The sequence below is a fragment of the Coregonus lavaretus genome (assembly GCF_964263955.1).
Source record: "Coregonus lavaretus genome assembly, contig: HAP1_SCAFFOLD_951, whole genome shotgun sequence".
NCBI classification, from domain to species: domain Eukaryota; kingdom Metazoa; phylum Chordata; class Actinopteri; order Salmoniformes; family Salmonidae; genus Coregonus; species Coregonus lavaretus.
In genome coordinates, this window is record NW_028161049.1 from 103794 (window position 1) to 175882 (window position 72089).

The 72089-nt window shown below is 42.3% G+C and overlaps 2 protein-coding genes across 3 annotated transcripts; both read right to left on the minus strand.

The window, feature by feature from the left end:
* Positions 1-23417: 23417 nt before the first annotated feature.
* LOC311121154 (uncharacterized protein) lies at positions 23418-34600 on the minus strand. Of its 2 annotated transcripts, none has more exons than XM_084195675.1 (6): positions 34265-34600; positions 33269-33400; positions 31264-31325; positions 30785-30894; positions 25676-27324; positions 23418-24657 (listed from the first exon to the last, which is right to left on the minus strand). In XM_084195675.1, exons 1-6 carry the CDS (start codon positions 34440-34442, stop codon positions 24533-24535), a joined length of 2256 nt encoding a protein of 751 aa, XP_084051801.1. In that variant the 5' UTR covers positions 34443-34600; the 3' UTR covers positions 23418-24532. The 2 variants fall into 2 exon arrangements, with proteins under 2 accessions (XP_084051801.1, XP_084051802.1); XM_084195676.1 differs by having other exon boundaries at positions 31264-31322; positions 34265-34539.
* Positions 34601-43049: 8449 nt separating this feature from the next.
* Positions 43050-51655, minus strand: LOC311121155 (kelch domain-containing protein 1-like; the record flags this gene model as incomplete). Its single annotated transcript, XM_084195677.1, has 13 exons — positions 43050-43170; positions 43634-43686; positions 43783-43882; positions 44109-44181; positions 44317-44426; positions 44550-44608; positions 44787-44867; positions 45329-45412; positions 45516-45600; positions 46633-46745; positions 46927-47044; positions 51289-51359; positions 51548-51655. The coding sequence occupies 13 exons, from the start codon at positions 51653-51655 to the stop codon at positions 43050-43052; spliced, it is 1176 nt and encodes a 391-aa protein (XP_084051803.1).
* Between the last annotated feature and the right edge of the window lie 20434 nt (positions 51656-72089).

Genomic DNA, 72089 nt, shown 5'->3' on the forward strand with positions numbered 1-72089 from the left:
ACCTGCTGCACACAAGCTTCCATTTCTCCTGTCACAAGGGGATTCATGGTTGATTTAAGATGAAATCGTCAACCCAAGTTATGGTCAACCCTGTTACGGTCAACCCTGTTACTTTAGTTGGCACTTAATAGGCCTTACTATAGTCATTGTTCTATTGAACCTCTTGAGATGGGAAACGTTTCTATATTAAGTTGAACTTGCTCTTCATGACAGAATGTTAAAAGTAGTGTTACTGTACTTTACCCAAAAGGCACTGATTTCGTAGAACAACCAGGCTATGCTATATCTAACAGCCCAGCCCGACCCCTTTAACTACGATGTCTGAATGTGTTATTGGGCCTATTGTTTCCTATAAACATCTAGCACCGGGACGATAACCATCGCATCAGGCCAAATGAAGTTATCGGAGAATAGAATTAAACTCCTGGTGACCCCGGTGTCTTCTAGCTCACAGAGACCCATTAATAACGGGCCTAATCTAATCATACTGGATGGATGGGATGGATGGAGCTGGAACAGTGTGTGTCTGGGGGGGGAGACGGGGGAGAGAGGGAGGGAGAGAGAGACAGAAAGAGAGGGAGAGAGAGACAAGTAGAAAACAGTAAATGAGGAAGAGAGGGATAGAGAGGGAGAGAGAGATATAGAGATAAAGAGAGAGAGATATAGCGATAAAGAGAGAGAGAGATAAAGAGAGAGAGAGAGAGAGAGAGAGAGAGAGAGAGAGAGAGAGAGATGTAGAGAGAGAGAGAGATGTAGAGAGAGAGAGAGAGAGAGAGAGAGAGATGTAGAGAGAGAGAGAGATGTAGAGAGAGAGAGAGAGAGAGAGAGAGAGATGTAGAGAGAGAGATGTGGAGAGAGAGAGAGACATGTAAACACATTTACATACATTATGATCTTTGACATAGAACCTTATGACTGTTGCATTTTGCCTGGAACTTGACGTGTATTGTCATAGTTGAACCTCGCCAAAAGGCAATAGCTAGTTGTCTTTCTCGTGGAGTCCAGACATCTCTTTGACAATCAACAAAAGTATTTCTTATCACAACCAAGAACAGTAAACGTGACAAACCACAATCAGATATGGAGATCTGACTTGGCTAACCACAACATTGAAAACCTCATCCACAGTCTTTGTTGACTGAAGCAGCAAGATAGAAAACAGTGGCTGTGTCCCAAATGTCACACAGTGCCATACATAGTGCACTGCTTTGGACCAGAGCTAAATGGGCCCTGCTCAAAAGTAAATCAAAGTAGGTTTCCATTTGGGACGCAGTCAGTGCCTTTACTTTGAGTCAATCCATCGGACATTTAACCTTTGTGAGTTGTAGCTTCAAATGTACTTCCACCCTTAAGGTTGCAGCCCCTATCATCGCCGAGCCTGTTCCAAGCAGTGGGAAACTCCCCAGAGAGGAGAGACAGGCTAAACATGTCAGAGACAGGCTCGGCAATGATAGGGGCTGCAACCTTAAGGGTGGAAGTACATCTGAAGCCACGGTGAGTCCTTTATTTAAAGGGGGGAGATCAAGCTGATCCTAACTGTTAAAGGCCAATGTCTATTTTGCCCTGTTTATCAAAAGTGTTGGAATAATCAATAATCAACTGACTGGCTTTCTTGATGTCTATAGTATTCTCTCTGGTCTGCAATCTGGTTTACGCTCAGGTTATTGATATGTCACCGCAACCTTAAAGATCCTAAATGATGTCACCATTGCCCTTGAATCTGAGCAATGTTGTGCTGCTATTTTTATTGACTTGGCCAAGGCTTTTGATACGGTAGACCATTCCATTCTTGTGGGCCGGCTAAGGAGTATTGGTGTCTCTGAGGGGTCTTTGGCCTGGTTTGCTAACTACCTCTCTCAAAGAGTGCAGTGTATAAAGTCAGAACATCTGCTGTCTCAGCCACTGCCTGTCACCAAGGGAGTACCCCAAGGCTCGATCCTAGGCCCCACGTTCTTCTCAATTCACATCAACAACATAGCTCAGGCAGTAGGAAGCACTCTCATCCATTTATATGCAGATTATACAGTCTTATACTCAGCTGGCCCCTCCCCGGAGTTTGTGTTAAACGCTCTACAACAAAGCTTTCTTAGTGTCCAACAAGCTTTCTCTGCCCTTAACCTTGTTCTGAACACCTCCAAAACAAAGGTCATGTGTTCCGGTAAGAAAAAAGCCCTTCTCACCACCGGTGTGATTACTACCTCTGAGGGTTAAGAGCTTGAGGTAGTCACCACATACAAGTACTTGGGAGTATGGCTAGACGGGAGTATTGGGAGTATGGCTAGACGGGAGTATTGGGAGTATGGCTAGACGGGAGTATTGGGAGTATGGCTAGACGGGAGTATTGGGAGTACGGCTAGACGGGAGTATTGGGAGTACGGCTAGACGGGAGTATTGGGAGTATGGCTAGACGGGTGTATTGGGAGTACGGCTAGACGGGAGTATTGGGAGTACGGCTAGACGGGAGTATTGGGAGTATGGCTAGACGGGAGTATTGGGAGTACGGCTAGACGGGAGTATTGGGAGTATGGCTAGACGGGAGTATTGGGAGAATGGCTAGACGGGAGTATTGGGAGTATGGCTAGACGGAGCACTGTCCTTCTCTCAGCACATATCAAAGCTGCAGGCTAAGGTTAAATCTAGACTTGGTTTCCTCTATCGTAATCGCTCCTCTTTCACCCCAGCTGCCAAACTAACCCTGATTCAGATGACCATCCTACCCATGCTAGATTACGGAAGACATAATTTATAGATTGGCAGGTAAGGGTGCTCTCGAGCGGCTAGATGTTCTTTACCATTCGGCCATCAGATTTGTCACCAATGCTCCTTATAGGACACATCACTGCACTCTATACTCCTCTGTAAACTGGTCATCTCTGTGTACCCGTCGCAAGACCCACTGGTTGATGCTTATTTATAAAACCCTCTTAGGCCTCACTCCCCCCTATCTGAGATCCCTACTGCAGCCGTCATCCTCAACATACAACACCCGTTCTGTCAGTCACGTTCTGTTAAAGGTCCCAAAAGCACACACATCCCTGGGTCGCTCTTGTTTTCAGTTCGCTGCAGCTAGCGACTGGAACGAGCTGCAAAAAACACTCAAACTGGACAGTTTTATCTCCATCTCTTCATTCAAAGACTCAATCATGGACACTCTTACTGACACTTGTGGCTGCTTCGCGTGATGTATTGTTGTCTCTACCTTCTTGCCCTTTGTGCTGTTGTCTGTGCCCAATAATGTTTGTGCCATGTTTTGTGCTGCTACCAGGTTGTGTTGCTACAGTGATGTTGTCATGTGTTGCTTCAATGCTGTGTTGTCATGTGTTGCTGCCATGCTGTGTTGTCATGTGTTGCTGCCATGCTGTGTTGTCATGTGTTGCTGCCATGCTGTGTTGTTGTCTTCGGTCTCTCTTTATGTAGTGTTGTGGTGTCTCTTGTCGTGATGTGTGTTTTGTCCTATATTTTTATTTTGAATCCCAGCACCTGTCCCCACGGGAGGCCTTTTGCCGATTGGTAGGCCGTCATTGTAAACTAACTTCCGTAGCTAAATTAAGGTTAAATACAAATAAATATGATAGAGGATACTAGATGAGGTTTGCCACTATGGTAGAGGATACTAGATGAGGAATGCCACTATGCTAGAGGATACTAGATGAGGAATGCCACTATGGTAGAGGATACTAGATGAGGAATGCCACTATGGTAGAGGATACTAGGTGAACACATTATCCCATCAACACCATTATCCTAGAAACCCTAGACCCACTCCAATTTGCATACCGCCCCAACAGATCCACAGATGATGCATTCTCTATTGCACTCCAAACTGCCCTTTCCCACCTGGACAAGAGGAACACCTACGTGAGAATGCTATTAATTGACTACAGCTCAGCGTTCAACACCATAGTGCCCTGAAAGCTCATCACTAAGCTAAGAATCCTGGGACTAAACACCTCCCTCTGCAACTAGATCCTGGACTTCCTGACAGGCCACCCAAATGTGGTCTCGTGTAGCTCAGTTGGTAGAGCATGGCGTTTGCAACGCCAGGGTTGTGGGTTTGATTCCCACGGGGGGCTAGAATGAAAAATGTATGCACTCACTAACTGTAAGTCGCTCTGGATAAGAGCGTCTGCTAAATGACTAAAATGTAAATGTAAAATGTAAGGGTAGGTAACAACACATCTGCCACGCTGATCCTCAACACGGGGGCCCCTCAGGGGTGCGTGCTCAGTCCCGTCCTGTACTCCCTGTTCACCATTGACTGCATGGCCAGGCATGACTCCAACACCATCATTAAGTTTGCCGATGACACAACAGTGGTAGGCCTGATCACCGACAACGATGAGACAGCCTATAGGGAGGAGGTCAGAGACCTGGACATGTGGTGTCAGGAAAACAACCCCTCCCTCAACGTGATCAAGAAAAAGGAGATGATTGTGGACTACAGGAAAAAAAGGGACCGAGCACACCCCCATTCTCATCTACGGGGCTGTAGTGGAACAGGTTGAGAGCTTCAATTTCCATGGTGTCCACATCACCAAAAAACGATCATGGTCCAAACACACCAAGACAGTCGTGAAGAGGGCACGACAAAGCCTATTCCCCCTCAGGAGACTGAAAAGATTTTGCATGGGTCTTCAGATCCTCAAAAAGTTCTACAGCTGCACCATCGAGAGCATCCTGACTGGTTGCATCACCGCCTGGTATGGCAACTGCTCGGCCTCCGACCACAAGGCACTACAGAGGGTAATGCGTACGGCCCGGTACATCACTGGGGCCAAGCTTCCTGCCATCCAGGACCTCTATACCAGCCGGTGTCAAAGGAAGGCCCTAAAAATTGTCAAAGACTCCAGCCACCCTAGTCATAGACTGTTCTCTCTGCTACCGCACGGCAAGCGGTACCGGAGCGCCAAGTCTAGGTACAAAAGACTTCTCTAGAGGATCTAGAGGATACTAGATGAGGAGTGCCACAAAGCTAGAGATTACTAGATGAGCGATGCCACTATGGTAGAGGATACTAGATGAGGAATGCCACTATGCTAGAGGATACTAGATGAGGAATGCCACTATGCTAGAGGATACTAGATGTGGAATGCCACTATGGAAGAGGACACACACACACACAAACACACACACACACACACACACACACACACACACACACAGTCAACAAGGTTCATCCAGGCATACAAGAGGTCATTATCCACTCATTGGAAATTGCTAAGTTCCTTTGTCGTTGGTCTCATCTATTGGGTGTTACTTTAACAGGAATTACAAGGTGCACCAATGCAGGTATACTGATATAAAAAATGCATGACAACATGCAAAACTAATGGCGTCTTTGTAGGTATGTGTTGAAAGTGGTTTTGTCATCCTCCTGATGGTTCCTCTATGGTCGAATGATTCATCCACCTGATGGTTCCTCTATGGTAGAATGATTCACCCACCTGATGGTTTCTCTATGGTAGAATGATTCATCCACCTGATGGTTCCTCTATGGTAGAATGATTCATCCACCTGATGGTTCCTCTATTGTAGAATGATTCATCCACCTGATGGTTCCTCTATGGTAGAATGATTCATCCACCTGATGGTTCCTCTATGGTAGAATGATTCATCCACCTGATGGTTCCTCTATGGTAGAATGATTCATCCACCTGATGGTTCCTCTATGGTAGAATGATTCATCCACCTGATGGTGCCTCTATGGTAGAATTATTACCAATGAGCCACATCACACTCAGACACTGCCTGCTTGGTTAGGCAAGTATTAAACACATACACACACACGCAGGGGCGAACACACACATCACACACACACACACACACACAAACACACACAAGCTCACTGCCCGCTTCGTTAGGAAAGCTCCTTCACGCTGATATCCCAGATTCCCAACTCCCTCCGTGCTCCGGCCTTTGAACCAGAACTCTCCAAGACAGAGCAACCTGAGGCGAACCAGATTCCCAGTTTGGGGAAATGCAGAGAGGGATTATGGCACCCGGCCCACTTCCTGTCCTCCTCGTTAGCACGGGAATATTATGCTAAAGAGGGTTGAGGATAGTATAGTATAATGTAGTATAATATAATATAGTATGGTATGGTATGGTATAGTACGGTATAGTATAGTATGTTCTCCCGAGTGGCGCAGTGGTCTAAGGCACTGCATCACAGTGCTAGCTGTGCCACTAGAGATCCTGGTTCGAATCCAGGCTTTGTCGTAGCTGGCCATGACTGGGAGACCCATGGGGCGGCGCACAATTGGCCCAGTGTCGTCCTGGGTAGGGGAGGGAATGGCCGGCAGGGATGTAGCTCAGTTGGTAGAGCATTTCCCACGGGGGGCCAGTATGAAAAATAAATAAATGATGTATGCACTCACTAACTGTATGTTGCTCTGGATAAGAGCGTCTGCTAAATGACTAAAATGTAAATGTATAATATAATATAGTATAACATAGTAGAGTGGAGCAGAGTGACTGAGGCCTCTCTCTTCCTAAAGCGCTGAACAGAAGCCAGTGTCAGCAGAGCAGAGTGACTGAGGCCTCTCTCTTCCTAAAGTGCTGAATAGAAGCCAGTGTCAGCAGAGTGACTGAGGCCTCTCTCTTCCTAAAGCACTGAATAGAAGCCAGTGTCAGCAGAGTAGAGCAGAGTGACTGAGGACTCTCTCTTCCTAAAGCACTGAATAGAAGCCAGTGTCAGCAGAGCAGTGACTGAGGCCTCTCTCTTCCTAAAGCACTGAATAGAAGCCAGTGTCAGCAGAGCAGAGCAGAGTGACTGAGGCCTCTCTCTTCCTAAAGCGCTGAATAGAAGCCAGTGTCAGCAGAGCAGAGCAGAGTGACTGAGGCCTCTCTCTTCCTAAAGCACTGAATAGAAGCCAGTGTCAGCAGAGCAGAGTAAACAGTAGGTCTTTGGGCCTGCTGGTCCGACCAACCTCACTGGGCCTAACCTCCACACACAGACGCACACACACGCACACACACACACGCACACACGCACACACACACACGCACAAACACATTCCTCCCATCCGTCACTCACATGCCACAACAATCCCTCTTTTGTCCTCCGTGATTGATGACGCGCTGGAATTCCATTCACCCCGTGTTTTGGGGTTACTGTGACGACCAGGTAAAAACAGTCGGCGCCGAGGTATCGGGTTTTCCATCCCTGGGAGGAGGAGGGAGGAAAGACAGTGACAAAATGACAACAACTAGCGAGGTGTGTCTAAAGGTTCTACAAACAGTCCTGGTTGTTATCTTAGCCAGATACGCAGGTGTGACCTCCAACAAAGTGTTGATTGTTCACAGGGAAGATCGACGTTAGCTCTGGTGAGGGAGTAACACATTCCCCACAGGTGACTTCATTACACAGGACACACTTCCATCTTTTGATCCCCTGACATCATAGAAACTACTGATGGTATCCCAAATGACACCCTGTTCCCCATAGGGCTCTGGTCAAACGTAGAGCACTGTGTAGGGGATAGGGTGCCGTTTGGGACTCAGCCACAGTAATACAGGTAGAATCAGCCCCTTTGATCAGAATCTGTACATACTTACCATGAAAACCACAAACTCCCCCAACACACACACACACACACACACAGATGTCTGTGCACGTACATACACAGTCTCTGCACACATGCATGTAAGCGCTTGCTCACACACACACACACACACACACACACACACACACACACACACACACACACACACACACACACACACACACACACACACAACTCCCCCCTCCCACACACACACAGCCCCAAACACACACACTGTTTAATGGATATGGCTACTTGGTAAAGTGCACCATTAAGAGAGATGAGAGGCTGAACATAACTAAGCTTTGATGCAATATTCATGCCTCTTCATTCTGTGCTAATGCTGTTTTTATTTCAGTCAAAGCAGGTCTGCTCTGAGAATAATAGTCCTTTGTGGAGCTAGCTAGTGTTTAATAAAGCTATAAGGAGATTGGTATTTGGCTCAGGGGGTCACCCGTCGTGAAACCTTTGAGGGCCAAGTGTCACTCATCGTCTTCCTGTAAAGATGACGTGTCTCCCTACTGGTGGGACTAGTTGATTAGGACATTTTTCGGATTGTGGTAACAGAAAAGCAACCAATTTCTGAGATGTTTTTAACAGGTCGAACTAAAGCCCCTGTAACATCCACCCATTTCCCCTGATTCCCTGTGAGAACAACTGCTATTGTATAATTTATAGAGACATAGAATCACTCTGATATAATCTGAGCCTAGAGGTTAATGTAACTGGAGGTTACTGTAACTAGAGGTTAATGTAACTGGAGGTTACTGTAACTAGAGGTTAACATAACTGGAGGTTAATGTAACTAGAGGTTAATGTAACTGGAGGTTAATGTAACTAGAGATTAACATAACTGGAGGTTAATGTAACTAGAGGTTACTGTAACTGGAGGTTAATGTAACTAGAGATTAACATAACTGGAGGTTAATGTAACTAGAGGTTAATGTAACTAGAGGTTAATGTAACTAGAGGTTACTGTAACTGGAGGTTAATGTAACTAGAGGTTAATGTAACTGGAGGTTAATGTAACTAGAGATTAACATAACTGGAGGTTAATGTAACTAGAGGTTACTGTAACTGGAGGTTAATGTAACTAGAGATTAACATAACTGGAGGTTAATGTAACTAGAGGTTACTGTAACTAGAGGTTAATGTAACTAGAGGTTAATGTAACTAGAGGTTAATGTAACTAGAGGTTACTGTAACTGGAGGTTACTGTAACTAGAGGTTAATGTAACTGGAGGTTACTGTAACTGGAGGTTACTGTAACTGGAGGTTAATGTAACTAGAGGTTAATGTAACTGGAGGTTAATGTAACTAGAGGTTAATGTAACTGGAGGTTACTGTAACTAGAGGTTACTGTAACTGGAGGTTAATGTAACTAGAGGTTAATGTAACTGGAGGTTACTTTAACTGGAGGTTACTGTAACTGGAGGTTAATGTAACTAGAGGTTAATGTAACTGGAGGTTAATGTAACTAGAGGTTACTGTAACTAGAGGTTAATGTAACTAGAGGTTAATGTAACTGGAGGTTAATGTAACTGGAGGTTACTGTAACTAGAGGTTACTGTAACTGGAGGTTACTGTAACTGGAGGTTACTGTATTGGAGGTTAATGTAACTAGAGGTTAATGTAACTGGAGGTTAATGTAACTAGAGGTTAATGTAACTAGAGGTTAATGTAACTGGAGGTTACTGTAACTAGAGGTTACTGTAACTGGAGGTTACTGTAACTGGAGGTTACTGTAACTAGAGGTTAATGTAACTAGAGGTTACTGTAACTGGAGGTTACTGTAACTGGAGGTTAACATAACTGGAGGTTAATGTAACTGTAGGTTACTGTAACTAGAGGTTAATGTAACTAGAGGTTAATGTAACTGGAGGTTACTGTAACTAGAGGTTAATGTAACTGGAGGTTAATGTAACTAGAGGTTAATGTAACTGGAGGTTACTGTAACTAGAGGTTACTGTAACTGGAGGTTACTGTAACTAGAGGTTAATGTAACTGGAGGTTACTGTAACTAGAGGTTAATGTAACTGGAGGTTAATGTAACTAGAGGTTAATGTAACTGGAGGTTACTGTAACTAGAGGTTACTGTAACTGGAGGTTACTGTAACTAGAGGTTAATGTAACTGGAGGTTACTGTAACTAGAGGTTAATGTAACTAGAGGTTACTGTAACTGGAGGTTACTGTAACTGGAGGTTAACATAACTGGAGGTTAATGTAACTGTAGGTTACTGTAACTAGAGGTTACTGTAACTAGAGGTTACCGTATTGGAGGTTAATGTCAAATCAAATCAAATCAAATTTTATTGGTCACATGCGCCGAATACAACAGGTGCAGACATTACAGTGAAATGCTTACTTACAGCCCTTAACCAACAGTGCATTTATTTTTAACAAAAAAAGTAAAAATAAAACAACAACTAAAAAAGTGTTGAGAAAAAAAGAGCAGAAGTAAAATAAAATAACACTAGGGAGGCTATATATACAGGGGGGTACCGGTGCAGAGTCAATGTGCGGGGGCACCGGCTAGTTGAGGTAGTTGAAGTAATATGTACATGTGGGTAGAGTTAAAGTGACTATGCATAAATAATTAACAGAGTAGCAGCAGCGTAAAAAGGATGGGGTGGGGGGGGGCAGTGCAAATAGTCTGGGTAGCCATGATTAGATTCTATAGATAATGTAACTGGAGGTTAATGTAACTGGAGGTTACTGTAGAGTAATGCAGGAGATCTACACTATGGCCTCACCCCCAACAATAAATAGTGTACACCAGCATGGCTAATCCATTATGAGCCTGCCCTGTACTGAGGACACACACTGCCCTGTACTGAGGACACACACTGCCCTGCACTGAGGACACACACTGCCCAACACAGAGGACACACACTGCCCTGTACTGAGGACACACACTGCCCAACACGGAGGACACACACTGCCCAACACAGAGGACACACACTGCCCTGCACTGAGGACACACACTGCCCAACACGGAGGACACACACTGCCCTGCACTGAGGACACACACTGCCCAGCACGGAGGACACACACTGTCCAGCACGGAGGACACACACTGCCCTGTACTGAGGACACACACTGCCCAACACGGAGGACACACACTGCCCAACACAGAGGACACACACTGCCCTGCACTGAGGACACACACTGCCCAGCACGGAGGACACACACTGTCCAGCACGGAGGACACACACTGCCCAACACAAAGGACACACACTGCCCTGTACTGAGGACACACACTGCCCAACACGGAGGACACACACTGCCCAACACAGAGGACACACACTGCCCTGCACTGAGGACACACACTGCCCAGCACGGAGGACACACACTGCCCAACACAGAGGACACACACTGCCCTGCACTGAGGACACACACTGCCCAGCACGGAGGACACACACTGCCCAACACAGAGGACACACACTGCCCTGCACTGAGGACACACACTGCCCAGCACGGAGGACACACACTGCCCAGCACGGAGGACACACACTGCCCAGCACGGAGGACACACACTGCCCAACACTGAGGACACACACTGCCCTGTACTGAGGACACACACTGCCCAACACGGAGGACACACACTGCCCAACACGGAGGACACACACTGCCCAACACGGAGGACACACACTGTCCAACACGGAGGACACACACTGTCCAGCACGGAGGACACACACTGCCCAACACGGAGGACACACACTGCCCAACACGGAGGACACACACTGCCCTGCACTGAGGACACACACTGCCCAACACGGAGGACACACACTGCCCAACACGGAGGACACACACTGTCCAGCACGGAGGACACACACTGTCCAGCACGGAGGACACACACTGCCCAACACGGAGGACACACACTGCCCAACACGGAGGACACACACTGCCCAACACGGAGGACACACACTGCCCTGCACTGAGGACACACACTGCCCAACACGGAGGACACACACTGCCCAACACGGAGGACACACACTGCCCAACACGGAGGACACACACTGCCCAACACGGAGGACACACACTGCCCAACACAAGGGACACACACTGTCCAACACGGAGGACACACACTGTCCAGCACGGAGGACACACACTGCCCAACACGGAGGACACACACTGCCCAACACGGAGGACACACACTGCCCAACACGGAGGACACACACTGCCCAACACGGAGGACACACACTGCCCTGCACTGAGGACACACACTGCCCAACACGGAGGACACACACTGCCCAACACAGAGGACACACACTGCCCAACACGGAGGACACACACTGCCCAACACGGAGGACACACACTGCCCAACACGGAGGACACACACTGCCCAACACGGAGGACACACACTGCCCAGCACGGAGGACACACACTGCCCAGCACGGAGGACACACACTCACATGCTGGTGAGCCTGCACACACACATGAATGTACCAACTGTAGTAAAGTCCATTTTCTTTGTCACATTGTAAAGTGTCAGTTGTCTGTTTTCCAGACAGACCAAGACATACATGAAGATAAACAGGGCTAGAAAAGGGAAGCAGTCTCTGGCAGACAATCCCAGCGATGACAGCTTTATGGTGGAGATTAGAATAACAGCATCAATTATGACACAATGTAGGCCTTCCTAATCATAGTATCAACTCTGCCTCTGTAACACAATACTGTACACTCTGCTGGCTGCTTTCATTTTAAAACAAGACCAACAGAAACTGATCCAAGATCAACTCTCTGTATTCCAGCTCTAACCGACACCAGTTTGAGCTACACATAAAAAAAAACTGATCTTGGATCATTTTCTACGGTCACGTGCGTCTCAAAGGCCTAATCAACTCATAATTTAAGGCCTTGGTTTAGCTTCCATCAGGTGTATTATTGTTGGTCTGGAACGGAAGCCTGCACACCGTGTGGGTTACCAGGACCAGGGTTTGAACAACACCGTTGACCCTAGTGGAGAGTGGCATAGAAATAGATTCTATAGATGATGTTTAAATAGATTCTATGTCTATGGAGAATAGACACACTAGATGTCACTGTTGTAGCTCGCTAGAGGTGACTGATTCTGGAACACTGGGAATGGAGGAGGAGGAGGAGGAGGAAGAGGAGGAGGAGGAAGTCAGTGAAACAGAAAGACCACAACACACTAAATAAGCTGTGCAGTGCTTGACACACTGACTCTACTGCAGTGGCAATCTCCATCAATGGGCCGTGTCCACTGTTGTTTTCATGTTATCAAATAGATGGTTCTTTGAGACAACATTCATAGATGGTTATCAATGCATTCATGCATAACATCATGGAATAGATGCCTATCACTTGACATAAATCAATTACAATGTCTGTCATGAACATCTATTCATGTTTTTCTAAGACAAAATGAAAATTGATTATATTGTTGCTTAATTTGATGCCTCCGATATGCTATTATATTCTTATAGTCATAATCAGAGACTAAGTAAATATTCCTTTTCATCAGTTTCTGAACTTGTCCAGTAATTTAAACCACCTCTTATATTTTCCATTCCTAGACACTGTGTTTTTTTTTAAAAAGGAGAGTCTTTAATATTTGACATAAATATGGGGTGAATGTAATGCATTACATAGAGCTCATACATATACCATACACAGCTCTAACACCAGCCTTCTTTTCCACAGATAGTGTGTGGTGTGTGTGAGCACGCACGTAAGCACACACACACACACACACGCACACGCACACAACCACGCGCACGCACACGCACACACACACACAACCACGCGCACACGCACGCACACACACACACACACACACACACACACACAATCTCTGCAAAGTAGATCTGTAGCTCAGGGCTTGATTGTTTTACCATCCGTCATTCTACCAAGTGGTAATTGAAAACAGCCTGGCACTCGTTACAAAAGTGTGTGTGTGTGGTTGTGTGTTTGGATTTCTCTGTATAACACAAGGCATAATAACAAAACTAAACTACTAAGAGAAAACTATAAGTGGCTGTAGTATTTGGCATGACTTGAAGAGAACAGTGTTTGGAGACAAATACATTTTTTCCAAAAGGGAAAAGAAATAATACAGACAGACACAGCAAGGTGTCCTGGGCGTTAATCTTCAAACGTTAAGTTCTGCTGTTTGGAAAGTCCAGGACTTAGAATGTAAACACACACACACTACACACAAAGACACACACACTGCTGCACGTTCAATGACAGATTCTATGAACTCCACCACTCCATGACCACATCCCCAGACTCCAGCATATATTGTTGTCACTGTGGTAGATTGAGGCTTGTCACACACACACAACCTTGAACCTGTGAATCCTGTGTACACACACTTTCCCTGTTAAGGTTACTGTACCGTGGGTTTAATCTACATGTGAAATGCGCTCCACTACGCCTCACCTTGTCTGCGTCCTAAATGGTACCCTAATTCCCTATGGCCCCTGGTCAAAAGTAGTGCACTAAAATAGGGAATAGGGTGCCGTTTGGAAGGCCTCTGCTTGTGTCTCGTCAGCAGTCTGATCTATTGATTGGAGGTTTCAGCCTGAGAACCAACACACACTCATGGACGGACACACACACACACACACACACACTCACACACACTGGTGACTGTGTTGTTAAGTGCAGGGCGGTGTGTGTCAACCCTTGTGTGACGGCCGAACATCAATCATCCCCTGTCAAGCCACATTCTTTGTCTCCCCCTGCCACTGTTTCCCTGTCAATGAGCAGTCTTTGTTTTGAACGGGAGTAGTAAGATCGGGCCAGACCACATGGACAAGCCCCAAGTTGTTTGCAGGTGCTTTCGTTCACAGCTGCCGAGTACGCTGCTCCTCTGTCATCTCCATACTAGCCAGGGGCCATGGTGAACATGATGCATTTATAATCCCTTAATATGGAGACAGTAGTTCGGCCACATGTGAGAGGCATTAGAGCCTGTTGGGTTTTCTTCTTTGTTTCATATGGTGTGAATCTGTCAAGAGTTGCTGCACAGCTATTTTCAGGTCTTTCCAGAGATGTTCGATCGGGTTCAAGTCCGGGCTCTGGCTGGGGCCACTCAAGGACATTCAGAGACTTGTCCCGAAGCCACTCCTGCGTTGTCTTGGCTGTGCGCTTAGGGTCGTTGTCCTGTTGGAAGGTGAACCTTCGCCCCCAGTCTGAGGTCCTGAGCGCTCTGGAGCAGGTTTTCATCAAAGATCTCTCTGTACTTTGCTCCGTTCATCTTTGCCTCGATCCTGACTAGTCTCCCAGTCCCTGCTGCTGAAAAACGTCCCCACAGCATGATGCTGCCACCACCATGCTTCACCGTAGGGATGGTGCCAGGTTTCCTCCAGACGTGACACTTGGCATTCAGGCCAAAGAGTTCAATCTTGGTTTCATCAGAAAATAGAATCTTGTTTCTCATGGTCTGAGAATCTTTAGGTGGCTTTTGGCAAACTCCAAGCGGGCTGTCATGTGCCTTTTACTGAGGAGTTGCTTCCGTCTGGCCACTCTACCATAAAGGCCTGATTGGTGGAGTCCTGCAGAGATGGTTGTCCTTCTGGAAGGTTCTCCCATCTCCACAGAGGAACTCTAGAGCTCTGTCAGAGTGACCATCAGGTTCTTGGTCACCTCCCTGACCAAGGCCCTTCTTCCCTGATTGCTCATTTTGGCAGGGTGGCCAGCTCTAGAAAGAGTCTTGGTGGTCCCAAACTTCTTCCATTTAAGAATGACAGAGACTACTGTGTTCTTGGGGACCTTCAATGCTGCAGACATTTTTTGGTACCCTTCCCCAGATCTGTGCCTCAACACAATCCTCTCTCGGAGCTCTATGGACAATTCCTTCGACCTCATTACTTGGTTTTTGCTCTGACATGCACTGTCAACTGTGGGACCTTATATAGACAGGTGTGTGCCTTTCCAAATCATGCCCAATCAATTGAATTTACCACAGGTGGACTCCAATCAAGTTGTAGAAACATCTCAAGAATGATCAATGGAAACAGGATGCACCTGAGCTCAATTTCGAGTCTCATAGCAAAGGGTCTGAATACTTATGTAAATAAGGTATTTCTGTTTTTTTATTTTTAATACATTTGCAAAGATTTCTACAAACCTGTTTTCACTTTGTCATTATGGGGTATTGTGTGTAGATTGGTGAGAATTGTTATTTATTTAATCCATTTTAGAATAAGGCTGTAACGTAACAAAATGTGGAAAAAGTCAAGGTGTTTCAGAAGGATCCTCATGGATGGATCATCCATTCCGGTTCTCACAGTTTCCAACCACATTCAATCCACAACACACGACCTGCGGTAACCAAGAGAAAAATGGCTAAATTCAAAGAGATACTCTGTTTGGATGTATCATGCTGCCTGAGGAGGGTGCTGCTAGTTCCATGTAAAAAAATAAATAAATACTTTACCAACAGAATCTTCAAACATACAAATCTGTGTCTTGCTCTCTTGTGGGAAAACAGAAAACAAATCTTGATGGAAATGTTTCATTTTTCCACCAACAGCTGCTAAAATGAAAAACCCAGATCTCTCCATTTGCATCTTTAGTTGCTTTGTTAATTTGATAAACCATATTTGCATTTGGAAACAGCTTGGGTAATTTGACTGGGGACTGCCAATTTGCCTGTAAGGAGACAACTGTAGTTCAAACATTTTCTCTCTGTACTCTCTCTCTCTCTCTCTGTGTCTCTTCTTTGCTCTGCACTTGGCATTCATGAGCGTGTGTGTGTGTGTGTTTGTTGCGTACGTTTTGTTGTTCTAGTGTCCTATGTGTCAGCTTGTGTATGAAGATCTATGAACATGTGGTGTGTTCATGTGAGAGCGAGAGATAACTCCTCCTTTGCTGCATGGACTTAATGTGAGACAGATGAGATGAAAGTACCACAGCAGCCCATCATTGGCTACCACTATCACCATAGAAACAGGCGTGACCTTACAAAAGGTCAGGAGGAGTTTGGGACATCCATACCCCAGTCACCTGACAGGGTTGTTTGTGTGTGTGTCCCTTGTAGCTCAGTTGGTAGAGCATGGCACTTACAACGCTAAGGTTGTAGGTTCGATTCCCACGGGGGACCATTATGCAAAATGTATGCGTTCACTACTGTAAGAGCGTCTGCTAAAATGTCTGTGTGTGTTGTGTGTTCGCCTTCCCCTTGAAAATGTCCGCGTTTTAACCATTAGGAATTAACGCCTAAACTCTATGGAAAGATGAGGCTCTCAAGGTGTAGACCTTACTGTGAAATGCTGACTGACGAGCCCTTAACCAACAATGCAGATTTAAGAAAATAGAGTTATAAAACTATTTACCAAATAAACTAAAGTAAAAATATAAATATGAAAGTAAAACAATAAAATAACAATAACGAGGCTGTGTACAGGAGGTACCGGTACCGAGTCAATGTGTAGGGGTACAGGTTAGTGGAGGTAATATGTACATGTAGGTAGGGGTAAAGTGACTATGCATAGATAATAAACAGCGAGTAGCAGCAGCCATTTGGTTGGGGGTTGGGGGGGGGTCAATGCAAATAGTCCTGGTGGCCATTTGATTAATTGTTCAGCAGTCTTATGGCTTGAGGGTAGAAGCTGTTAAGGAGCCTTCTGGACCTAGACTTGGCGCTCCGGTACCACTTGCTGTGCAGAAGCATAGAGAACAGTCTATGACTAGGGTGACTGAAGTCTTTGACAATTTTTTGGGCCTTCCTCTGACACTGCCTGGTATAGAGGTCCTGGATGGCAGGAAGCTTGGCCCCAGTGATGTACTGGGCCGTACGCACTACCCTCTTTAGCACCTTGTGGTCGAATGCCGAGCAGTTGCCATACCAGGCGGTGATGCAACCGGTCAGGATGCTCTCGATGGTGCAGCTGTATAACCTTTTGAGGATCTGGGGACCCATGCCAAATCTTTTCAGTCTCCTGAGGGGGAAAAGGCATTGTCGTGCCGTCTTCACAACTTTCTTGGTGTGTTTGGACCTTGAACACGATGGTATTCTCCGTCCCCCACAAGCCCCACGGGACTCGTCTGAAGTCAGTACCACCGAGGTGTAGCGTCTGAACTGGTTGGGCTACAGTCAAAGACTCATGTTATATGATATGATTTTTAAAATGTTTGTCTTTTGTGTGATGTGATACAAAGTTGTTTACTGTACATTTTTTAAAGTTGCAATTTGTTTCTTCTCACTTTGTTTATTTCACATAAATGTAAACATACTGTATGTTTCCCATGCCAATAAAGACCCATTGAATTGAATTGAGAGTCTCAGTGCTCAGTGAGAGAGGTAGTCTCATTGGTAAACTCAACGGCAGACGTGCACAGCTGGAGATCCACTCAGAGTCGGTCGCTTAACGCAGTCCCGCCACACATAATGAACTGAGGCCCTGCACAGCGGGATACATTTTACTCAGGAGCACACAAGTAGCCTCGGCTAGCTGGCTAGCTAGCAGCTACTGCTACCTGGCTCTTAGGGCTAGCTGGCTAGCCACACAACAGAGCAACAACAAACCCATATTAATCTCAACAACCGTTGTCTTGAAGTCTGTTGAGTGTCTGCTATGACAATGTGCTGATATAAAAGTTATTTGCGGTTCTTCCTTTCCATGGTTTTTATAACAACAATTGGCCAATAACAAAGAGGCTGATCGCGCCTCACCTCATTCTCCTCGGGGGCAGATTTGGCACCTCACTGCAAACCCGGCAACACAATTACCTCAGCCTAAACCTGTCAGCACACCATTACAGCAGCCCGTGTGTGTGTGTGTGTGTGTGTGTCAACACACCATTACAGCCTACGCCACCTATTATGGGCATGGGGAGGCGGGGGAGGGGGGAGGGAGACCAAAGCCATTGTAGCGAGAAGGTGCTGTCAGATATAGGCTGCCGGAATGTGGCTACGGGGTATTTGTTGGCCGAGGTTGGCCTATAGAGCAATCATGGCTTCTAAAAACATGGTTAAATCTGTAGGTTCTTCTCAGCATGCTTAATAGCGAACACTGAGGGTATAGGTGCTGCTGATGGAAGGATCTGATCTGGAAGAACACTGAGGGTATGGTGCTGCTGATGGAAGGATCTGATCTGGAAGAACACTGGGGGTATAGGTGCTGCTGATGGAAGGATCTGATATGGAAGAACACTGAGGGTATAGGTGCTGCTGATGGAAGGATCTGATCTGGAAGAACACTGAGGGTATAGGTGCTGCTGATGGAAGGATCTGATCTGGAAGAACACTGAGGGTATAGGTGCTGCTGATGGAAGGATCTGATCTGGAAAAAGATCAACTGAAAAACAAACTGAGGTTACAGTAGATTAGAACTGAAAGAAATAACAGTCAGAAGATGGATTGACCTTTCACCTTTATTCCAGGACTGGGATGTGTACAACTTTAGCCTAAAACATATAGTAACCTTGTCCTTCCTGTAACATCCACATAATACTTCTTGTTTTCCACTAGAGTGACTCCACAGTATACTGTGCATTGTTTAAACCTCCTGGCCACACCACCTTACAGGTAGACATACAACACATTACACCCAGCCTGTATGGTACAGCCTGAAATCTAAACGTGGAGGTCCCCTCCCCTGTTCAATGGAGCATTCCAGGCAGCCCCCTCCCCTCCCCTGTTCAATGGAGCATTCCAGGCAGCCCCCCCCCCCCCCCCCCCCCCCACATAGCCCTGATGAGGGAGGCCCCCAGGGAGGGAGGGGGCGATGCTATGTGAATCACCCCCCCAGTCAGCTGTTATCTCCCTGGGCTCGGTTGGTCATACCTGGGGGCCTCTGAATGGAGCCCTCAGGTAAAGCACTGTTGAAACAAATCTAAAGCTGGCTAATGACACGCACTGTGAAACTCTGCACAGGTCATTTACCCTGTTGACAGGCTGGGGCTGGGGGCCTCTTCTCTACACACCTCCTCTCCCTCCCTCGTTCTTTCTCACTGCGCGTCCTCTGGCACGCTCTCTCTCATATACACTAGGAGGTAATCTACATTAGGAAAACATACACCCCTCTCTCTCTCAAGGCTTACGTACTCTCTCCCACCACAGCATGGGAAAGCTATCAGAGATCGGTAGAGACAAAGCGACATCCTTTTACAAAAAAAAAAAAAAAAAAAGGTCAATGTTAATAGTTGCTTTATGTGTTTTAGCAAACTCAGGATATTCTACGCCACGACCATGATTATACTGTTTGAATGAAAGATTATCCATACCAAATGGTCAACATTTTTTTTCTCCCTTTCACCAGCTCCTGAAGAGAGATTCAACCAGAGAGATAGGGTAGAACTTTCCATATGACTTGGGATGGGAGGTACAGTGGTGAAGTGGATTAGTCTATGGAGAAAGTCAACCCCTAAATACTCAAATACCTTTCAGGAAAATAGATGTCCATCATCTCTCTCTGACATGAGCTTCTTCGCCTGAACCTGAACCGTGTGGAAAAAAAGGTCATGGTTGAAAACTGCAATACAGAGGACTTTACTTTTCTCAGCATCCAATTGCTTGTGAGGAATACTCTGACAGAGACAGAGAGTATGTTAGAGTTCACAATGGAGAGTCAATTGTACATGAAATTCCTTCTTAGTTTCATCTGGTTTGTTTGTAGCGTCCATGTGATGAAGGGGGTACAACTAAAGTCCAAAAGGGCTCGTATTCCTCCTTGCCTCTGCGATTAAAATGGCTTCCTACATTTTGCCTTTGTTAATGTTCTGAATAAAGAAGGTAGCCTACAATCCCTACTTTACCAATCATGTACAAATTAAGTGATCCAAAGTCGAAAAAATACAACACATACATTTAAAACATTAAAACACATCCAGTAGATGTACATTAAAACAGGTACATTAAAATAGAAAGCATTTTAAACCAGCACCATGGCAACATCATGGGCAGGCCATTACTGTCTAACGCCAGACTAACAGCAATCAATAACTGTGTTCCCACAAAGCAGACCTTGTGCTGTGGACACACACAGTCTCACACACATGGTCAGACACACGGTTCACTATTAGAGGAATCCATCAGCAGGTAGGATATTGTTGGCCTCAACACCTGTTGGCCTCGCAGGTTTCATCAGATAGTTGAAATAAATGGCAGTCATCATCATCATCATCATCATAATCATAGTCATAAAACCACCTTTATGCCCGTGCCAAATTGTCGTACCATTTAGATTTCCTGTCAATGTGCTGCTGGAGAGAGAGAGAGGGGAGGGTGAATACACAGTACACACACACACCAATGCACAGTACACACACACCAATGCACAGTACACACACACACACCAATGCACAGTACACACACACCAATGCACAGTACACACACACCAATGCACAGTACACACACACACACACACCAATGCACAGTACACACACACACACACACCAATGCACAGTACACACACACACCAATGCACAGTACACACACACCAATGCACAGTACACACACACCAATGCACAGTACACACACACACACACACCAATGCACAGTACACACACACACACACACCAATGCACAGTACACACACACACACACACCAATGCACAGTACACACACACCAATGCACAGTACACACACACCAATGCACAGTACACACACACCAATGCACAGTACACACACACACACCAATGCACAGTACACACACACACACACACACCAATGGCTTTGGCTCCCATCAGAAATGTCTGGGGCTCCCATCAGAAATGTCTGGGGCTCCCATCAGAAATGTCTGGGGGTCCCACCAGAAATGGCTGGGGCTCCCACCAGAAATGGCTGGGGCTCCCACCAGAAATGGCTGGGGCTCCCACCAGAAATGGCTGGGGCTCCCACCAGAAATGGCTGGGGCTCCCACCAGAAATGGCTGTGGCTCCCACCAGAAGTACACTGGTGAATTCTCAAGGGAGTACAAAGACAAACACTGTACCACACTCACAATACGGCAGGTGTGGAAGACAAAATTAGATTCAACATTAAAAATAATCCCTCAATTATCTAATATCTTCCACCGTGAGAGATATTAACAGTTCACAATGTCTGACTTGTCCCAAGTTGAAGTTGATGAGTTGAATGCAAAACGTACAAAGTTGCCCATTGCCATTTGTCTGTCATCGTTCTTTAAATAAGCCACACCAGTGGAGGCTGGTGGGAGGAGCCACACGTGGGTTGGAATGAATCTGAGAGGAAAGGTGACAAGTTTTGATGATAGTTTAATGGCGGTTTTGACTCAGAGTGAATAAGATATCTATGGTATGAATAGTGGTATGAATAGACAGTGGTATGTCTATTCATACCACTGTGACCTGTGCAAATATGGACCACCACAATAAATAAAAACAAAGTAACTATGACAACGTAGAGAAAAATAAAATATATATTTTTTTAAAGACAAGACCGTGAAAAAGTCAAATCTAGTCAGTAGTGACATATTCAAGTAAAAATGAAAGGAACAGCACCATTCTTTTCTAACATATTGGGTATTATAAGGTCACAATAGTACTTCACATAACATAACACTGTCTTGATTCACAGCCGAGTTGCAGTCTCTAAAAACACTGCTTTGATCATCTTTGATTACAAAATCTGAAAGTATTATTTATTTGTATTTCTATGAAACAGTATACGCCAGGTTTTGGTCAACACAGCAGTCTTTAGGTATAACTGGTCATTTCTGTTACACAGATAAAGACACAAAAAACATTCTGATAGAGACTCCACCTGTGCCCCTCTTCAAGGCATAATCTGTCTCTATTGTCAATGAGACCTGACTGATACAATGGACCCATTGCGATAACAGAACTAGATACAGAACCTTTTCCCCAGAAGTATTGTACTTAGGGCCCTGTGATTTACACCCACCACGTGGACATGCCTGGATTTCAACCTTTATTTAAAGCTTTTTCATCAAACTGGCCTTTTATTTTGCTGTCAGATGTTCCAGCACCATCCTGAGACAATTGCTGTCATTAGCAAGGTTTCCATCCAATCGCTGTCATTAGCTAGGTTTCCATCCAATTGCTGTCATTAGCAAGGTTTCCATCCAATCGCTGTCATTCGCTAGGTTTCCATCCAATTGCTGTCATTAGCAAGGTTTCCATCCAATCGCTGTCATTAGCTAGGTTTCCATCCAATCGCTGTCATTAGCTAGGTTTCCATCCAATCGCTGTCATTAGCTAGGTTTCCATCCAATTGCTGTCATTAGCTAGGTTTCCATCCAATTGCTGTCATTAGCTAGGTTTCCATCCAATTGGCGACAGATTTTCATGCGAATATTTAAAAAAATCGGCACAAAAAAAAGAACATGCGCATTTTCCCACTTTTGTGGATAAAAGGCTGTGCGTGATGACTTGGTGAAGATCAAAATGGGATTCCGTCGCATTTTCAACTCTACTGATGGCTTTGTCACTACAAATGTTGCGTTGTACAGCGAAGGTGCCCACTCTGGTCTTGACATGTGCTCTCTAGCCAACAGCTCCCAGATACAGTGAGGGTATAGCCTATATGATGAGATTATTACGGACAAAAGAGCTCGATTTTTATTTATTTGTCAAATGGCAGCCAAGCATCGATCATCATGTCACCAGAATAAGACCCTCCGATATTTATTGGAAAGGGGCATCAAGCTCATCAACTTGGACTTTCACCACCCTGCGAAGTTCAACATAACATATTTTCATCTGTAGCCTAATAAACTGCATGGCTTCCTGAGTCGTAGTGGGAGGACCGCACAACATGTCATCGCGTGACTCAAAGTTTACTGCTATATGATGGTTATTATATCAATATTTGCTCATAAAGGTGTTTCCACCGCCATTTCTCGCATTATGAATTTACAGAAACAGAAATATCCCACCTTGTCTATCGTATTTTGTTTATTTATTTTTTTGTCATTTAGGAGACGTTCTTATCCAGAGCGACTTACAGGAGCAATTAGGTTTAAGTGCCTTGCTCAAGGGCACATCGACAGATTTTTCACCTAGTCGGCTCGGGGATTAGAACCAGCGACCTTTCGGTTACTGGCACAACGCTCTTAACCACTAAGCTACCTGCCGCCTGTTTCCATCAGGCCTGTCCTGACATTTTTTTATCCGACTGGCATAAAAAGTTTGGATGGAAACCTGGTTAGTGTTGGTGTTATTCTCATGGCTGATGGAAACCTGGTTAGTGTTGGTGTTATTCTCATGGCTGATGGAAACCTGGTTAGTGTTGGTGTTATTCTCATGGCTGATGGAAACCTGGTTAGTGTTGGTGTTATTCTCATGGCTGATGGAAACCTGGTTAGTGTTGGTGTTATTCTCATGGCTGATGGAAACCTGGTTAGTGTTGGTGTTATTCTCATGGCTGATGGAAACCTGGTTAGTGTTGGTGTTATTCTCATGGCTGAGGTGTAAAACACACGGCCCTAATATCCCACATGTCAACACATGCAGTGTAAACATGATGAACTATAATGTACTGAGTTATGGACCTACAGTTCAACTGAAAGACACTATTGGAAGACGGTAGAACAGATCTTCACATGTTCATCAAGATGATCTGCAGACTCATTATCTACTTGGAATGTCAACAGATTCAAGTGTAAAAAAGTTTCACTAATCTCCTTCGACGTGCTGTAAAGCCATTACAAGCCAGCCGCTTGCAATGAGTCCAGATTTAGTGTTGCTACTGTATATTCCACTCAACTTTTCAGTGACCTCCAGAAAGTCAACGATAGTGAGACTATAAGCAGCTAAACAAGTGCAGCAGCTCTCAAACAACAGAAACCAATTCATCTCCAGTAGAGACCAGAGATAAGGTCTGTGTGTGTGTGTGTGTGTGTGTGTATGCGTGTGTGTCGAGCAGTCTAGCTCCGTAACGCAACACTGTTCTAGTAGAACCGATAGCGTTCTGTGAAGAAACCGTTAGAAATGTTTATGGTACCTACCTAGCGTAGGATAGCTCGTCTATTGATATTCTGTTTTACTGTGTATTAATCTAGTGTCCGTAGAATGCATTGCTTAGTCACGGAGGAAGTCCCCCTGCTTTTAGGGAGGTTTGCCTGGACCTTCTCCTGGCTATGGCCTCCTGCTTCTTCCTCTCAATCTCCTCCTCTGTGCATCTCCCTGTCATTTGGCTGCTGACAAACACTGAGAAACAAATAAGATTACATGGAAATAAGACTCTGACTGCGATTGAAAAGCTTAAAAGACAGAATGTGCCTACAGTAATTGACAGATAAAAAGCACAGACAATTAGTGTATCCATTTTCATGCACAAAAAGTTAATACATTCAAACATTTACTCAGCCTTTCCAACTTTGAAAAGACATCATTGAATAGAAAATGAAGCTATTCCATTCTAAAGTACACCTCCTAACCTCTCAGGGCCCTGACCCAATAGCCATCTCTTCACCTCCTAACCTCTCAGAGCCCTGACCCAATAGCCATCTCTTCACCTCCTATCCTCTCAGAGCCCTGACCCAACAGCCATCTCTTCAGTTCTAAAGTACACCTCCTAACCTCTCAGGGCCCTGACCCAGTAGCCATCTCTTCACCTCCTAACCTCTCAGAGCCCTGACCCAATAGCCATATCTTTACCTCCTAACCTCTCAGAGCCCTGACCCAATAGCCATCTCTTCACCTCCTAACCTCTCAGAGCCCTGACCCAACAGCCATCTCTTCAGTTCTAAAGTACACCTCCTAACCTCTCAGAGCCCTGACCCAACAGCCATCTCTTTACATTTACATTTACATTTGTGTCATTTAGCAGACGCTCTTATCCAGAGCGACTTACCTCCTAACCTCTCAGGGCCCTGACCCAATAGCCATCTCTTCACCTCCTAACCTCTCAGGGCCCTGACCCAATAGCCATCTCTTCAGTAAACTTGACCGTCTCCATTAGATGTGGTTTGTCATGTACTTGACAAGTTTAAAACCTGCCTACACTGGCTGACTATGGGGAGCTCTTCTCTTCAGTCCACTGGACTAGCTTGACTTCCAGCGATAAGTGGATAACACTTTGAGTAAACTTCCTGATTGGCCTTATGTACTGTTAGGGGCAACATTTAATGTAATATTGGAGCTAATCCGACAAGTGGCGGGGGGGGGTCACATGCACAAACAAAGCTCACCTTTGTTTTGCTTTTTTAGGGGGTAAAAAGCTCACCTTTGTTGCCGATGGCGTCCGAGTCCGAGAGATGTCTCTTGAACGATGATGCATGATGGGAATTTGAGTTTGGGAGGGTTCTTGCCGAAACTGTCCGTGGCATGACTGTCTTTGAGTTATCTGCTTGGAAGGTTCTAACTCCAAGGGATCCTAGGCCAAGTGCTCCCCAGCCTGGAGCACCCCTCAGCTGGGTAAGCTTGCCCAGACCCTCCCCACTGCCTGGATGGCTCTGGGACATGACTGTATGATGTCCAACCCCAACATTTCCTGCTTTCACTGGAATGTTCCATCCCTGAAAGTTCACAGGGGTGCTGCTCCTGTCCCCTGGTGCTGAGTTGGAGCGGGTGGTTGACTGTCTATTGCTAGTAGCACCTACAGCCCTATCCATAGTCATAGACCCCTCTCTCGCTATAGCCAGAGGGGCGGTTGGAGGGGCTTTCGGTTTGCTCTCTTGGACGTGGACCTCTGTGGCGTCCGTCGTTACGGTAGCGTTCCCGGACTGGGGCTGACTGTTGGAGATCCTCTCCACGTCGTCACACACCTGATACAGCAGTTCGTCATCGTCACCTTCATCGTCGTTCCACAGCGACTCAGAGTCAAACAGGGACTGGAGGTCCTCATCTGAGATGTCTTTGAAAGTGGAGTCCGTGGCTTGGGTGGGAGCCGAGCCCTGGGCCGGAGCAGTGACTGGGGCTGGGGTTCCACGTGAGGCTGGAGTTGTGGCTTTGCTCACCCCCTCAGCCTTCCCTTCTGCAGAGTCTCTACTGGGGCACCTAACCGCCGCAGACAAGCCGGGCCTGGGTCTCTCAGGTTGGGCCTCTCCAACAGTGAGGCAGGGTCTGGGTGCTTCTTTGCTTGTCGGAGCCATACTCACCTGGAAACAAGGGTTGGGCTCCAGCAGGAAAGTGCTTCTGCTGGTGGGCTTGAGTTTAGGACATGGCCCAGTGAGGACACCTCTGTTTGAGGGTTGAGGGTGTGTGCTTGTCCCCTTCCAGACAGAGTGAGAGTGCAGACCGGTAGGATTAGAGGTAGCAGAGGAGGGTGGGGGTGGAAGGGTCTTTTCTGTATCTGTTACCAGCTGTGTGTTGTCTCTGTCAGTGCTCAGAGTCAGTGAGCTGCTGGGTTTGGGGGCTGGCGTTTTCAGCCCCTCAGGATTCTGGGTGATCTCCAACACGATAGGGTCGTTGAGAAGGTCATCATCCTCCCAGTCAAAGTCCTCGTCTTTCGCCACAGTGGTCGTGGAGTTCCACTGTCCTACTACCTCTTCACCAGTACGAGCCGTAGGACCAGACGGGATTCCCCCGCCAGGCTTGACCTCCCACTCTTTGATGAGGTCATCAGCAGTGAGATGGCTGACCCCAACTTGAACCTTGACTTCCTGAGAACAGGTGGAGGCGGTCGACCCTTGGCTGAGCCGTCCGGTGATTCGCTGCGTCGGCCCGTCGAACAGAGCGTTAAGCTCCGCCTCTACCTGATGGGCTGATGACGTCATTATTGTCGGGCACTTGGGTTCCTCCCCGTACCTGTTGTTGTTGTTGTTGTTTATGGTATTGTTTGTGTGTTCAGCACTCTTCTTCTCTCTGTCCTGCTGGTGCATGTTGATGTCAAACTGCCTGGCCAGCTGCATCAAGTCATCCACTGAGCTTTTCCTGTGGAGAGGAGAGGAGAGGAGATATGAACAAGGAAGGCATAATAACTATATTGAGGAACCTTTGAAAAAACTAGTATAAGCACTAGCAAAATATCAGACTGCAAGAATGATCTGATAAAGATAATTACTGGAATAAGACAAACAACTATTGGAAGAGAAATAAACTTTACATCTTAAATAAAGGTTTTCAACTTGTCAACCTGATTACACAAGTGATTTAATATCATGTCTTAATATCATAATGGAGGGGATGGCTGCCATTTTGCGGGTTCCTAATCAACTGTGCTAATTTGTGTGTTTTTTCGCATTGTTTGTAACTTATTTTGTACATAATGTTGCTGCTACCGTCTCTTATGACCGAAAAGAGCTTCTGGATATCAGAACACCTGAACTGGACGAAGATATTTTCTTTAATGAGTCCGACTTGTAGGATATTCTGCTTCTCCAAGACCAGGCCCAAATCCAGGTCGTTCGCGTGAAGAAAAGACGGAAATACAGGGGGAGGAGATCGGGGTGGCTTGTGAGAATTTGTCGGCGAGTGGGTAACCCGCCTCTACCATCCGTTCTATTGGCCAACGTGCAATCACTGGAGAATAAACTGGATGATCTCCGTTCGAGCCTATCCTACGAACGGGACATTAAAAACTGTAATATCTTATGTTTCACCGAGTCGTGGCTGAACAACGACACGTATAATATACAGTTGGCTGGGTTTTCCATGCATCGGCAGGACAGAACAGCTACGTCTGGTAAGTCGAGGGGTGGGGGTGTGTGTCTATTTAGGAGGTCTCGAGGTATTGCTCGCCTGAGGTAGAGTACCTCATGATAAGCTGTAGACCACACTATCTACCAAGAGAGTTTTCATCTATATTTTTCGTAGTCGTCTATTTACCACCACAAACGAGCTGTATAAGGCCATAAGCAAACAGGAAAATGCTCATTCAGAAGCGGCGCCCCTAGTGGCCGGGGACTTTAATGCAGGCAAACTTAAATCAGTTTGACCTAATTTCTACCAGCATGTTAAATGTGCAACCAGAGGGAAAAAACTCCAGACCACCTTTACTCCACACACAGAGACGCATACAAAGCTCTCCCTCGCCCTCCATTTGGCAAATCTGACCATAATTCTATCCTCCTGATTCCTGCTTACAAGCAAAAACTAAAGCAGGAAGTACCAGTGACTCGCTCAATACAGAAGTGGTCAGATGATGCAGATGCTACGCTACAGGACTGTTTTGCTAGCACAGACAGGAATATGTTCCATGATTCATCCAATGGCATTGAGGAGTATACCACCTCAGTCACTGGCTTCATCAATAAGTGCATCGACGACGTCGTCCCCACAGTAACCGTACGTACATATCCCAACCAGAAGCCATGGATTACAGGTAACATCCGCACCGAGCTAAAGGCTAGAGCTGCCGCTTTCAAGGAGCGGGACACTAATCCGGATGCTTATAAGAAATCTTGCTATGCCCTCAGACGAACCATCAAACAGGCAAAGCGTCAATACAGGACTAAGATTGAATCCTACTACACCGGCTCTGACGCTCGTCGGATGTGGCAGGGCTTGCAAACTATTACAGACTACAAAGGGAAACCCAGCAGCAAGCTGACCAGTGACGCAAGCCTACCAGATGAACTAAATTACTTCTATGCTCGCTTCGAGGCAAGCAACACTAAAGCATGCATGCGAGCACCAGCTGTTCCGGACGACTGTGTGATCACGCTCTCCGTAGCCGACGTGAGCAAGACCTTTAAACAGGTCAACAGTCACAAGTGCGGGGGCCAGACGGATTACCAGGACGTGTACTCAGACCATGCACAGACCAACTGGCAAGTGTCTTCACTGACATTTTCAACCTCTCCCTGAACGAATCTGTAATACAAACATGTTTCAAGCAGACCACCATAGTCCCTGTACCCAAGAACACTAAGGTAACCTGCCTAAATGACTACCCCCCGGAGCACTCACGTCTGTAGCCATGAAGTGCTTTGAAAGGCTGGTCATGGCGCACATCAACACCATCATCCCGGAAACCCTAGACCCACTCCAATTCGCATACCGCCCCAACAGATCCACAGATGATGCAATCTCTATCGCACTCCACACTGCCCTTTCCAACCTGGACAAAAGGAACACCTATGTGAGAATGCTGTTCATTGACTACAGCTCAGCATTCAACACCATAGTGCCCTCAAAGCTCATCACTAAGCTAAGGACCCTGGGACTAAACACCTCCCTCTGCAACTGGATCCTGGACTTCCTGAAGGGCAGGCAACAACACATCTGCCACGCTGATCCTCAACACGGGGGCCCCTCAGGAGTGCGTGCTTAGTCCCCTCCTGTACTCCCTGTTCACCCACGACTGCATGGCTAAGCACGACTCCAACACCATCATTAAGTTTGCCTACGACACAACAGTGGTAGGCCTGATCACCGACAACGATGAGACAGCCTATAGGGAGGAGGTCAGAGACATGGCAGTGTGGTGCCAGGACAACAACCTCTCCCTCAACGTGAGCAATACAAAGTAGATGATCATAGACTACAGGAAAAGGAGGGCCGAACACGCCCCTATTCACATCGACAGGGCTGTAGTGGAGCGGGTTGAGAGTTTCAAGGTCCTTGGTGTCCACATCACCAACAAACTATCATGGTCCAAACACACCAAGAAAGTCGTGAAGAGGGCACAACAATGCCTTTTCCCCCTCAGGAGACTGAAAAGATTTGGCATGGGTCCCCAGATCCTCAAAACGTTCTACAGCTTCACCATCGAGAGCATCCTGACCGGTTGCATCACCGCCTGGTATGGCAACTGCTCGGCATCCGACTGAGAGGGTAGTGCGTACAGCCCAGTACATCACTGGGGCCAAGCTTCCTGCCATCCAGGACCTATATACTAGGCGGTGTCAGAGGAAGGCCCAAAAAATTGTCAAAGACTCCAGTCACCCAAGTCATAGACTGTTCTCTCTGCTACCGCACGGCAAGCGGTACCGGAGCGCCAAGTCTAGGTCCAAAAGGCTCCTTAACAGCTTCTACCCCCAAGCCATAAGACTTTAATTAATTAATCAAATGGCCACCTGGACTATTTGCATTGACACCACCCCCTTTGTTTTTACACTGCTGCTACTCGCTGTTTATTATCTATGCATAGTCACTTTAGCCCTACCTACACGTACAATTTACCTGGACTAACCTTTACCCCCGCACATTGACTCGGTACCGGTACCCCCTGTATATAGCCCCGTTATTGTTATTTTATTGTGTTACTTTTTATTTAAATGTTTTACTTTAGTTTATTTAGTAAATATTTTCTTAACTCAATTTCTTGAACGGCATTGTTGGTTAAGGGCTCGTAAGTAAGCATTTCACTGTAAGGTCTACACCTGTTGTATTCGGCGCATGTGACAAATACAATTTGATTTGTTCAAGTGCAGTATAGTAGTTCACTCACCGAGTGGATTTCTTCCTGGCTCTGGGCGGGCGTACCTCTGGAGTACAGGGGACAGCACTGTCCCCAATCCACTGGAGCAGAGGACTATCCACAGAGACATGCTGGGCATCCTGGAAAAGGAACACATGGTATATAACAGCTGGTTTGTGTGCTGTGACCAACCTAAAGATTTTGGAGTTGTGAGAAAAACCAATGTGTCAAGCATGGGCACAGGCTTTAGCCCCCAGTGCTTCGAGAAGTACCATATTTAGAATGTCTTCCTTCAAAGCAGTATCACATCCACTTAGAGTGTATATCTTTGCATCCACTGAAATAAATCAACACAGTGAAATGCAGTCTTTTACATTTTAATCTTTCTATATAACAAGGCCTTTATATCCACAGTAACACACAATGATTAAAAAACATGTCGGTGCTGCAGGCAGCCAGCAACTATCAATGGACCTCAGTGAGACGGTGAACACGTTTTATACACTGACCTTAGGGGCGATCCGATTAACGATGTCTGATATCTCAACAACTCTGGTGTTGCTGGGCCCTTCTGGAGAATAAGGAACAGTTAGCCTTCTGTTGCCACATTTACACCACCGGTCAAAAGGTTTACAACACCTACACATTCAACGCTTTTTCTTTATTTTTACTATTTTCTACATTGTAGAATAATAGTGAAGACATCAAAACTATGAAATAACACATATGGAATCATGTCGTAACCAAAAAAAGAGTTAAACAAATCAAAATATATTTTATATTTGAGATTCTTCAAATAGCCACCCTTCACCTTGACGACAGCTTTGCACACTCTTGGCATTCTCTCAACCAGCTTCACCTGGAATGCTTTTCCAACAGTCTTGAAGGAGTTCCCACATATGCTGAGCACTTGTTGGCTGCTTTTCCTTCACTCTGCGGTCCGACTCATCCCAAACCATCTCAATTTGGTTGAGGTTGGGGGATTGTGGAGGCCAGGTCATCTAATGCAGCACTCCATCATGCTCCTTCTTGGTAAAATAGCCCTTACACAGCCTGGAGGTGTGTTGGGTCATTGTCCTGTTGAAAAACAAATGATAGTCCCACTAAGCTCAAACCAGATGGGATATCACTGCAGAATGCTGTGGTAGCCATGCTGGTTAAGTGTGCTTTCAATTCTAAATAAATCACAGACAGTGTCACCAGCAAAGCACCCCCACACCAAAACACCTCCTCCTCCATGCTTTACGGTGGGAAATACACATGTGGAGATCATCCGTTCACCCACACCGCGTCTCACAAAGACATGGCGGTTGGAACCAAAAATCTCAAATTTGGACTACAGACCAAAGGACAAATTTCTACCTGTATAATGTCCATTGCTCGTGTTTCTTGGCCCAAGCAAGTCTCTTCTTCTTATTGGTGTCCTTTAGTAGTGGTTTCTTTGCAGCAATTCGACCATGAAGGCCTGATCCACACACTCTCCTCTGAACAGTTGATTTTGAGATGTGTCTGTTACTTGAGATGTGTCTGTTACTTGAACTCTGTGAAGCCTTTATTTGGGCTGCAATTTCTGAGGCTGGTAACTCTAATGAACTTATCCTCTGCAGCAGAGGTAACTCTGGGTCTTCCTTTCCTGTGGCGGTCCTCATGAGAGCCAGTTTCATCATAGCGCTTGATGATTTTTGCAACTGCACTTGAAGAAACTTTCAAAGTTCTTGAAATGTTCCATATTGACTGACCTTCAGGTCTTAAAGTAATGATGGACTATCGTTTCTCTTTGCTTATTTTAGCTGTTCTTGCCATAATATGGACTTGGTATTTTACCAAATAGGGCTATCTTCTGTATACCCCCCTACCTTGTCACAACACAACTGATTGGCTCAAACGCATTAAGAAGGAAAGAAATTCCACAAATTAACTTTTAAGAAGGCACACCTGTTAATTGAAATGAATTCCAGGTGACTACCTCATGAAGCTGGTTGAGAGAATGCCAAGAGTGTGCAAAGCTGTCATCAACGAAAAGGGTAGCTATTTGAAGAATTTCAAATATAAAAAATAATATATAAAATTTGGATTTGTTTAACACTATGTTGGTTACTACATGATTCCATATGTATTATTTCATAGTTTTGATGTCTTCACTATTATTCCACAATGTAGAAAATAGTAAAAAAAAAAAAAAAAGTAAAACCCTTGAATGAGTAGGTGTTCTAAACCTTTTGACTGGTAGTGTACATAGTCACAATCACTTTGGGCCACTAGCAGAAACTTTAAGTAGCCTATATGTAGGCTATGTGATCTGTGGGGGAATTAAACATGACCTCATATCAACTAAGACACCATCATGTGCTGGCTTTGAGAAGGAGAACAAAAAGATGGGTGGATTGAGGATGACACATGATGGTCTGATAGGTGTGAGTAGAATGAGTAGGAGGACGAATGAAGGAAAAAGTGATGTTAATGTTAAAGCTAATCAGCCTTCGCTCATCACGTGACTTAACACCACCATCATACCACTTCTAGCAGGAGTAGGTGATGCCGGGTCCCATATGATGTCTTGCAAAATATCTCCATCCCCAGGGGAATCAGCAGTGTTGTTTAAGCCCGTGTATCTGCCCCTCGCTCGCCGTTTGGGGGTCTCCAAATCTGGTGGGAACAAAATTATCTGTAAGGAGGTCGCTAGACATACTAGATAGGTGAACAACAACAACGGGTTCTACCTGGTCACACTGGCACACTATAGGGACGGCATCAGCGCGTGAGGAGCGACTAGGAGCTAATGCATTGCTCAATTATGTATTGTGCCATGTCATCGTGGAATGCTCTGCCACCAGAGGTTACTTAGGCAAAAAGTTAGTTTAGCTTTAAAAAAACAGATTAAAAAAACAAAGAAAACATTGTATCACAGCGCCTCTCCTCTTTCTAACGAGCTCATTTAACTGTATATAAGAATATGAATATGTATATATGAATAGTGTGTAAATCGTATTTTTGTTGTCTCTTGGTGTCTTTCTAATATATAAAACTCTTATTGTAATGTTGTATATATATGATGTCCTTGTCTATAACTGTTCTGTACTTAGTAATTTATCTGTACGTTTTATGTGGACCCCAGGAAGAGTAGCTGCTGCATGTGCTGTAACTAGCGGGGATCCTAATAAACTACACCTGGGGCGCGTTCAGCAGGAGGCAACGTTTTGGAACGCTCAGATAGAAATAGTCTGTGTAAATCAAACATGCCTGTGGCATGTGGAATGAGGAATCACATCAGCTATATACATGGCATTTCTATCTGCAATGTTCCGAGAACGTTTGGCAACTGAAAGTGGCCCTAGCTAGCTAGCTAACTAGCTAGCTAGCTACGTCTCTGGCCAGCTAATTAACGTTAGAGCTGTTTATCCTGCAACCTACACGCAAGTTTGGCCAAATTAGCTCGAGTCTAGCTGTTGTTAGTTACCCAACTAGCTGGTTAGCAAGACCTTTCCCGTGCACTTTTAGCCACCATCTTACCTTTAGAACGAGAATGTGGTGACTTCCTGACAGAAGGTGAAGATTGAGGTGTCAGTTTCTGGCTTTTACCCGATTTGTTTGTTGTCAACCTGTTTTGAGAAAGTTTGTAAACACGACTCCAGATTTCACTGAAGTTATTTGAGCCAGTGGGAGGGTCATGCTTTCTTGGGTTCGGCATATTTCGTCGTCAGTTTTCTTGTTCATCATTTGATGAACGGTCGATTACTTGCCCATTTAAACGCAAATTGAATCGTTTGTCATTATCCGATTGCTTATCTTTGTGGGTAAAAGTGTGCTGTGTTTTTGTTCAGCATGTACGCCGCCATGATGTTGTGTGACGTCACGCCAAATGCATGAACCTGATTTGTTAATAGCGCCTTACCAGCTCCCTCTACAAAACGGAAGTTTCCCCCAGACACTGAACTGAGGTCAGTTTTTCGATTTTCCTCACTTTGTGTAACATAAGGTCTATGGCAACTAGGATGTTTACTAGTTGTATTTACAAGTGATGCTGAAATATGTTAGAAAACGAACCTGCTTTGTGTAGCAGAAAGTTCACGTTTATTTAAGTTAATTTGCCATAGTCCATATGTATTCAATACATTGGCCATCTCACCAGAGCTCTCAAAATAAAAAAACAGCATTTAAAACAGAAAGAAAGTTCAGGACAATACATAAAATAGCCTAGTACAAAACAAGCCCGTGTCATGTGCAATCAGCCATAGAGTGAAACTTCACACTACCTGGTTCTTTAAAGTGATAAACCCAACCAATACCTCATTTACTTTTGGCACTTGAGCTGACTGTCCCGCATGCTATCAGCTTTGGGAAGTGATGCTCCACTTGAAGCCCTGGGGCCCATATCCACACAACGTCTCAGAGGAGGAGTGCTGATCTAGGATCACGTCCCCCTGTCCAAATTATATCTTATTCATTATGAGCTAAAAGGCAATACTGATTCTGGATCAGCTCTCCTACTCTGAGAGGCTTTGTGGATATGGGCCCAGGACTGTGTTTGCTCTGAATCTCTATGCAAACATGGTGGTAATGTGTCACTACCCTCATCACACTGATGTGGAGACATGACCCTGTCCTGACCGTACTGAGGTCCAACGTTGACTGCTAAGGGTCACACACTCTAACTGGGCAAAGTATCTTTAGACCGAATGTGTGTGTGTGTGTGTGTGTGTGTGTGTGTGTGTGTGTGTGTGTGTGTGTGTGTGTGTGTGTGTGTGTGTGTGTGTGTGTGTGTGTGTGTATCGGAGGGGTTGGGTACAGATGAAGACCAATTTCCATCTCGTATGGATTAATAAAGTATTCTTCTAGATCTAGTTTATCTAAGATAAGTCTGGAGCGTATGTAAAAGCTGACAGGAAAAACCAATATGGGTAAATATTGTATTAATCAAAACTTGACCTAAATTAACCTAAAATCCATTTTTCAAGGGGTATTTTCTGCAGGTGGTTAAATACTGCAGTAAATCATTCAGTATAATAGTCTAACCTGTGTGTTCGGCAGATATAGTTGGGTTAGGGTTAGGGTCAGATATACACTACCGGTCAAAAGTTTTAGAACACCTACTCATTCAAGGGTTTTTCTTTATTTTTACTATTTTCTACATTGTAGAATAATAGTGAAGACATCACAATTATGAAATAACACATATGGAATCATATAGTAACCAAGAATGTGCTAAGCAAATAAAAATATTTTGTATATTTGAGATTCTTCAAATAGCCACCCTTTGCCTTGATGACAGCTTTGCACACTCTTGGCATTCTCTCAACCAGCTTCACCTGGAATGCTTTTCCAACAGTTTTGATTGAGTTCCCACATATAAATACCCTCTTTCCCGTCCCCGTCGACAGCACCCCCACCCCAAAACATTTTAATGGTCAGGTGTAACATATTTCAGTTCAATCGTATTTTGAAACCCAACGGAAAGCAAACTTTTGAAAACTTGTCGCAGGAGGATACAGGTCATTTATGTCTGTCATTGTAGGTGACCCTAAGAGAGAATAACTGTCTGGCTGGAACGGGTTCAGAGACAAAGGATGCATCCCAAATAGCAGCCTATCCACTGTATAGTGCAGTGTTATTGACCAGGGTCCATTTCCTATATAGTACACTACTTGGTGTTGAGAGATATCCACAAGCTTTGGATGCGTCCCAAATGGCATCCTATTCCATATACTGTATTTTTTACTACTTTGACCAGGGCCCATTCACTATGTAGTGCACTACTTTTGGTGTAGAGCTATGGTCAAAAGTAGTGCACTATAAAGGGAATAGGGTGCCATTTGGGACGTAATCAAAGCTTGTTGATATCCTTCAACACTGTTTCACACAAGTAATAACACACGTCTGGGTCAAAATGTAGTCATTTAATGTGGCCATATTGTAGTCAATTGAACTACACAACCTTGAGAAGCTGTATGGGAAAACTTTTTGTTTTTCCTTTCTTAACAATGCATGCAATTTTCATTAGATGTTATGAGAAAATGAATGATGATAGTGTATTATTATTGGGGACAACCTTTGAGCATATTTTGATTTAATTGAATGACATTACGGATTATGTTTTGATTGAAAAATGTCTGAAGTATAATTTAGTTTAGCAGGTGATAATTTATTTTACAAATGAAGTCATACTGAGGGATGAGAAATGTTCCATACATTTGACACAGTTTCTGATTTTATTCATTCAAACAGAACATGTTTCTCTGATCAATGCATGTTAATGCAGAGTGATAAAACGGATAAAACAACTTTAGTAGATATATAAAACAAGTTTAATAGATATATAAAACAAGTTCGATAGATATATAAAACAAGTTTAATAGATATTTAATAGATGTATAAAACAAGTTTAATAGATATTTAATAGATGTATAAAACAAGTTTAATAGATATTTAATAGATATATAAAACAAGTTTAATAGATATATAAAACAAGTTTAATAGATATATAAAACAAGTTTAATAGATATATAAAACAAGTTTAATAGATATATAAAACAAATGTAATAGATGCATAAAACAAGTTTAATAGATATATACTTCAAATTTAATAGATATATAAAACAAGTTTAATAGATATTTAATAGATATATAAAACAAGTTTAATAGATATATAAAACAAGTTCGATAGATATATAAAACAAGTTTAATAGATATTTAATAGATATATAAAACAAGTTTAATAGATATATAAAACAAGTTTAATAGATGCATAAAACAAGTTTAATAGATATATACTTCAAATTTAATAGATATATAAAACAAGTTTAATAGATATTTAATAGATATATAAAACGAGTGTGGGTGTGTGTGTTTGTGTGTGTGTGTGTGTGTGTGTACCTGTGTGAGTGTGGTGTGTGTGATGCTGTGGGGATATGGGCTGGATGCAGGGAGACTGAAGCAGGACGGATGTGTGTATGCTTCTCTGGGCTAGACTGCTTACCTGTGTGAGAGTAACAGACACCACTGTCTACACACTTCAACACATTTCACTCACAATTCTTTGGAATATTGAGGGGAGCTATATGCCATGGTGGTCATACTAACAGTACCATTGTCATCAATGTTGTAGCCAGGCCAGAGGTCAAATAGCATCTAGAATAGGTAGTTTTCCTAAAGAAAAATTGTGTTACTTGCTTCAGTTGGCCAAAGATATTTGTATGTTAATCGAACACGTTTAGAAATTGAAATTGCTGGTGTTGAACATGCTGATGACTGTATTACAGTAGGGATAGTAGCCTTTAGTGATACCCTATATTTACAAAAGTATGTGGACACCCCTTCAAATTAATGGATTCGGCTATTTCAGCCACATCCGTTGCTGACAGGTGTATAAAATCGAGCCCACAGCCATGCAATCTCCATAGACAAACATTGGCAGTAGAATGGCCTTACTGAAGAGCTCAGTGACTTTCAAAGTTCCACCGTCATAGGATGCCACCTTTCCAACACGTCAGTTCGTCAACTTTCTGCCCTGCTAGAGCTGCCCCGGTCAACTGTAAGTGCTGTTATTGTGAAGTGGAAACGTCTAAGAGCAACAACGGCTCATCTATGAAGTGGTAGGCTACACAAGCTCACAGAACGGGACCACCGAGTGCTGAAGCGTGTAGCGTCTGTCCTCCGTTGCAACACTCACTACCGAGTTCCAAACTTCCTCTGGAAGCAACGTCAGCACAAGAACTGTTCGTTGGGAGCTTCATGAAATGGGTTTCCATGGCCGAGCAAGCCTAAGATCACTATGTGCAATGCCAAGCATCAGCTGGAGTGGTGTAAAGCTCGCCGCCATTGGACTCTGAAGCAGTGGAAATGCGTTCTCTGGAGTGATGAATCACACTTCACTATCTGGCAGTCCAACGGACAAATCTGGGTTTGGCGGATGCCAGGAGAACGCTACCTGCTCTGATGCATAGTGCCATCTGTAAAGTTTGGTGGAGGAGGAATAATGGTCTGGGGCTGTTTTTTATGGTTTGGGCTAGGCCCTTTAGTTCCAGTGAAGGGAAATCTTAACCATACAGCATACAATTACATTCTAGATGATTCTGTGCTTCCAACTTTGGGGAAGGCCCTTTCCTGTTTCAGCATGACAATACCCCCGTGCACAAAGCGAGGTCCATACAGAAATAGTAGTAGTAGTGACTGTGGTAGTAGTATGTAGTAGTGACTGTGGTAGTAGTATGTAGTAGTGACTGTGGTAGTAGTACGTAGTAGTAGTGACTGTGGTAGTAGTACGTAGTAGTGACTGTGGTAGTAGTATGTAGTAGTGACTGTGGTAGTAGTATGTAGTAGTGACTGTGGTAGTAGTATGTAGTAGTGACTGTGGTAGTAGTACGTTATAGTGACTGCAGTAGTAGTATGTTGTAGTGACTGTGGTAGCAGTACGTAGTAGTGACTGTGGTAGTAGTAGTAGTGACTGTGGTAGTAGTATGTAGTAGTGACTGTGGTAGTAGTATGTAGTAGTGACTGTGGTAGTAGTACGTAGTAGTAGTGACTGCAGTAGTAGTATGTTGTAGTGAATGTGGTAGTAGTACGTAGTAGTGACTGTGGTAGTAGTATGTAGTAGTGACTGTGGTAGTAGTATGTAGTAGTGACTATGGTAGTAGTATGTAGTAGTGACTGTGGTAGTAGTATGTAGTAGTGACTGTGGTAGTAGTATGTAGTAGTGACTGTGGTAGTAGTAGTCGTAGCCGGCCGCGACCGGGAGACCCATGAGGCGGCGCACAATTGGCCCAGCGTCGTCCAGGGTAGGGGAGGGAATGGCCGGCAGGGATGTAGCTCAGTTGGTAGAGCATGGCGTTTGCAACGCCAGGGTTGTGGGTTTGATTCCAGCAATAAAATAATGTATGCACTCACTAACTGTAAGTCGCTCTGGATAAGAGCGTCTGCTAAATGACTAAAATGTAAATGTAAATGTAGTAGTAGTGACTGTGGTAGTAGTACGTAGTAGTGAATGTGGTAGTAGTAGTACGTAGTAGTGACTGTGGTAGTAGTACGTAGTAGTGACTGTGGTAGTAGTATGTAGTAGTGACTGTGGTAGTAGTACACAGTAGTAGTGACTGTGGTAGTAGTAGTAGTAGTGACTGTGGTAGTAGTAGTAGTGACTGTGGTAGTAGTAGTAGTAGTGACTGTGGTAGTAGTATGTAGTAGTGACTGTGGTAGTAGTATGTAGTAGTGACTGTGGTAGTAGTACGTAGTAGTAGTGACTGTGGTAGTAGTACATAGTAGTAGTGACTGTGGTAGTAGTATGTAGTAGTGACTGTGGTAGTAGTAGTAGTAGTAGTGACTGTGGTAGTAGTATGTAGTAGTGAATGTGGTAGTAGTATGTAATAGTGACTGTGGTAGTAGTAGTAGTAGTAGTGACTGTGGTAGTAGTATGTAGTAGTGAATGTGGTAGTAGTACGTAGTAGTAGTGACTGTGGTAGTAGTACATAGTAGTAGTGACAGTGGTAGTAGTATGTAGTAGTGACTGTGGTAGTAGTATTTAGTAGTGACTGTGGTAGTAGTACACAGTAGTAGTGACTGTGGTAGTAGTATGTAGTAGTGACTGTGGTAGTAGTAGTGACTGTGGTAGTAGTATGTAGTAGTGACTGTGGTAGTAGTACGTAGTAGTGACTGTGGTAGTAGTATGTAGTAGTAGTGACTGTGGTAGTAGTATGTAGTTGTGAATGTGGTAGTAGTACGAAGTAGTGACTGTGGTAGTAGTACGTAGTAATAGTGACTGTGGTAGTAGTACGTAGTAATAGTGACTGTGGTAGTAGTAGTAGTAGTGACTGTGGTAGTTGTATGTAGTAGTGACTGTGGTAGTAGTACGTAGTAGTGACTGTGGTAGTAGTACGTAGTAGTGACTGTGGTAGTAGTATGTAGTAGTGACTGTGGTAGTAGTAGTAGTGACTGTGGTAGTAGTAGTAGTAGTGACTGTGGTAGTAGTATGTAGTAGTGACTGTGGTAGTAGTACTACTAATAATACTAGTAGTAGTTGTTTATCTAGAGTGGTCTTGTTGAAACAAGGCACACTCATAACTATACGTCAGAATGATGAAAGAGGAAACCCAGGAGGGTCACATGGGGTAAATCAGGAGGAATGGAGGCCTCTAGTACAGAAGGATTCAGCAGTAATAATTCTCACTGTTCTCTCAAGTATTTTTAGCTGACGTCAGCTCAGATTCTGTCCTACTCTTTCAGAGAGACCAAAGTGACGTCAACATGTATTTGATTCTCTACCACAGTAGTGTGAGTGTTCTGTGTATATCTTTATTCCACCTGAGCTTTTACTGCAGTACTCATTCAGGCATAGCATATACACTAATCTGTAAAACATTTAAATATGTGCAGATAAATAAAGTCAACAAAATGGAGGTAGAGCCCTGTGCACAGATATGCAAGGTGCTGGCACTGGCAGGAAAGCAGCTTGGAAACCGAAACACATATTTGCCTAGCCCTAGGCCTAGAAAACGACACACTTGAAGAGACAACGACTGATCTCGCTGAAATACTTACAAAAAAAAAACATTTTCATTGTGCAAGATTAAAATAAGTATTTAATCAAGGTCGGTCATTGACTGTTGAAGTGTGTGGTTTTATACACAGTATAATACATTAATACATGTTTTGCAGGACAGAATGTCCCCACATACCCTTTAAATATAGACCTACTCTGCATTATCACTTTACTGCAGCCTCTACCGTTGAACACTATCTCTCTGAGATCATCTTTATTAGATTTTATTATACAGTGCCTTCGGAAAGTATTCAGACCCCTTAACTTTTTCCACATTTTGTTATGTTACAGCCTTATTCTAAAATGGATTAAATAAAAATGTTACACACAATACCCCATAATGACAAAGCGAAAACAGGTTTTTTGATATTTTTGCAAATGTATTAAAAATAAAACACAGAAATATCTTATTTACATGAGACTTTTTGCTATGAGACTCAGAATTGAGCTCATGTGTATCCTGTTTCCATTGATCATCCTTGAGATGTTTCTACAACTTGATTGGAGTCCACCTGTGGTAAATTCAATTGATTGAGCATGATTTGGAAAGGCACACACCTGTCTATATAAGGTCCCACAGTTGACAGAGCAGAAACCAAGCCATGAGGTCGAAGGAATTGTCCGTAGAGCTCAGAGAAAGGATTGTGTCGAGGCACAGATCTGGGGAAGGGTACCAAAACATTTCTGCAGCATTGAAGATCCCAATCATTCTTAAATGGAAGAAGTTTGGAACCACCAAGACTCTTCCTAGAGCTGGCCGCCCAGCCAAACTGAGCAATCGGGGGAGAAGGGCCTTGGTCAGGGAGGTGACCAAGAACCCGATGGTCACTCTGACAGAGCTCTAGAGTTCCTCTGTGGAGATGGGAGAACCTTCCAGAAGGAAAACCATCTCTGCAGCACTCCACCAATCAGGCCTTTATGGTAGAGTGGCCAGATGGAAGCCACTCCTCAGTAAAAGGCACATGAAAGCACGCTTGGAGTTTGCCAAAAGGCACCTAAAGACTCTCAGACCATGAAAAACAAGATTCTCTGGTCTGATGAAACCAAGATTGAACTATTTGGCCTGAATTCCAAGCGTCACTTGTAGAGGAAACCTGGCACCATCCCTACGGTGAAGCATGGTGGTGGCAGCATCATGATGTGGGGATGTTTTTCAGCGGCAGAGACTGAGAGACTAGTCAGGATCGAGGCAAAGATGAACGGAGCAAAGTACAGAGAGATCCTTGATGAAAACCTGCTCCAGAGTGCTCAGGACATCATACTGGGGTGAAGGTTCACCTTCCAACAGGACAACAACCCTAAGCTTACAGCCAAGACAAATACAGGAGTGGCTTCGGGACAAGTCTCTGAATGTCCTTGAGTGGCCCAGCCAGAGCCCGGATTTGAACCCAATCTAACATTTCTGGAGAGACCTGAAAATAGCTGTGCAGCGACACTCCCCATCCAACCTGAAACTCCCCAAATACAGGTGTGCCATGCTTGTAGCGTCATACCCAAGAAGACTCGAGGCTGTAATCACTGCCAAAGGTGCTTCAACAAAGTACTGAGTAAAGGTCTGAATACTTATGTAAATATGATATTTCAGTTTTTTATTTTTTATAAATTAGTTAAAATGTCTAGAAACCTGTTTTTGCTTTGTCATTATGGGGTATTGTGTGTAGATTGATGAGGGGGAAAAACCAATGTAATACCTTTTAGAATAAGGCTGTAACGTAACAAAATGTGGGAAAAGTCAAGGGGTCTGAATACTTTCCCAATGCACTGTATGTATTATATTTTTCTAGACGTTCTCCTCTGTACAGCTTGCAGTAGCTTCCGGGGCAGAGATGGAAACTGGTTTTGAAGCATCTTGCAGTTCTTCACATTCTTTGCTATGCAGTCCACACAGATCCTGTAAGACACAACAACATGTTTAAAGGGGAAATCAGCAGTTGCTACATCGATTTTTGGACATATAAATTAATGATATGTACCCATTGCTTCTTGAAGACTATAACTTATCAATGCCTCATGAGCTTAGTTCAACTGTCTACCCAATCAGAAACCCTAAATGTAAGCTTGTTTTACTCTAATGTTTGTAAACAAAGTGAATGTAAACAAACACCAAATATCCTCCAAACATGGTTAAAACTATCATTTTGATATCATGGCTGGTCAGTCCTTCCATCCATAGCTCTGTCTATAAATTTGAGTCGTTACATTTCTCCAGCCCCATCCCTCAGTCTTTTACCAAAACAGGGGCGGGGAAAACACGTTGTTATTGTTTCTACTGCTGATTGCTGCTTTACGGGACAACGAAAACGAACATTACATGTGATGTAAATAAAATCTGTGATTATTATGAGAAAGTTTACCGAAAGAGGGGATAAGGCTGGGTCTGGAAAACAAGTGCATCGTTGCTGTGGCCCTGAAACAATGTGAAAACGAACAGTTAGTTGTAGTGTCAATGATTCTTCATAAACCAGGGTTACTGTAATGATTTGGCTGAAGGCTTTCATCATACCGTCAAATTCTCATATGTTCCTACTTGGAGGATGTAGTCACAACTACCCCCGAACACAATGACATCAGAGTCCTTTGCTTGGCTTGCAGTGTGCCACAACCTGCAGGGGGGGAAAGTCAATGAAATGGGGGATTTCATCAAAGTACAGAGACTCAGTATACTCAGTATAATCATTGTACATTCTAGGCTAATTCCTCTTCACTGAATGATCTGCACATACAGACTTCAGATTAGATGGAAACCTTTATTTATCAGGGAGTCTTACCAGTGATACCAGTCTAATCAGATTAGTAGCTAGACGCTAAACTGACCAGCTACTGTACTACCTTGGTTTGTTGTTGTTTGGATGTTCAAACTCCCTCCATGTCTTTGTCTCAACATCTAAAACCCATCTATCACCTACAGAAACATAATAGATATTATGAGAAAGAAATAGCTCCGTGGAACACAATGCATTCTGGGAGGGTCAAACTGTTGCGTAACAGCTGAGTAAGGATTTAGTCCAACTGGGACTACATTGGGTAAATAACTTACTCATTGGTTTGCAGTCAACACTCAGTCCACCAAATAGAAACAAAGTGCTGTCAGATACTGCAGTGAGGCTGTGCCACGACCTTCCACCTGGCACATTGGATGCTGGCACTCTGGAGAAGACATTTGGAGGGTAACAGTTAAAAGTCTTAAAAACACACCAAAGCTGTTATTATGATAACAGTAGACCATTTTTTAAAGATGAGCATTTGAAAGAGTGAAATGTAAATACCTACACTTCAGACCATGTCCATGATTTCAGATCTAGACAATGAATGTCACTTGGTGCGGTTTCCTAAAAGGAAGGGCAACAAACTGAACACCATTCCAAAAACAGGTCCACAAACTTGAGCCAAGTATTAAACAGTCAGCAATGTGATCCCATTCATCTTAGCAATGTTTTAGGGAATATGTGTCTCTGCAGCAATGCAATACAGAAGGTGAGGAGGAGTTCAGATGAACAGAGTACTCACCAGTACTCTCCCCCCATAGACATACCCTTTATGACCAATTGTTGCACCTGCATGGGCAGCTCTGGGGGCAGGAGCACGACCCTGTAGTCAGAAAGAGCTACTTACGGTACAGGTACAAAGAACTATGTGGCTTGGCTGCTTGTGTGCAAAGAACTCATTGGTAACTAATTGGTGCATGTATAACCAGTGTCACTGTGCTAGCTTAGCATATAGCGCTGCCTCCCTCAACTTGTCTATGACTGGGCTTGAACCAGGGTCCTCTACCTCTCCTCTGACTGGGCTTGAACCAGGGTCCTCTACCTCTCCTCTGACTGGGCTTGAACCAGGGTCTTCTACGTCACTAACACATGTGACCACCTGCTTGACAATGTAGGAACTGATTGAGCTATATACAACAGGTACTGATTGGATAGCTCCATCGGCGACATTTCAAGCTATCTGTGGAGTAAGGTTACGCTACGTTCTTAACTCTGTTCCACATGGTGAAGTTATGTTGTGATGTAAACATACAGTATGTGTCTTACAGTATGTATCTGTCTTACAGAGCTCTGTGGTTCTCTCCAGCTGGCTAGTGTTGTGTCAAAAACATGGACTTCATTGTTCCATCCCCAACCAACGTTCTGCTCCTACAGAACACACAATATTTTACTGATCAATACAACAAAGTGAAAATAGTGGTTGTAATTCATACATTTGGACACAATCACACAAAAAAAAGCGAAAATGTACCAATGATGCCGTGTCCATGATGAAGCTTTTGTCATCCATGATGTCATCAAGTGTCTTGTGACCATATCCACCAAAGTAGGTGACCCTACAGAATGGAAGATTCTCAAAGTAGGTGACCCTACAGAATGGAAGATTCTCAAAGTAGGTGACCCTACAGAATGGAAGATTCTCAAAGAAGGTGACCCTACAGAATGGAAGATTCTCAAAGTAGGTGACCCTACAGAATGGAAGATTCTCAAAGTAGGTGACCCTACATTTACATTTACATTTACCAGACGCTCTTATCCAGAGCGACTTACAGTTAGTGAATACATGTTTTTTTTTTTTTTTTTTTTTTTTTTTATACTGGCCCCGCGTGGGAATCAAACCCACAACCCTGGCGTTGCAAACGCCATGCTCTATCAACTGAGCTACATCCCTGCCGGCCATTCCCTCCCCTACCCTGGGCCAATTGTGCGCCACCCATGAGTCTCCCGGTCGCGGCCGGCTGCGACAGAGCCTGGATTCGAACCAGGATCTCTAATGGCACAGTTAGCACTGCGATGCAGTGCCTTAGACCACTGCGCCACTCAGGAGGCGCAGTGGAAGATTCTCAAAGTAGGTGACCCTACAGAATGGAAGATTCTCAAAGTAGGTGACCCTACAGAATGGAAGATTCTCAAAGTAGGTGACCCTACAGAATGGAAGATTCTCAAAGTAGGTGACCCTACAGAATGGAAGATTCTCAAAGTAGGTGACCCTACAGAATGGAAGATTCTCAATTGGGGTAAATTACAAGATTCTCCCAAAGTCAAAACAATCAACATGGGGAACCGGCCGCATTTGTGTTAAATATTTAGTTGGTCCAGGCCACTATTTTTACAACACCCCCAATAGTAGCCTTTAAAGGGATACTGCGGGATTCTGTCAATTAAACTGTTTCTACCCAGAGTCCAGTGCAACTGGACCTGTAGACTTCCAGTCATTGTACTAAGGCCAGTTAGCATTGGCTAATTGCTAATTGCCAGAATCTCACAGTGTCCCCTTAAATGTGTCATTTGAACCCTGACTCTCTTCCTGTTTATGCCAATACTGCAATGGGCATTGGCGTTGCATTCTTATATTATATGTTACTGACCTGTTGTTGTAAACCCAGCAGCACAGCTTATCTCTGGGTGAAGGAGGGGAGCCACTCTCAGCTTTCACTCTCCTCCAACTGTAGTCCCCATCCAGGAGGTTGACACAGCAAAGCTGCAAGCACACATCTTTTCAGCATGTAATAAATGTGTGTCTGAACCTAGAGTTTGAACCAATCTGAACTGTCTCGTAAACAATGTAAGCCTTAATAATAATGAATAAGCTTTTGGTGATTTTCAGAAAATGTTTGCACATGTAGATCAGGGGCACTACAGTTTCTGTCGAGCTAGCTCACCTGATTGGTCTGTCCGCTGTCATCATATCCCCCGAATATGTACATGTGACCATTCAGAAAGCAGCTACAGGTGCCTGACATAGGGGGCGGGACCTCTCCTGACATTTGACACATTTCCCTTCAGAAGATAAATGAACAAACCAACTGTGAACACACACAGCATACACATTTAAGCTCCAGGCAACATAGCTAAGTCTTAGTGCAAATTTGGCCTGGGGGTAGGCTTAACTTTCTGGGTTCAAACTGAAGATAAGACCAGTGTACCACTACAGACCAGTCTAGCACTATAGACCACTATAGACCAGTCTAGCACGATAGACTACTACAGACCAGTCTAGCACTATAGACCAGTCTAGCACGATAGACTACTATAGACCAGTCTAGCACTATAGACCAGTCTAGCACTATAGACCACTACAGACCAGTCTAGCACTATAGACCACTACAGACCAGTCTAGCACTATAGACCACTACAGACCAGTCTAGCACGATAGACCACTACAGACCAGTCTAGCACTATAGACCACTATAGACCAGTCTAGCACTATAGACCACTACAGACCAGTCTAGCACTATAGACCACTACAGACCAGTCTAGCACTATAGACCAGTCTAGCACGATAGACCACTACAGACCAGTCTAGCACTATAGACCACTACAGACCAGTCTAGTACGATAGACCACTACAGACCAGTCTAGCACGATAGACCACTACAGACCAGTCTAGCACTATAGACCACTATAGACCAGTCTAGCACGATAGACCACTACAGACCAGTCTAGCACTATAGACCACTACAGACCAGTCTAGTACGATAGACCACTACAGACCAGTCTAGCACTATAGACCACTACAGACCAGTCTAGCACTATAGACCAGTCTAGCACGATAGACCACTATAGACCAGTCTAGCACTATAGACCAGTATAGACCAGTCTAGCACTATAGACCACTACAGACCAGTCTAATACTATAGACAACCATAGACCAGTCTAGCACTATAGACCAGTATAGACCAGTCTAGCACTATAGACCAGTCTAGCACGATAGACCACTATAGACCAGTCTAGCACTATAGACCAGTATAGACCAGTCTAGCACTATAGACCACTACAGACCAGTCTAATACTATAGACAACCATAGACCAGTCTAGCACTATAGACCAGTATAGACCAGTCTAGCACTATAGACCACTACAGACCAGTCTAGCACGATAGACCACTACAGACCAGTCTAGCACGATAGACCACTATAGACCAGTCTAGCACTATAGACCAGTCTAGCACTATAGACCACTACAGACCAGTCTAGCACGATAGACCACTATAGACCAGTCTAGCACTATAGACCAGTCTAGCACTATAGACCACTATAGACCAGTCTAGCACTATAGACCACTATAGACCAGTCTAGCACTATAGACCACTATAGACCAGTCTAGCACTATTGACCACTATAGACCAGTCTAGCACTATAGACCACTATAGACCAGTCTAGCACTATAGACCACTATAGACCAGTCTAACACGATAGACCACTATAGACCAGTCTAGCACTATAGACCACTATAGACCAGTCTAGCACGATAGACCAGTATAGACCAGTCTTAACTAGTTTTATTCAACTAGCCCCAGGACACACAGTGACATGAAGCATTCTTCCGCAACGATTAAAGAAAGAGATAAATACTAACACTGAGAAACATCTGTTGCTGTATTCAACACCTCCCATATTGGAACACTAAATTACTGTCATTTGTATAATTGTAAATACAATCAATAACATTACTATTCATTTCTAGTAAACTATGTGATAACACAGTTTTAATATATAATGTAATAGTATCCCTGATATGATACTGAGATGCAGAATGATGAAAGTTGATTGCCAAACTGTTGAACATTACACTTTAAGGCTCTATCTAGTCAATCAAAACCTGTCAATCAAAAATAGCATTCTTTCTGCGCTGTGCATTCCAGTGTCATCCAGTCTTTACTATGTGTCTATCATCTACTGTTTATCTCACAGTGAGGGAAAAAAAGTATTTCATCCCCTGCTGATTTTGTACGTTTGCCCACTCACAAAGACATTATCAGTCTATAATTTTAATGGTAGGTTTATTTGAACAGTGAGAGACAGAATAACAACAAATAAATCCAGAAAAACGCATGTCAAAAATGTTATGAAATTGATTTGCATTTTAATGAGGGAAATAAGTATTTGACCCCTCTGTAAAACATGACTTGGTGGCAAAACCCTTGTTGGCAATCACAGAGGTCAGACGTTTCTTGTAGTTGGCCACCAGGTTTGCACACATCTCAGGAGGGATTTTGTCCCACTTCTCTTTGCAGATCTTCTCCAAGTCATTAAGGTTTCGAGGCTGACGTTTGTCAACTCGAACCTTCAGCTCCCTCCACAGATTTTCTATGGGATTAAGGTCTGGAGACTGGCTAGGCCACTCCAGGACCTTAATGTGCTTCTTCTTGAGCCACTCCTTTGTTGCCTTGGCCGTGTGTTCTGGGTCATTGTCATGCTGGAATACCCATCCACGACCCATTTTCAATGCCCTGGCTGAGGGAAGGAGGTTCTCACCCAAGATTTGACGATACATGGCCCCGTCCATCGTCCCTTTGATGCGGTAAAGTTGTCCTGTCCCCTTAGCAGAAAAACACACCCAAAGCATAATGTTTCCACCTCCATGTTTGACGGTGGGGATGGTGTTCTTGGGGTCATAGGCAGCATTCCTCCTCCTCCAAACACGGCGAGTAGAGTTAATGCCAAAGAGCTCGATTTTGGTCTCATCTGACCACAACACTTTCACCCAGTTCTCCTCTGAATCATTCAGATGTTCGTTGGCACACTTCAGACGGCCCTGTATGTGTGCTTTCTTGAGCAGGGAGACCTTGCGGGCGCTGCAGGATTTCAGTCCTTCACGGCGTAGTGTGTTACCAATTGTTTTCTTGGTGACTATGGTCCCAGCTGCCTTGAGATCATTGACAAGATCCTCCCGTGTAGTTCTGGGCTGATTCCTCACCGTTCTCATGATCATTGCAACTGCACGAGGTGAGATCTTGCATGGAGCCCCAGGCCGAAAGAGATTGACAGTTATTTTATGTTTCTTCCATTTGCAAATAATCGCACCAACTGTTGTCACCTTCTCACCAAGCTGCTTGGCGATGGTCTTGTAGCCCATTCCAGCCTTGTGTAGGTCTACAATTTTGTCCCTGACATCCTTGGAGAGCTCTTTGGTCTTGGCCATGGTGGAGAGTTTGGAATCTGATTGATTGATTGCTTCTGTGGACAGGTGTCTTTTATACAGGTAACAAACTGAGATTAGGAGCACTCCCTTTAAGATTGTGCTCCTAATCTCAGCTCGTTACCTGTATAAAAGACACCTGGGAGCCAGAAATCTTTCTGATTGAGAGGGGGTCAAATACTTATTTCCCTCATTAAAATGCAAATCAATTTATAACATTTTTGACATGCGTTTTTCTGTATTTTTTTGTTGTTATTCTGTCTCTCACTGTTCAAATAAACCTACCATTAAAATTATAGACTGATCATTTCTTTGTCAGTGGGCAAACGTACAAAATCAGCAGGGGATCACATACTTTTTTCCCTCACTGTATACAATCTATGTTGTGTTCAGCGATATATCAACTGTTTCTACTATATTTTCTATGTTGATTTCAGTGATATAGTTCAGTGAATTGTTGCATAATGTTACCTGATGGCTGTACTGTAGAAGGTCTTTCTAAGATTATTTTAAAACAAACAGTCACACTTTATTTGGATAGTCTGAATTTTCCATCTGTAGATGCTCTCTCCTACTATCAACAAACTATCTGTTGATAAGCAACTGCTTGCTAAGGATACAGCTAGGGTTAGGTTTAGAATAAGGGTTAGGTTTAGAATAAGGGTTAGGTTTAGAATAAGGGTTAGGTTTAGAATAAGGGTTAGGGTAAGGGTTAAGGTTAGGGTAAGGGTTAGGTTTAGAATAAGGGTTAGGGTAAGGGTTAAGGTTAGGGTAAGGGTTAGGTTTAGAATAAGGGTTAGGGTAAGGGTTAAGGTTAGGGTAAAGGTTAAGTTTAGGGTAAGGGTTAAGTTTAGGGTAAGGGTTAAGGTTAGGGTAAGGGTTAAGTTTAGGGTTAGGGTTAGGATAAAGGTTAGGGTTTGAGCTAGGGTTGGGGTTAGTAGATAGTTAGTTGAAATGTTACTGATAGTCTGTAGAGCATCTACAGATGGACTATCCAAATACAGTGTTACCCAAACAACTTCTCCATTCATATTCTATGCAATATGTGATATACAGCCCATAATCAAAAACACAATATGTTATAATTCCATTGATATTCTTACCATACACCTCTGTCTAAGTCATACAACCAGATTTCATCACTGGGTAGGAAAACGTCCCTGCCAGCGGTCGACTGCAGAAAAAAAAAAAAAGGTTTCCTCCCATTACTAGTCGAAAAAACATGAATATAGTCGATCAGCAGCATGTATGAGATGCAGTACGTGTGAATGGTAAACATCAATTCAAAACAACACTATCAATTAGCAATGCTTTACAAGATAGTTGCAGGAAGGCACTTTTCAAACAGTGTTTGAGGCTTACCATGTATCCTCCCCAGACATACAGAGTACTCCCCTCTACTACAGCTGTGTGGCCACTTCGCTCAAGGGCGACAAGCTCCACACAGTGTTTCTCAACGGCAGAATCCATAGGTTCTAGAAAAGTTATTAGAAAGTGCAACAAAAAAGAAAAGAGAGAAAGAAATGTACAAAGATCTCCAGGCCAGGACTTTTAATTCTCTGCCAGGACTTTTGTTTCTCTGCCAGGACTTTTGTTTCTCTGCCAGGACTTTTGTTTCTCTGAACCCAAAATCTGTTTCAAATGTTTGATTTTTCATAGGCCCAAGCTGCTCATTTTGACTACAGACTTTGGCAGCGAATAGAATGTGAAGGGGCTGGCTGTGTTTAAGTAGCTGTTTCTGAGACGCTCCAACCGCCAGGAGAAAATAAGTTGTTCTTGCCCTGACAGCGTTTGTTGTAGCGGAGGGTCAAAGGTCATGTAATCTTGTCACCCTACCATTAACCCCTCTGGCTACGGCCCTTACCTGAAAATGCCACAACACTCACCGAATACCTCTCCTCTGCCTTTCCCCCTCTCCTTATACCACTCCCTATGAGCAGTTTGTTTTCCTGTGGTTAGCGGTGTGTGCTGGTTTACGCAACGGGCAGCTCTTCCCTTCACTTCACTCATATGGAATTCTGAAGGCCGAACATATCATGTGTCATGTTTGAAATAGCCTGGTGGGACCAGCCTGGTCGTGCGATAGTTCACATTCTGTTACACGTCACGTATCAAGTGAAGTGAAAGGAAACGTGAGCCAGCAGTCTGTATTATGATTGGATGGAAACAACCACCACCCATCCATCCTCACAGAATCCATACAGAACTGATTGATTGACATCTTTTATGCGTCTCCCTCATAAGCCCTTTTAACTGTGCTTATTCACAACGTTTACTGAGTCTTTTAGATCGTTCTGCTGGGCTGACGTGTCTTAGCCCATGCACACAGCAGAATGGATCCAGTGAGCTATATGGATCTATTGTTGGAAGAGTTGGTGAGAAAACGACTAAAGGTAAAATAGCATGCAACAGTGTAAAAGTGTTCTACAGGGTTCCTATAAATCGAGAGTATTCATACACTGTACAACCTTTCCCTGTAAATTTACGGCATTATACTGGCACCAGAGTTGCCAGTTTAATACTGTAATTTTGCTTTACAGCAGAGATGCTGTAATATATTTCACATTACTATTTTCCTTACTGTAAAAAATTACAGCATCTCTGCTGTAATGTAAAATTACAGTATTAAGCTGGCAACTCTGGTGCCAGTATAATGCCGTAAATTTACAGGGAAATTCTCCCTGAAATCTAAATGTAAGAAAAACAATACATTTGTAGAGAAAATACATTTATTCAAATTGGTAACAAAACTATCAACAGAATTGACAGTAGAAGTAACAACAGTTAATACATATATAACCAAATAAGAGCATCATTACAACACTAATGTAAAAACGATATTGTGTTTGTGGGGTGTAGGGGAGAGAGACAAAGAGAGAGAGGGAGATGGAGTTAAAATTGGGATTGGGTACAATCCTAGAGCTATGATCAAGGGCAACTCTATTTGGAGTAAGGGGATTCAGAGGCAGTGAAACACACAACGGGACAGGAGATCATCCAGGAGAAAGAATTCAGCGCAGCATCAGGTGTTCTTCATGGGGCTCCGTAACAATCCTTCTCAGTTCCGATTTGTCAGCTCTTCTCACCCCTAGGACAAGCGTAGAAAAATAAAAGAATAGAATGAGAGACAGAGAGCACCAGGGCTGTGACTCTGTGGGTAAAAAGACAGGGGACAAGGGACATATCAAGCTGGTGTGTGTGTACTTACCTCACTAGAGGTCTTCATTTAAACTCAGTGAGCTCTTTGAAGAATGTTGCAGTGTAGGGGTTGAGAACAGTTGGCTTCCTCTGGGCCACCTTGTCACGCGTTTTGTCTCATCTTGAGGGTTCATCATCTTGGGTTGATTCGAACCAGGAATCTGTACAGCCATGTATCCAATATAGTTTATGAAATGTGAAATCTATTGAGGCATTAAACAAATACAAATAAGACCGCTGGGTGATTCTCATGAAACCAGTTGTAAACATGTCTGTAGCAAATTGAGTTACAAAACCATGATGCATCTGCAAAAATCCACTGTCATTCTGAGGACTAAGATGTCTCGTTCTTTGGCGAAGTGTCTTATTTTAAATACATTTTGAATTTTTGCCTGAATTTTGCACATTTTCACCCCAAATTTTCATTACCGAAATGCATCCAGATTAAATTCTCATTACCGAAATGCATCCAGATTAAATTCTCATGTCACGGTTTCGGCCGAGGCTGCTCCTCCTCCTTGTTCGGGCAGGTTTCGGCGGTCGTCGTCCACGGAGTACTAGCTGCCACCGATCTATGTTTCATGTTCGTTTGGTTTTGTCTTGATGTTGTACATCTGTTTCTAGTTAGTCCTCATTAGTGTCCTATTTAGTTCTCGTTGTGTGTGTCAGGTGTTGTGTGTGATTACGCTTCTGTTTGGTGTTCTGAGCTACGTGTTTCCCTCCGTTGTTTTGGAGAGGTTTTCGCACATGTTAGTGCGCCTATTGTTTGACGCCTGTGTGCGCCTTTATTCTCTCCTCCGGGCTTGTTTGCTCGTGTACTACGTGAATATTTCACTAAAGTCTTTTGGACTTAGTTTCTGCGTCCTGCGCTTGATTCCTGCACCACACCCACCTTCAGCACCCCTGACATCTCATTACCGAAATGCGTCCAGATTAAATTATCATTACCGAAATGCGTCCAGATTAAATTCTCATTACCAAAATGCATCCAGATTAAATTCTCATTACCGAAATGCATCCAGATTAAATTCTCATTACCGAAATGCATCCAGATTAAATTCTCGAGTCATTTTATAACATTTTACTTCAGAAAAACCGAACTGATTTTATATGTTGCTGTAGTTTGTCCATAAATCATAAAAATTGTATATTAGTTGAAGTTCACATTAAACTATAATATTTATTACGTACAAACACAATGTCTGTGGACATGTGTCTCATTACTGTGACACTTTTTCAAGTTCCTGCAAAAACTCCAATCAGTAAAAAAAAAAAAAGTTGTATTCACCCATGAGGCATCATCTAGACTAGAGGAGTAGTAGAAGCGACGTTAATTTATTTGGTTTTATGAGGTTCTTATTCTCATACACCCCCTTTACCCCACTTGGTCTTCTCATAACCGAAACGGCTAAAAAGCTCAAATTGGGAAAATGTCAGATTTCAATTTATATTAATTGTTTAATTAAATGTAAAAAAAAAATAATAATGTATCTGTGTTATGTTTATTATTATTATTATTAGGGGAGCAATGTAATTTTTTAAATTAGAATTGATTTGTTTATTTCTTTTTTGGACTGTTACGGTAATGACAATTTTGTGGAAATTGTGGTAAAATGCATAGTATCTAATAAAAAAAACATAATAATATTTATGAAATAGATAGGTACATATCCTAATCTCAGTGATCCAAGAGGATATTTCGTGAAAGATGACACTCGAAATTTTTTGTGTAAAATGTCAGTTTTGTGAGAATGACACAGCTAGATACACCTACTTCAAACCCTAGCTAACTAATAAAACATTGCTATAGTCTACACAATACCACAGATTATTTTACCAGACTCACAACATTTTATTTTCTCTCATGGACACCAAATGTTTGCATACCACTGGTACAGTGAACCGATTTAGCTAAATACTGTAACATTATGGAACAATGTTGTAAACAATGGTGAGCAGGGAGAGGCCTGCAAAACTATGACATACAGTGCCTTCGGAAAGTATTCAGACCCCTTGACTTTTTCCACATTTTGTTAGGTTACAGCCTTATTCTAAAATTGATTACATTGTTTTTTCTACACGCAATACCCCATAATGACAAAGCAAAAAACAGGAATTTATACATTTTTGCTAATTTATATATATATATAAAAAATACTTAAATATCACATTTACATAAGTATTCAGACCCTTTACTCAGTACTTTGTTGAAGCACCTTTGGCAGCGATTACAACCTCAAGTCTTCTTGGGTATGACGCTACAAGCTTGGCACACCTGTATTTTGGGAGTTTCTCCCATTCTTCTCTGCAGATCCTCTCAAGCTCCATCAGGTTGGATGGGGAGCATTGCTGCACAGCTATTTCAGGTCTCTCCAGAGATGTTAGATCGGGTTCAAGTCCGGGCTCTGACTGGGCCACTCAAGAACATTCAGAAACTTGTCCCGAAGCCACTCCTGTGTTGTCTTGGCTGTGTGCTTAGGGTCGTTGTCCTGTTGGAAGGTGAAACTTCACCCCAGTCTGTGGTCCTGAGCACTCTGGAGCAGGTTTTCATCAAAGATCTCTCTGTACTTTGCTCCATTCATCTTTGCCTCGATCCTGACTAGTCTCCAAGTCCCTGCCGCTGAAACATATCCCCACAGCATGATGCTGCCACCGCTATGCTTCACCGTAGGGATGGCGCCAGGTTTCCTCCACAAGTGACGCTTGGCATCCCTGACCAAGGCCCTTCTCCCCCGATTGTTCAGTTTGGCTGGGAAGAGTCTTGGTGGTTCCAAACTTCTTCCATTTAAGAATGATGGAGGCCACTGTGTTCTTGGGAACCTTCAATGCTGCAGAAATGTTTTGGTACCCTTCCCCAGATCTGTGCCTCGACACAATCCTGTCTCGGAGCTCTACGGACAATTCCTTCGACCTCATGGCTTGGTTTTTGCTCTGACATGCACTGTCAACTGTGGGACCTTAAATAGACAGGTGTTTGCCTTTCCAAATCATGTTCAATCAATTGAATTTACCACAGGTGGACTCCAATCAAGTTGTAGAAACATCTCAAGGAAGATCAATGGAAACAGGATGCACCTGAGCTCAATTTCGAGTCTCATAGCAAAGGGTCTGAATACCTATGTAAATCAGGTATTTCAGTTTTAGAAATATGCAAGAATTTTAAAAACCTGTTTTATTTTATGATGGTTTATTGTGTGTAGATTGCTGAGGGTTTTTATTTATTTAATCAGTTTTAGAATAAGGCTGTAACGAAACAAAATGTGGAAAAAGTCAAGGAGTCTGAATACTTTCCAAAGGCACAGTATGTCGCACAGCTGAGAGCTGAGTAAACCGAATCGCACAGGGTCATGACAGCTAAGGACACGGTGTCAAATCAAATCCAATCAAATCAAATTGTATTTGTCACTTACACATGTTTAGCAGATGTTATAGCGGGTGTAGCGATATGCTTGTGCTTCTAGCTCCGACAGTGCAGTAATATCTAACAATTTCACAACATATACCCAATACACACAAAAAAGTAAGGGATGGGATTTAAGAATATATACATGCATGGACAAGCAATGACAGAGCGGCATGGACTAAGATACAGAAGAATATTATAGAATAGAATGCAGTATATACATATGAGATGAGTAGTGCAAGATATGTAAACATTATTAAAGTTGAGGACTAGGCTGCCAAAGTTCTATCAACAAATCGACTGTTGTACTCGCGCTGCTAAATTCATTGACCATTGCTATTCAAACTTCCGGTATGGTTATAAGGCCCTCCCCCGTTCATGCACTCCCCATTCAGTAGACTGTACCACGGTGACATCTAGATGGCTATCAATATTAGTTATTTATTGTGTAGGTTGCTATCCTTCTTGAAATGTAAAATGCTGCCCGTCAATACGATTATTTTTTTGGTTACACCGGTAATATGGGCGATGTCTTTTGAACTAAACAAGCCATGTTCTCTGTAGTACTTCTGAAAACATAAAAGTCAAAAATCTGAGCTCAATTATTATCTGGGCGATTAATTTTTTAGGTCACACAGCAAGATATTTATGAGCAATTTAGAGCAGACCAAAATGTATTGTGTCAACTTGAGCCAATCTATCTAGCTAGCTAGCAAACGTTAGCCAGCTAGCTAGCTAGGTTAGCTAAGAAAACAAGGTTAACTACTACCACAGTTGCTACTACTACTATTATTACTACTACTACTACTACTACTACTACTACTACTACTACTACTACTACTACTACTACTACTACTATAAGGCTAACTACTACCACAGTCACTATTACTACTACTACTACTACTACTACTACTACTACTACTACTACTACTACTACTACTACTACTACTACTACTACCACAGTTACTACTATTACATACTATTACATACTACATTTACATTTTAGTCATTTAGCAGACGGTCTTATCCAGAGCGACTTACAGTTAGTGAATGCATACATTTCCCACTAAAGGTTACTGTACTACTACTACTACTACTACTACTACTACTACTACTACTACTACGACTACTACTACTACTACTACTACTACTACTACTACTACTACTACTACTACTACTACTACTACCACAGTTACTACTATTACACACTATTACATACTACTAATACTACTACCACAGTTACTACTATTACATACTACTACTACTACTACTACTACTACTACTACTACTACTACTACTATAAGGTTAACTACTACCACAGTCACTACTACTACTACTACTACTACTACTACTACTATTACTACTACTACTACTACTACTACTACTACTACTAATAATAATAATAATAATAATAATAATAATAATAATAATAATAATAATAATAATAATAATAGTATTACTACCATTACTACTACCATTACTACTACTACTACTACAACAACAACAACTACTACTACTAATACTACTGTACTACTACTAATGCTACTACTAGTACTGATACTACAACTACTTCTACTACTACTGTTACTAATAGTATTACTTCTACATACTACCACTACTACTACTACTATACTACTACTACTACTACTACTCCTGCTACTTTTACTGTCACTACTTCCACCACTACTTCCACCACTACTGCAGTCACTACTTGCTTTGAAACCCTTCAGAACTGTTTCTGAAGCAGTTTCTAAGTCGTTCTATAAACCCTGTTGTTGATAGATGCTTTCACATTGAATGGAATGTGATATCATTCAGGGGAGATGAGAAAATATAATTAAGAACGTGACCTTTAATCCCTGATTGACTGATTGAATGAGTGACCTATCCTGCCCTGTCCTCTCCCCAGGTGATCAAGCCAGATATTAGCCAGGTGTGTCACTACGTCTACTCATACTATCCCACTAAAGGTTACTATCCCACTAAAGGTTACTATCCCACTAAATGCTACTATCCTACTAAAGGTTACTATCCTACTAAAGGTTACTATCCTACTAAAGGTTACTATCCTACTAAAGGTTACTATCCCACTAAAGGTTACTATCCCACTAAAGGTTACTATCCCACTAAAGGCTACTATCATACTAAAGGTTACTATCCTACTAAAGGTTACTATCCCACTAAAGGTTACTATCCCACTAAAGGTTACTATCCCACTAAAGGTTACTATCCTACTAAAGGTTACTATCCCACTAAAGGTTACTATGCCACTAAAGGTTACTATCCTACTAAAGGTTACTATCCCACTAAAGGTTACTATCCCACTAAATGTTACTATCCCACTAAAGGTTACTATCCCACTAAAGGTTACTATCCTACTAAAGGTTACTATCCCACTAAAGGTTACTATCCTACTAAAGGTTACTATCCCACTAAAGGTTACTATCCCACTAAAGGTTACTATCCCACTAAAGGTTACTATCCCACTAAAGGTTACTATCCTACTAAAGGCTACTATCCTACTAAAGGTTACTATCCCAGTAAAGGTTACTATCCCACTAAAGGTTACTATCCCACTAAAGTTTACTATCCCACTAAAGGTTACTATCCTACTAAAAGGCTACTATCCTACTAAAGGTTACTATCCCACTAAAGGTTACTATCCCACTAAAGGTTACTATCCTACTAAAGGCTACTATCCCACTAAAGGTTACTATCCCACTAAAGGTTACTATCCCACTAAAGGTTATTATCCCACTAAAGGTTACTATCCTACTAAAGGTTACTATCCCACTAAAGGTTACTATCCTACTAAAGGTTACTATCCCACTAAAGGTTACGATCCCACTAAAGGCTACTATCCCACTAAAGTTTACTATCCCACTAAAGGTTACTATCCTACTAAAGGTTACTATCCCACTAAAGGTTACTATCCCACTAAAGGTTACTATCCCACTAAAGGTTACTATCCCACTAAAGGTTACTATCCCACTAAAGGTTACTATCCCACTAAAGGTTACTATCCTACTAAAGGTTACTATCCTACTAAAGGTTACTATCCCACTAAAGGTTACTATCCCACTAAAGGTTACTATCCTACTAAAGGTTACTATCCCACTAAAGGTTACTATCCTACTAAAGGTTACTATCCTACTAAAGGTTACTATCCTACTAAAGGTTACTATCCCACTAAAGGTTAATATCCCACTAAAGGTTACTATCCTTGTCAGCTTCCTGCCTCCTGTTTGTCTCCGGGCCTCTAGAGGTCATCTGTGTTCCCCTCTGCCTTAGTTCTTCCTCGTGTGTCCTAATTAGCTTGATCCAGGTCACCTGTGCCTTGTTTCCCCTTTTGTATTTTAGCTGTGTGTTTTCCCCTTGTTTCTCACTTGGTTATTGAGTCCTGGCTATGTGTCTCCTGCTTTGTTCCACCGTGTTTTTCCAAGTAAGGTTTTCTAAGTAATCTTTAGTTTGTTTTTCTCCCCTCGCGGAGTTATTTTGTTTTGCCTCCTGTTTTGTTAATATACCTCTGTCTGAGAAGAACTTTTGTTGGACTATTTGTGAAGCGCGAAGAACCTTTGTTTTTTCATTAAATCTACTTGCCTGGAGTATTGCCTTGGGTGTTTCATTTGGGTCCTACTACACCTCCTCTGTGGCTAAGGGGTATTACCCCCAGCTCTCCACATCTGAGACCGGAGTTCTAGCCCAGCTTGTGATAATCCTACTAAATGTTATTACTATCCTACTAAAGGCTACTATCCCACTAAAGGTTACTATCCCACTAAAGGTTACTATCCCACTAAAGGTTACTATCCCACTAAAGTTTACTATCCTACTAAAGGTTACTATCCCACTAAAGGTTACTATCCTACTAAAGGTTACTATCCCACTAAAGGTTACGATCCCACTAAAGGTTACTATCCCACTAAAGGTTACTATCCCACTAAAGGTTACTATCCTCCTAAAGGATACTATCCTACTAAAGGTTACTATCCCACTAAATGTTACTATCCCACTAAAGGTTACTATCCCACTAAAGGTTACTATCCTACTAAAGGTTACTATCCCACTAAAGGTTACTATCCTACTAAAGGTTACTATCCTACTAAAGGTTACTATCCTACTAAAGTTTACTATCCCACTAAAGGTTACTATCCTACTAAAGGTTACTATCCCACTAAAGGTTACTATCCCACTAAAGGTTACTATCCCACTAAAGGTTACTATCCCCTAAAGGTTACTATCCCACTAAAGGTTACTATCCCACTAAAGGTTACTATCCTACTAAAGGTTACTATCCTACTAAAGGTTACTATCCTACTAAAGGTTACTATCCCACTAAAGGTTACTATCCCACTAAAGGTTACTATCCTACTAAAGGTTACTATCCCACTAAAGGTTACTATCCTACTAAAGGTTACTATCCTACTAAAGGTTACTATCCTACTAAAGGTTACTATCCCACTAAAGGTTAATATCCCACTAAAGGTTACTATCCCACTAAATGTTACTATCCCACTAAAGGTTACTATCCCACTAAAGGTTACTATCCTACTAAAGGTTACTATCCCACTAAAGGTTACTATCCTACTAAAGGTTACTATCCCACTAAAGGTTACGATCCCACTAAAGGTTACTATCCTACTAAAGTTTACTATCCTACTAAATGTTATTACTATCCCACTAAAGGTTACTATCCCACTAAATGCTACTATCCTACTAAAGGTTACTATCCTACTAAAGGTTACTATCCCACTAAAGGTTACTATCCTACTAAAGGCTACTATCCTACTAAAGGTTACTATCCCACTAAAGGTTACTATCCCACTAAAGGTTACTATCCCACTAAAGGTTACTATCCTACTAAAAGGCTACTATCCTACTAAAGGTTACTATCCCACTAAAGGTTACTATCCCACTAAAGGTTACTATCCTACTAAAGGCTACTATCCCACTAAAGGTTACTATCCCACTAAAGGTTACTATCCCACTAAAGGTTACTATCCTACTAAAGGTTACTATCCCACTAAAGGTTACTATCCTACTAAAGGTTACTATCCCACTAAAGGTTACGATCCCACTAAAGGTTACTATCCCACTAAAGGTTACTATCCCACTAAAGGTTACTATCCTACTAAAAGGCTACTATCCTACTAAAGGTTACTATCCCACTAAAGGTTACTATCCTACTAAAAGGCTACTATCCTACTAAAGGTTACTATCCCACTAAAGGTTACTATCCCACTAAAGGTTACTATCCTACTAAAGGTTACTATCCTACTAAAGGTTACTATCCCACTAAAGGTTACTATCCCACTAAAGGTTACTATCCCACTAAAGGTTACTATCCCACTAAAGGTCACTATCCTACTAAAGGCTACTATCCTATTAAAGGTTACTATACCAGTAAAGGTTACTATCCCACTAAAGGTTACTATCCCACTAAAGGTTACTATCCCACTAAAGGTTACTATCCTACTAAAAGGCTACTATCCTACTAAAGGTTACTATCCCACTAAAGGTTACTATCCCACTAAAGGTTACTATCCTACTAAAGGCTACTATCCCACTAAAGGTTACTATCCCACTAAAGGTTACTATCCCACTAAAGGTTACTATCCCACTAAAGGTTACTATCCTACTAAAGGTTACTATCCCACTAAAGGTTACTATCCTACTAAAGGTTACTATCCCACTAAAGGTTACGATCCCACTAAAGGTTACTATCCCACTAAAGGTTACTATCCCACTAAAGGTTACTATCCTCCTAAAGGATACTATCCTACTAAAGGTTACTATCCCACTAAATGTTACTATCCCACTAAAGGTTACTATCCCACTAAAGGTTACTATCCTACTAAAGGTTACTATCCCACTAAAGGTTACTATCCTACTAAAGGTTACTATCCTACTAAAGGTTACTATCCTACTAAAGTTTACTATCCCACTAAAGGTTACTATCATACTAAAGGTTACTATCCCACTAAAGGTTACTATCCCACTAAAGGTTACTATCCCACTAAAGGTTACTATCCTACTAAAGGTTACTATCCCACTAAAGGTTACTATCATACTAAAGGTTACTATCCCACAAAAGGTTACTATCCTACTAAAGGTTACTATCCCACTAAAGGTTACTATCCTACTAAAGGTTACTATCCCACTAAAGGTTACTATCCCACTAAAGGTTACTATCCTACTAAAGGTTACTATCCCACTAAAGGTTACTATCCTACTAAAGGTTACTATCCTACTAAAGGTTACTATCCCACTAAAGGTTACTATCCTACTAAAGGTTACTATCCCACTAAAGGTTACTATCCCACTAAAGGTTACTATCCTACTAAATTTTACTATCCTACTAAAGGTTACTATCCCACTAAAGGTTACTATCCTACTAAAGGTTACTATCCCACTAAAGGTTACTATCCTACTAAAGGTTACTATCCCACTAAAGGTTACTATCCCACTAAAGGTTACTATCCTACTAAATGTTACTATCCTACTAAAGGTTACTATCCCACTAAAGGTTACTATCCTACTAAAGGTTACTATCCTACTAAAGGTTACTATCCTACTAAAGGTTACTATCCCACTAAAGGTTACTATCCTACTAAAGGTTACTATCCCACTAAAGGTTACTATCCCACTAAAGGCTACTATCCCACTAAAGGTTACTATCCCACTAAAGGTTACTATCCCACTAAAGGCTACTATCCCACTAAAGGCTACTATCCTACTAAAGGTTACTATCCCACTAAAGGTTACTATCCTACTAAAAGGCTACTATCCTACTAAAGGTTACTATCCCACTAAAGGTTACTATCCCACTAAAGGTTACTATCCTACTAAAGGTTACTATCCTACTAAAGGTTACTATCCCACTAAAGGTTACTATCCCACTAAAGGTTACTATCCCACTAAAGGTTACTATCCCACTAAAGGTTACTATCCTACTAAAGGCTACTATCCTACTAAAGGTTACTATACCAGTAAAGGTTACTATCCCACTAAAGGTTACTATCCCACTAAAGGTTACTATCCCACTAAAGGTTACTATCCTACTAAAAGGCTACTATCCTACTAAAGGTTACTATCCTACTAAAGGTTACTATCCCACTAAAGGTTACTATCCTACTAAAGGTTACTATCCCACTAAAGGTTACTATCCTACTAAAGGTTACTATCCCACTAAAGGTTACTATCCCACTAAAGGTTACTATCCTACTAAATTTTACTATCCTACTAAAGGTTACTATCCCACTAAAGGTTACTATCCTACTAAAGGTTACTATCCTACTAAAGGTTACTATCCTACTAAAGGTTACTATCCCACTAAAGGTTACTATCCTACTAAAGGTTACTATCCCACTAAAGGTTACTATCCCACTAAAGGCTACTATCCCACTAAAGGTTACTATCCCACTAAAGGTTACTATCCCACTAAAGGCTACTATCCCACTAAAGGCTACTATCCTACTAAAGGTTACTATCCCACTAAAGGTTACTATCCTACTAAAAGGCTACTATCCTACTAAAGGTTACTATCCCACAAAAGGTTACTATCCCACTAAAGGTTACTATCCTACTAAAGGTTACTATCCTACTAAAGGTTACTATCCTACTAAAGGTTACTATCCCACTAAAGGTTACTATCCCACTAAAGGTTACTATCCCACTAAAGGTTACTATCCTACTAAAGGCTACTATCCTACTAAAGGTTACTATACCAGTAAAGGTTACTATCCCACTAAAGGTTACTATCCCAATAAAGGTTACTATCCCACTAAAGGTTACTATCCTACTAAAAGGCTACTATCCTACTAAAGGTTACTATCCCACTAAAGGTTACTATCCCACTAAAGGTTACTATCCTACTAAAGGTTACTATCCCACTAAAGGTTACTATCCTACTAAAGGTTACTATCCTACTAAAGGTTACTATCCTACTAAAGTTTACTATCCCACTAAAGGTTACTATCATACTAAAGGTTACTATCCCACTAAAGGTTACTATCCCACTAAAGGTTACTATCCCACTAAAGGTTACTATCCTACTAAAGGTTACTATCCCACTAAAGGTTACTATCATACTAAAGGTTACTATCCCACAAAAGGTTACTATCCTACTAAAGGTTACTATCCCACTAAAGGTTACTATCCTACTAAAGGTTACTATCCCACTAAAGGTTACTATCCCACTAAAGGTTACTATCCTACTAAAGGTTACTATCCCACTAAAGGTTACTATCCTACTAAAGGTTACTATCCTACTAAAGGTTACTATCCCACTAAAGGTTACTATCCTACTAAAGGTTACTATCCCACTAAAGGTTACTATCCCACTAAAGGTTACTATCCTACTAAATTTTACTATCCTACTAAAGGTTACTATCCCACTAAAGGTTACTATCCTACTAAAGGTTACTATCCCACTAAAGGTTACTATCCTACTAAAGGTTACTATCCCACTAAATGTTACTATCCCACTAAAGGTTACTATCCTACTAAATTTTACTATCCTACTAAAGGTTACTATCCCACTAAAGGTTACTATCCTACTAAAGGTTACTATCCTACTAAATGTTACTATCCTACTAAAGGTTACTATCCCACTAAAGGTTACTATCCTACTAAAGGTTACTATCCCACTAAAGGTTACTATCCCACTAAAGGCTACTATCCCACTAAAGGTTACTATCCCACTAAAGGTTACTATCCCACTAAAGGCTACTATCCCACTAAAGGCTACTATCCTACTAAAGGTTACTATCCCACTAAAGGTTACTATCCTACTAAAAGGCTACTATCCTACTAAAGGTTACTATCCCACTAAAGGTTACTATCCCACTAAAGGTTACTATCCTACTAAAGGTTACTATCCTACTAAAGGTTACTATCCCACTAAAGGTTACTATCCCACTAAAGGTTACTATCCCACTAAAGGTTACTATCCCACTAAAGGTTACTATCCTACTAAAGGCTACTATCCTACTAAAGGTTACTATACCAGTAAAGGTTACTATCCCACTAAAGGTTACTATCCCACTAAAGGTTACTATCCCACTAAAGGTTACTATCCTACTAAAAGGCTACTATCCTACTAAAGGTTACTATCCTACTAAAGGTTACTATCCCACTAAAGGTTACTATCCTACTAAAGGTTACTATCCCACTAAAGGTTACTATCCTACTAAAGGTTACTATCCCACTAAAGGTTACTATCCCACTAAAGGTTACTATCCTACTAAATTTTACTATCCTACTAAAGGTTACTATCCCACTAAAGGTTACTATCCTACTAAAGGTTACTATCCTACTAAAGGTTACTATCCTACTAAAGGTTACTATCCCACTAAAGGTTACTATCCTACTAAAGGTTACTATCCCACTAAAGGTTACTATCCCACTAAAGGCTACTATCCCACTAAAGGTTACTATCCCACTAAAGGTTACTATCCCACTAAAGGCTACTATCCCACTAAAGGCTACTATCCTACTAAAGGTTACTATCCCACTAAAGGTTACTATCCTACTAAAAGGCTACTATCCTACTAAAGGTTACTATCCCACAAAAGGTTACTATCCCACTAAAGGTTACTATCCTACTAAAGGTTACTATCCTACTAAAGGTTACTATCCCACTAAAGGTTACTATCCCACTAAAGGTTACTATCCCACTAAAGGTTACTATCCCACTAAAGGTTACTATCCTACTAAAGGCTACTATCCTACTAAAGGTTACTATACCAGTAAAGGTTACTATCCCACTAAAGGTTACTATCCCACTAAAGGTTACTATCCCACTAAAGGTTACTATCCTACTAAAAGGCTACTATCCTACTAAAGGTTACTATCCCACTAAAGGTTACTATCCCACTAAAGGTTACTATCCTACTAAAGGTTACTATCCCACTAAAGGTTACTATCCTACTAAAGGTTACTATCCTACTAAAGGTTACTATCCTACTAAAGTTTACTATCCCACTAAAGGTTACTATCATACTAAAGGTTACTATCCCACTAAAGGTTACTATCCCACTAAAGGTTACTATCCCACTAAAGGTTACTATCCTACTAAAGGTTACTATCCCACTAAAGGTTACTATCATACTAAAGGTTACTATCCCACAAAAGGTTACTATCCTACTAAAGGTTACTATCCCACTAAAGGTTACTATCCTACTAAAGGTTACTATCCCACTAAAGGTTACTATCCCACTAAAGGTTACTATCCTACTAAAGGTTACTATCCCACTAAAGGTTACTATCCTACTAAAGGTTACTATCCTACTAAAGGTTACTATCCCACTAAAGGTTACTATCCTACTAAAGGTTACTATCCCACTAAAGGTAACTATCCCACTAAAGGTTACTATCCTACTAAATTTTACTATCCTACTAAAGGTTACCATCCCACTAAAGGTTACTATCCTACTAAAGGTTACTATCCCACTAAAGGTTACTATCCTACTAAAGGTTACTATCCCACTAAATGTTACTATCCCACTAAAGGTTACTATCCTACTAAATTTTACTATCCTACTAAAGGTTACTATCCCACTAACGGTTACTATCCTACTAAAGGTTACTATCCTACTAAAGGTTACTATCCTACTAAAGGTTACTATCCCACTAAAGGTTACTATCCTACTAAAGGTTACTATCCCACTAAAGGTTACTATCCCACTAAAGGCTACTATCCCACTAAAGGTTACTATCCCACTAAAGGTTACTATCCCACTAAAGGCTACTATCCCACTAAAGGCTACTATCCTACTAAAGGTTACTATCCCACTAAAGGTTACTATCCTACTAAAAGGCTACTATCCTACTAAAGGTTACTATCCCACTAAAGGTTACTATCCCACTAAAGGTTACTATCCTACTAAAGGTTACTATCCTACTAAAGGTTACTATCCCACTAAAGGTTACTATCCCACTAAAGGTTACTATCCCACTAAAGGTTACTATCCCACTAAAGGTTACTATCCTACTAAAGGCTACTATCCTACTAAAGGTTACTATACCAGTAAAGGTTACTATCCCACTAAAGGTTACTATCCCACTAAAGGTTACTATCCCACTAAAGGTTACTATCCTACTAAAAGGCTACTATCCTACTAAAGGTTACTATCCCACTAAAGGTTACTATCCCACTAAAGGTTACTATCCTACTAAAGGCTACTATCCCACTAAAGGTTACTATCCCACTAAAGGTTACTATCCCACTAAAGGTTACTATCCCACTAAAGGTTACTATCCTACTAAAGGTTACTATCCCACTAAAGGTTACTATCCTACTAAAGGTTACTATCCCACTAAAGGTTACGATCCCACTAAAGGTTACTATCCCACTAAAGGATACTATCCCACTAAAGGTTACTATCCTCCTAAAGGATACTATCCTACTAAAGGTTACTATCCCACTAAATGTTACTATCCCACTAAAGGTTACTATCCCACTAAAGGTTACTATCCTACTAAAGGTTACTATCCCACTAAAGGTTACTATCCTACTAAAGGTTACTATCCTACTAAAGGTTACTATCCTACTAAAGTTTACTATCCCACTAAAGGTTACTATCCTACTAAAGGTTACTATCCCACTAAAGGTTACTATCCCACTAAAGGTTACTATCCCACTAAAGGTTACTATCCTACTAAAGGTTACTATCCCACTAAAGGTTACTATCATACTAAAGGTTACTATCCCACAAAAGGTTACTATCCTACTAAAGGTTACTATCCCACTAAAGGTTACTATCCTACTAAAGGTTACTATCCCACTAAAGGTTACTATCCCACTAAAGGTTACTATCCTACTAAAGGTTACTATCCCACTAAAGGTTACTATCCTACTAAAGGTTACTATCCTACTAAAGGTTACTATCCCACTAAAGGTTACTATCCTACTAAAGGTTACTATCCCACTAAAGGTTACTATCCCACTAAAGGTTACTATCCTACTAAATTTTACTATCCTACTAAAGGTTACTATCCCACTAAAGGTTACTATCCTACTAAAGGTTACTATCCCACTAAAGGTTACTATCCCACTAAAGGTTACTATCCTACTAAAGGTTACTATCCCACTAAAGGTTACTATCCCACTAAAGGTTACTATCCTACAAAATTTTACTATCCTACTAAAGGTTACTATCCCACTAAAGGTTACTATCCTACTAAAGGTTACTATCCTACTAAAGGTTACTATCCTACTAAAGGTTACTATCCCACTAAAGGTTACTATCCTACTAAAGGTTACTATCCCACTAAAGGTTACTATCCCACTAAAGGCTACTATCCCACTAAAGGTTACTATCCCACTAAAGGTTACTATCCCACTAAAGGCTACTATCCCACTAAAGGTTACTATCCTACTAAAGTTTACTATCCCACTAAAGGTTACTATCCTACTAAAGGTTACTATCCCACTAAAGGTTACTATCACACTAAAGGTTACTATCCCACTAAAGGTTACTATCCTACTAAAGGTTACTATCCCACTAAAGGCTACTATCCCACTAAAGGTTACTATCCTACTAAAGGTTACTATCCTACTAAAGTTTACTATCCCACTAAAGGTTACTATCCTACTAAAGGTTACTATCCCACTAAATGTTACTATCCCACTAAAGGTTACTATCCCACTAAAGGTTACTATCCCCTAAAGGTTACTATCCCACTAAAGGTTACTATCCCACTAAAGGTTACTATCCTACTAAAGGTTACTATCCTACTAAAGGTTACTATCCTACTAAAGGTTACTATCCCACTAAAGGTTACTATCCCACTAAAGGTTACTATCCTACTAAAGGTTACTATCCCACTAAAGGTTACTATCCTACTAAAGGTTACTATCCTACTAAAGGTTACTATCCTACTAAAGGTTACTATCCCACTAAAGGTTAATATCCCACTAAAGGTTACTATCCTACTAAAGGTTATTACTATCCCACTAAAGGTTACTATCCCACTAAATGCTACTATCCTACTAAAGGTTACTATCCTACTAAAGGTTACTATCCCACTAAAGGTTACTATCCTACTAAAGGCTACTATCCTACTAAAGGTTACTATCCCACTAAAGGTTACTATCCCACTAAAGGTTACTATCCCACTAAAGGTTACTATCCCACTAAAGGTTACTATCCCACTAAAGGTTACTATCCCACTAAAGGTTACTATCCCACTAAAGGTTACTATCCTACTAAAAGGCTACTATCCTACTAAAGGTTACTATCCCACTAAAGGTTACTATCCCACTAAAGGTTACTATCCTACTAAAGGCTACTACCCCACTAAAGGTTACTATCCCACTAAAGGTTACTATCCCACTAAAGGTTACTATCCCACTAAAGGTTACTATCCCACTAAAGGTTACTATCCCACTAAAGGTTACTATCCTACTAAAGGTTACTATCCCACTAAAGGTTACTATCCTACTAAAGGTTACGATCCCACTAAAGGTTACTATCCCACTAAAGGTTACTATCCCACTAAAGGTTACTATCCTACTAAAGGTTACTATCCTACTAAAGGTTACTATCCTACTAAAGATTACTATCCCACTAAATGTTACTATCCCACTAAAGGTTACTATCCTACTAAAGGTTACTATCCCACTAAAGGTTACTATCCTACTAAAGGTTACTATCCTACTAAAGGTTACTATCCCACTAAAGGTTACTATCCTACTAAAGGTTACTATCCCACTAAAGGTTACTATCATACTAAAGGTTACTATCCCACAAAAGGTTACTATCCTACTAAAGGTTACTATCCCACTAAAGGTTACTATCCTACTAAAGGTTACTATCCCACTAAAGGTTACTATCCCACTAAAGGTTACTATCCTACTAAATTTTACTATCCTACTAAAGGTTACTATCCCACTAAAGGTTACTATCCTACTAAAGGTTACTATCCTACTAAAGGTTACTATCCTACTAAAGGTTACTATCCCACTAAAGGTTACTACCCTACTAATGGTTACTATCCCACTAAAGGTTACTATCCCACTAAAGGCTACTATCCCACTAAAGGTTACTATCCCACTAAAGGTTACTATCCTACTAAAGGTTACTATCCCACTAAATGCTACTATCCCACTAAAGGTTACTATCCTACTAAAGGTTACTATCCTACTAAAGTTTACTATCCCACTAAAGGTTACTATCCTACTAAAGGTTACTATCCCACTAAAGGTTACTATCCCAACAAAGGTTACTATCCCACTAAAGGCTACTATCCCACTAAAGGTTACTATCCTACTAAAGGTTACTATCCTACTAAAGTTTACTATCCCACTAAAGGTTACTATCCTACTAAAGGTTACTATCCCACTAAAGGTTACTATCCCACTAAAGGTTACTATCCCACTAAAGGTTACTATCCCACTAAAGGCTACTGTGCCACTAAATGTTACTATCCTACTAAATGTTACTATCCCACTAAAGGTTACTATCCCACTAAAGGTTACTATCCTACTAAAGGTTACTATCCCACTAAAGGTTACTATCCTACTAAAGGTTACTATCCCACTAAAGGCTACTATGCCACTAAAGGTTACTATCCTACTAAAGGTTACTATCCCACTAAAGGTTACTCTGCCACTAAAGGTTACTATCCCACTAAAGGTTACTATCCCACTAAAGGTTACTATCCTACTAAAGGTTACTATCCCACTAAAGGTTACTATCCTACTAAAGGCTACTATCCTACTAAAGGTTACTATCCTACTAAAGGTTACTATCCTACTAAAGGCTACTATCCTACTAAAGGTTACTATCCTACTAAAGGTTACTATCCTACTAAAGGCTACTATCCTACTAAAGGTTACTATCCTACTAAAGGTTACTATCCCACTAAAGGTTACTATGCCACTAAAGGTTACTATCCTCCTAAAGGTTACTATCCTACTAAAGGTTACTATCCCACTAAAGGTTACTATCCTACTAAAGGCTACTATCCTACTAAAGGTTACTATCCTACTAAAGGTTACTATCCTACTAAAGGCTACTATCCTACTAAAGGTTACTATCCTACTAAAGGCTACTATCCTACTAAAGGTTACTATCCCACTAAAGGCTACTATCCTACTAAAGGCTACTATCCCACTAAAGGCTACTATTCTACTAAAGGTTACTATGCCACTAAAGGCTACTATCCCACTAAAGGTTACTATCCCACTAAAGGCTACTATCCCACTAAAGGTTACTATCCCACTAAAGGCTACTATCCCACTAAAGGCTACTATCCTACTAAAGGCTACTATGCCACTAAAGGCTACTATGCCACTAC

Excerpts from the sequence above, each read along its gene's own strand:
- LOC311121154 (XM_084195675.1), bottom strand. The coding sequence starts at position 34,442 with ATGCCGAACCCAAGAAAGCATGACCCTCCCACTGGCTCAAATAACTTC. Across the intron at positions 31,326-33,268 it reads ACCTACTCCTGCTAGAAGTG|AAGGGCCCAGCAACACCAGA; the intron begins GTATGATGGTGG and ends CTTATTCTCCAG. Across the intron at positions 24,658-25,675 it reads GGACGCCATCGGCAACAAAG|TGTTTGTCAGCAGCCAAATG; the intron begins GTGAGCTTTTTA and ends TTTGTTTCTCAG.